Source organism: Leucoraja erinacea, chromosome 4 (assembly GCF_028641065.1).
Source record: "Leucoraja erinacea ecotype New England chromosome 4, Leri_hhj_1, whole genome shotgun sequence".
NCBI classification, from domain to species: domain Eukaryota; kingdom Metazoa; phylum Chordata; class Chondrichthyes; order Rajiformes; family Rajidae; genus Leucoraja; species Leucoraja erinaceus.
In genome coordinates, this window is record NC_073380.1 from 37,265,334 (window position 1) to 37,329,608 (window position 64,275).

General features: G+C 42.7%; 2 protein-coding genes across 2 annotated transcripts; both read left to right on the forward strand.

Annotated features, from left to right (window-relative positions):
• Window positions 1-4,954: 4,954 nt before the first annotated feature.
• penkb (proenkephalin b) lies at window positions 4,955-19,816 on the forward strand. The gene is made up of 4 exons (XM_055634050.1): window positions 4,955-5,070; window positions 5,189-5,301; window positions 6,189-6,329; window positions 18,902-19,816. Exons 3-4 carry the CDS (start codon window positions 6,192-6,194, stop codon window positions 19,559-19,561), a joined length of 798 nt encoding a protein of 265 aa, XP_055490025.1. The 5' UTR covers window positions 4,955-5,070; window positions 5,189-5,301; window positions 6,189-6,191; the 3' UTR covers window positions 19,562-19,816.
• A 20,495-nt stretch (window positions 19,817-40,311) lies between these two features.
• LOC129696040 (epidermal retinol dehydrogenase 2-like) lies at window positions 40,312-52,039 on the forward strand. Its single transcript, XM_055633447.1, has 3 exons — window positions 40,312-41,150; window positions 48,996-49,127; window positions 51,875-52,039. The coding sequence occupies exons 1-3, from the start codon at window positions 40,830-40,832 to the stop codon at window positions 52,037-52,039; spliced, it is 618 nt and encodes a 205-aa protein (XP_055489422.1). The 5' UTR covers window positions 40,312-40,829.
• The last annotated feature ends 12,236 nt before the right edge of the window (window positions 52,040-64,275 follow it).

The following is a 64,275-nucleotide window of genomic DNA, read 5'->3' on the forward strand; positions in this document are numbered from 1 at the left end:
ACCGCCCTGCGCATGCGCACTGCCACGGCAACTGGTCGGAGCTGGGCACTTTCTCCCTCGCTTTGAATTGTGGGAGATCTGGCCGCTATTGCTGTCCGGTTGCCACCTCGCGCGACAGCTTAAAACCAACGCAGAATCACTCCCTGACCCTGGAGCTGGAGTAACTCCCTGGAGTAACTCTTGCTTTTCTTTCCTGTTCTGTATTATCTTTACATATTCTGTTGTGCTGCAGCAAGCAAGAATGTCATTGTCCTATCCGGGACATATGACAATAAAACTCTCTTGACTCTTGACTTGGACTCAAGCAAAAAAAGGTTCTTGGAGAAAAAAGATGTACCTTACATTTAGTTGCGTCTGGTTGGGTAACTATGGTAGGGTGAAGACTATTCCATGCTTTAATTGTGTGGGGGAACTCCATGGAGCAGCCAGCAACTCAGGATCGAAGAAATTGGGTGACGTTTCGGGTTGAGACCCTTCTTTAGACTCCCTCTGGTTTTAGAGTTTTTAGTTTAATTTAACGATACCGCGTGGAAACAGGTACTTCGGCCCACTGAGTCCACGCCGACCACCAACCACCCGTGCACTAGTTCTATCCCACACATTAGCGGAGTAAGTCAGGAGTGTTTTATTCTCTCACGTCCCAGATAGAACAATGAAATCCTTACTTGTAGCAGCACAACAGAATATGTAAACATAGTACTCTGTAAACAATGTTATAAACAAGAAAACAAAATATATATTGTATATATTTATATTTATATATGAATATATAACTATATATATATATATATATATATATATATATATATATATATATATATGTATGTATGTATGTGTGTGCATAATATATATACCCACATACACACACAATTTCCCTCCTGGGATTAATAAAATTATATTGTCTAGTATCATGTGTGTAGGAAGGAGCTGCAGATACTGGTTTAAACTGAAGATAGACACAAAAAGCTGGAGTAACTCAACAGGTCAGACAGAATCTCTGGACAAAAGGAAAATATTACGTTTTGGGTTGGGTCTGAAATAGGTTCCTGCACACCTTTGGAATGTGGAAGGAAACAAGAGCACCCAGAGAAAAACCCATGCGATCAAAGGGAAAAGGAGCAAACTCCATACAGACAACATCCATATTCAGGATCAATTACGGGTCTCTGGCACTATTAGCTTGAACTTAATTAAAACATACAGTAGCTGTAAAGGGGGACATAGCCCCACTTGGAGATTTAAGACTGAAAATGGATATTTTCATTTTTTTAGTAACCAAAGTTATCAACGTATAATTTTTTGTGTGTTGGAAAACAAAATATAGTAGCACAGCTGGTAGACTTGCAGCCTCACACACCAAAGATCTGTGCTCGGTCCTATCCTCGGGCACTGTCTGTGTTGAATTTGCACATTCTCCCTGAAAGCGTGTAGGTTTCCTCCCACATCCCAAAGACGCATTGGCTTTGTAAGTTAACTTGTCTCTGTAAAATTGCCCCTAATATGTAGGGAGTGGGTGAGGAAAGTGGGATAACAGAATTTGTGTGAATGGGTAGACAAAAATGTTGGAGAAACTCAGCAGGTGAGGCAGCATTTATGGAGCGAAGGAAATAGATGACGTTTCGGATTGAGACCCTTCTTCAGACTGATGTGATGGTGGGGGGGACGGGAAGAAGAAATGAAGAGGCGGAGACAGTGGGCTGAGGGAGAGCTGCGAAGGGGAGGAGAAAGCAGGGACTACCTGAAATTGGAGGTCAATGTTCTTACCGCTGGGGTGTAAACTGCCCAAGCGAAATATGAGGTGCTGCTCCACCAAATTACGATGGGCCTCACTCTGGCCATGGAAGAGACCCAGGACAGAAAGGCCGAATTCGGAATGTGAGGGAGAGTTGAAGTGCTGAGCCATCGGGGATCAGGATGGTTATTACGAACCAAGCGGAGGTGTTGGGCGAAGCGATCGCCAAGCCTACGCTTGGTCTCACGGATGTAGAGCCGCTGACACCTAGAGCAGTGGATGCAATAGATGAGGTTGGAGGAGGTGCAGCTGAACCTCTGCTGCACCTGGAAAGACTGCTTGGGTCCTTGAATGGAGTCAAGGGGGGAGGTAAAGTGACAAGCGTAGCATTTCCTGCGGTTGCAAGAGAAAGTGCCAGGAGAGGGGGTGGTTTGGGTGGGAAGGGACAAATTGACCAGGGAGTTACGGAGGGAGTGGTCTCTGTGGAAAGCTAATGGGGGAGGAGATGGGAAGATGTGGCCAGTGGTGGGATCCCATTGGTAGACAAAAAAGCTGGAGAAAATCAGCAGGTAAGGCAGCATCTATGCAGCGATGGAATAGACAAAGTTTCGGGTCAAGACCCTTCTTCAGATTGATGTCGGGGGGGACACACATGAAAAAGAAAGGAAGAGGCGGAGACAGTAGGCTGTGGGGGAGCTGGGAATGGGATGGGGAAGGAGGGAGCAAGCAAGGATTACCTGAAATTAGAGAAGCCAATGTTCATACTGCTGGGGTGTAAACTACCCAAGCAAATATGAGGTGCTGTTCCTCCAATACGTGGTGGGCCTCACTCTGGCCATGGAGGAGGCCCAGGACAGAAAGGTCGGATTCGGAAAGGGAAGGGAAGTGTTGAGCCACCGGGAGATCAGGTTGGTTATTGCAAACTGAGTGGAGGTGTTGTGCGATGTGATCGCCAAGCCTGCGCTTGGTCTCACTGAGGTTGATCATAGGCTGAATAATCCAACCACATTTTTGTTTGGAAGTGGAAAGAAATAATAAAAATTGCATTAATTGCAACGTGTAAAAAGAGTTGAGATACTGTATTATAATTTTGCTGCCTGCCATTGTGGTATATATCATGTCTTGATTGGTGTAGATGTTTAGTTTGTGACTTTATTTGAAGCAGAAATAACACATGAATGCTTCATTGAGCATAATTCCGACTGGTAACTATGCACTTCGTCCGAGCACATTATCGCACGTGTCATGCAAGCCGTCTTAAATGACCACCTAAACTGTAATTTGGCAACTTTAAAAGCTGCCTAGATTGCCCGGCTGACAACAGAGAAAAAAAATTAAGTGAGAGCCCTGCAAGGTGTATAATATTTTTGACACTGTCGTAGGCCTTTCTTACATATGCTGTCACAATGCACTGTAGTCTCTAAACAACCCTTCAGTAATTTTCCTTGCCCTCCATTTCAGAATAATCGTGTTTTAAGCCGATAACTTGATACTAGCACTGGCAACAAATAAATAAATAAATAGCGCAGCTTTCCAGTCCCTTATCTCATTGGCCACGCTGGGCTGCAAGTCGGTGTCAATCTGGTAGACCATCTTCCTCTAGTCGGTGGGGTGGGGGATTGGGAGGGGCCTCACAAGTGGAACAGCCTCTTTCATCTAAATCCGGCCCTGCTTACAAGAAGCTTGCACGCGGGACGATTAGAGAAATGTCTGTCGTTTGGCTGGTTACAATGACCTGCGAAGGAAATACTCCGACCAATGTCGCTACCATTGGGACGCCTTTTACTTCGCCCGTGCCTGGTCTTTCCTCTGTTGCCGTTCCTGCACGGAGAGAAAGCGCCGAGGATATCAAAGACCACTGAGCGATCAAACCATATTCATCGGTGACATCAATATACAGTCCGGGTGATGGGAAGTTAAAGGACAATACGTTATCCGTCTCTACAAGTGGAAACCGACCCCCAATTAGAGAAGATAGACACAAAAAGCGGGTCAGGCAACATCTCTTTAGAAAAGGAATAGGTTACGTTTCGGGTCGAGATTCCTCTTCAGATTCCCGTGTCTTCAGACTCCAGTGACACTTAAGTGTCTGAAGAAGGGTAAACCAGCATCTACAGTCCCTTCTTCCCCAATTATAGAAAGCAGGAAAGCAATATTTACTCATGTCATCACTGCAAGATAAAAGCGGCTCTGGGTCAATCCCGGTATGAAATACATTAACCCACCTTGTCAAATATATACATGTTCATGATATTTGTATTACCACTGGCTGCACACACACTTCTGGTGCCAAACGAGCCCGTTGACAAAATGGCATGGCTTGTTCTGAATTTTAACCACAAGATGTAGGATATTTTGCAGAGTAAAATCTTGCGGAGAACTTGAGCATTCGAGTACTGGGCATTTGGGGAAAAACAACAAGTTGTGTTGTGTAAGAGGGATTGTGAAGAAATCGTGAATCACTGACTACCTCCCAGTTATGTCACTTTCATTAATGGCTTAAACTTTTGCCAGGCTTGATTTTATGAGGCCTGCTTGTCCACGGCTAACGCAGGACCACAAGTACACTCAACTCCAGATGGAATTAGAAAATTAATAAGGAAGGCTTGTTATATTGGAGGAGTGGGTGGGAATGGGCTGCAGCTTCAAGAATTACGAATTAGGGGGGGGGGGGGGGGGGGGGGGGTATTTCAAATAAATAAAATTGAATCAGTTTGATCTGGAATGCGTCTCTTTGTTGTCTGTAATTCTACAATCCGTTTGTTGAATGGTTGGCATATCGGAAATAGATTGCTGCCTACATTTGCTGGAGTGCAATTTGCTTTGAGGCGCGGTATTATGAGATGTGTCATTTCACTTTATTGCAAAATAGCTTAACTGATTTGGCAGTTACCTGTCTTTTGCTATCTTCTAAATGTGGCCGAAGTATCCACGATTTCTCCCAGTCGTGTCTAGTTCTGACATTACCGCAGTCGCTAATCCCACTGAAACACGCTTTGAGGGACTATGTGTTGTTTACTATGGTTTTCCACGTCCCTCTCGTAGCGATGCACTGGTTTCGCATTGAAATGTGAATGCTTTTCTCCAGCCTCGTCCGACACAGCCTTTAAAAAAGAAAGAGACTCGGGCATTAATCGCACTTCATTTACAAACGCACTCATTGCCGCCAATTAGATCCTGAAGTATTTTGGCCCGTAGGCGGCAACCTGTCACACGCCACAGAAGAATAAAGTCTGTGCCTTTGCATCATGGGACCCGCAGGCAACTATCTTCTTGTGATCGTTGCACTGAGTCGCTTCGATTTGAGCGCTGTAAATATTAACAATCTGACAGCTTGGGTAAGGATTGACAGTTGCCCACTGTGACCCGCCCTTACTTAAAGACGCGGGGCGAGTCAGTTAAATCAGTAGACAGGCAAACTGCCTACAGTAACTACGGGTCACGTCTATTTTCCAGGTTGTTTCCGGAGATCGGCGCATTCCTCTATAAATACCAGATAAAGTCCGCTCGAACCAGAAACCTACACCCGGCATCAGAAGGTTTGCATTTTCAGAAAGCTTGCGTCAAAGGTAGGTGCAGGACAGCTTTATGGACTAGGTGCGCTGTTTGTCTAAATAGTCTTCGGTGAACGGAAACATTATTTAGTACAACTTTCTGAATTCACTGAAAGTGCACTTGTCAGCAACTATATCAAACCGGTTGTGTTTTTTGTAAACATTAATATAAGTCCGCGCATGCTTTCGTTCTTTAGCAGGGTCGGTGTTACCATGTTCGGAGTTAAACTGGTTTTATATTATTAGTTATGTTTTCAGATTGTGATAAACAGCACAGCAGTTACAAACGTAACGCATCATTTACTGCTCTCTCCAGTGTACGGTGGGTATCTTTACTGCAGCATAACCGTAGCCTGGTTCCTCGTTCCATGAAAAGTAGCTGCAGCCAGTTGTCGGGAGAACTGGAGACACAAGCAACCGCGGATGCTGGAATCTTAAGCGAAACTCAAAAGTGGGAGAGGAACTCGGAAGTCATGCAGTATCTGTGGATGGGAATGGAAGGCGATTTTTCGGCTCGGGTGCCTTCCTCATTCAGGGTCCCGAACTGAAACATCGTGTCCATTCACTCCACAGATACGGACTGCATGGTCCGCTGAGTTCCTCCAACACTTGGTGTTATCTGAGAGCTGTGGGTCTAATAAACAGGCGTTCCTCAAAATGATTTTTTTTCTCCATGATTTTGTTCTTACAAGGCAATTATGATAACGTAAATAACCCTTTAGACCTCCAAAGAATGGTGCAAATCTGATGAATTCTGCGAAGACTTTTACTGATTCCGCCAATGAAGAATGATGCAAATGTGCTTAAATCTTTAGTAAACCGATGCCGGATAAAAGTGTGAATTAGAAAACGACCATTTAACTCTCCGCTAGTTATGTGTTGCTTTCTGTGTTATATTTCAGCTGATGGCGTTACTGTGGAAATACCATTGCTTGGTGGCGGTGTTTTGTGCCTCCTTCGCGGGGGTCGGAGCAGACTGTGACCAGGAGTGTGCTAACTGTGCCTACCATTTGGCAGGCCACTCCACTGAGTTCAACTCGCTGGTGAGTTTAAACGCTCTCCCTTACTTCAACATGCACGTCGATCCTGCTCATGTACGGACGAAATGACAGTTCATATAATGCCCGGGTGTCAATAAGTTTACGCCATTTGCGGGACGGATGTCGCTTGCATTTTGAGTCCGGTCGCTGACCAAGCAGTCTCCGAGTGCCCCGTTATTTTCCATTGGTATAGAGACATGCCCAGGAAAACGCCAGGTGTCTGGCGTGCACATGGGTCTCTTAGGAAGGTGATCATTTGATCGCCGATTTTAATTATTGGTCTGCATCATTTATCTAAGTAGCGTGGGCAAGTGTACTGTGCGCGGGTAAAACGAAAATTAAAAAAAAAAATCAGTGATCCAATGAAAAGGGCGATAAATCTGAGAGCGAGAAAGGGCCAGCGAAGAGGAAGGCGTGTGAAAGAAGCGTTGTCCGGTTTTACGGGCACAGAAGTGATTGGGATTGGCCATTATTGCCCCCCCCCCACTCCCGTTAAACGACAACGGCTAGTCCTTTAACAGGAGAAATACATCGGAAACAATAGTCTGAGGCAATGCTGGTCGTTCTTCGATGTTGCGAGCGCCAACTATCGTGGGTAGTGACCAGGTGCACCAAGCAAAACCGCTGAACACTGCGTGGGGATTATCGGTTAAAATCTATTCCCCTTTATTCACACTTGCCCACAATCTTGCCTCGGCGAAATAACAACAAATGTACTCGCTTCAAAAGTTCGAATTACTGAAATAGTTAAGAATAGTTAGTGGACGCGACCACTGCCCGAAACAATGCGCTTACAGCTTTCCGTTGCCAAAGTTAGTTGGAGATCAGAAAATGCTCGACTATCTCGTCGCTTTCGAATTCAAACTGTCGTTTTAAACAAAAAGTTGTAATTTTGCTATCATGAGACGTGACCTCGCTGTTCATCGCAATATGCGAGATGTGCATTTTAGCGCATAGAACAGTACACTACTGGAACATGTCATTCGGCCCAAAATATCTATGCCGAACATGATGCCAAGATCAATTCTTATCTGCCTGTACATAAACCATATCCTTCTGTTCCATGGGGAAATAATTTGCCACTCGCTACTTTTTTTTTGTTTTACCCTCTCGCCTTAAAGCTACACTGTCTAACATTTGATCTTTCCACCCTTTAAAAAAGATTCAGGGCGTCTACCCTGACATAAATGTATGCTCTTCTAGAAGACCTTCCCTCAACCTGCGTTCCAGGAAAACAGTCCAAGTTTGTCCAATCTCTTTCTGCATCTAATACCCTCTAATCCAGGCAACATTCTGGCCAACCTCCTCTGCACCCTTTCCAAAACCTCCCCATCCTCCCTGTAAAGGGAGCGTCCAAGTCTGCATGCAATGCTCCAAATGAAGCCAAACTAATGACGAATGAAATTCCTATCAGTCCTATTGGATTTTGACAGGACTCTGGTAATTACTGAGGAATAGAGGGTCCTTGGGTATGCATTTCAAAGGATCGTGTAAAGCGGCAGCTGGTAGATAAGTAGATATGCGGGACACTTGCCTTGATCAGCTGGGACAACAAAAAAAAGGCAGGAAGATTATGGTACAATGCTAAAATTATAGACGGTAGCTGGAGTACTGTGTGCAGTTCTGTGGATTTTCACACAATAGGAAGTATGTTATTGGACTGCAGAGGACATTCACCAGGATGTTGCCTGGGTTAGAAGGTCTCGGTTATAATGAGAGACGGGACAGTCATGGGATAGTGATTGACATTATTAGAGGGTTGTGGATTCATAGGTTCTTAATGGTTAGTAATGGTGTCATGGGTTACGAGGAGATGGCAGGAAAATGGGGTTGAGAGGAAAGAATAGATCAGCAATGATCGAATGGCAGAGCACGCTCGATGGGCCGAATGGCCTCATTCTGCTCTTTTGTCTTATGGGCACTGATAGGGGCATGGCGATAAACATTTCTACTCTGTAAAACTGTTCATAATCAGACGTCGTAGGTTTAAGATAAGGTGTAGGAGATTTAGGAGGAGGCAAAAGGGTGTTGACATCTGGAACGCACTGCCTGAGGAGTGTTTGGGCCAGACGCCCTGTAAAGGTTTACCAAGTAAACCTATAGATGAGCCCCTGTGCGGCCACTGGGACAAAAGCCGCCGACCTGCTGGAATATGGGATTCAGCAGATTGATACAGAATGGCCCGCGGGGACGCGGGACAGGAAGATCTGTCTCCAGACCGTATGATTCAGTTACTATAAACCCTGCGCTGAAAAACATCAGGGCCAGTTCGTGAGGGCATTTAAAAGACAAACCGATTGATACAGCGTGTAAATATCTCCTTCGGCCCACAGAGTCCAAGCTGATCATCTATCACCGGTTCACCCTAGTTCTATGGTTTCCCATTTTCCCATCCACTCCCTGCACATTAGCAGCATTTCTGCAGAGGTCAATAAACCGACACATCTACCACATGTTTTGGGAATTGGGGGGGGGGGGGGGGGGGGGTGGTGTGTAATCGGAGCGCCTGGAGGAAACCAACACTATCACGGGGAGATCGTGCAAACTCCACATGGACAGCTCCTGAGGTCAGGAGAGAACCCGTGTCTCTGGCGCTGTGAGACAGCAGGTCCACGGTGCCACCCTAATCTGAACTCTGGAATATAATGGGCAATGTTAATTAAACGACGAACCAATGTCCGACTGTTGAGGCCGGAAGGTATAAACACGCAGTTGTGGAAATCTGAAATAAAGACTGAAAATGGTGGGGATATGCAGGAGGGTGGGAGTATTTGTGGAGAGAAACTTAAATCAGGTCCATGATATTTGAAGATAATGAATTTGATGTCTGTAATGCCACCATAACAAATGGACAACCTGTTTTGTTTCACTACCCTCAACCTCCCTCCCACACACCCCCCCCCCCCCCCCCCCCCCTTCCCAAACGCACGCATAACGTTCCCCTAGTGCTCAAACGCCCAGATGCTTTGCATTGAATGTAGTTCATTCCAAGGGCGCGTATCTGGCTGCGATCTGTATCTGTGACTGGAAGATAAACGGTAGAATGAATCTTTGCTTTCGCTGGGCTCCCAGAAATCCTCAACAAATGCGGGCCCTGCAGACGAGGTAAACCAGTAGATCGACGAATATACGGTGCGTTTACTATGTTGTGAAGAATGCATGTGCAGTTTGAGAATATTTACATAGTCCACATAAACATTGCGGAGATGTCCTACTGAAATCAAAATTGAATGTTACAAGTGAGTATAAGCGACACAGAAACGTGTTTATCATTAGTGGGAAATGGGCACACCATAAATTCAAAATACAGATGTTGCTAATAGTTTCAGGATGTAACTGACACAGTGGGTCTAAAGAAGCAGGATATGGCCAAAGTGTGAAATATGTTTTAAAACAATGTTCCAGGCCCGGCCTTTAAACAACGCAATGTTAACAACCGGCCCAGAGCAGCCCACATGCTATTCTGATACAATAGAACGCCCCGTGTGCGGAATATTTAGGGTGTGGGGTTGGGGGCAAAGATGTGGAGGGGGTCAGTCTTAGTCTCAATCCACCCATGTTCTATCCTCCATTGCATAGACCTTCTAACCGCATACACTTTATTCCTCCCAAGGAGGGAAATTGATCTGCCAATAGTCATAAAACCCCCCACAAAATACACTAAATATGAAATTAACGTTGTGCGAAGATTGAGGGTGGGTGGGGTGGGGGTGCAAAGATTATGGAGGGGTCAGTCTTAGTCTCAATCCACCCCATGACAGAAGGGGAAGGAGTTGTACAGTTTGATAGCCACAGGGAAGAAGGATCTGAAGAAGGGTCTCGACCCGAAACGTCACGCATTCCATCGCTCTATCGGGAGGTTGCACGGAAGGTCACTGGGTCATAGGGCTCGACGCACGGAGCCGCTAAATCCAACTGGAAGACATCCGTCACTTCCGGTATATGTTATTAATGCTAGAAACGCGTACTTTCCTACCTGTTAAAAACCGCCAAAATGTTGGATTTTTGCGCTGAAAAAAAATGTGGGAGTCGGGGTAAGTGTGAGAGACATGTACCCAACTTTAGAATTCCAAACGTGAAGCGAACTGAAGGAACTACAGCAGCTAAAGTGCTTGGTAAACATTGAAAATATTGGGAATTATCGCGTTTGCTCACTGCATTTCATCAAGTTAGGCATTATTTGTATTTTTTCTTGATTCCTTTGGTATCTAAAAATTCTCATGTGATAAATCTGGCTGTAAATTTTTCTTCAGATGCGTTTTCATTTTGTATGTAAAAACCCACGAGAACCATGGGTTTTTACATACAAGATACAGCCAGATTTATCACTTCTAAAACGTTTTAGATGCCAAAGGAATTAAGAAAAAACACAAATAATGCCTTACTGTTGATGAAATGCAGTGAGCAAACGGCCAATGTTTCGCAAGCACTCTAGCTGTTGTCCCTTCAGCTCTCGTTTTTATCTACCGTCATTTCTCCTCACTTTTGGAATTGTGAAGTATGCTAAATGTCTCACACGCTTATCCCGATTTCCATAATTATTTACAGCGCAAAAATTGACAATTTCAGCGGGTTTTGATTTAAATCTTTTTATTTGAATTTCACAGCAATTTGCATACATACAATGATAACAGACAGTGACAGTCAAGGCATAATTGTGCAACAGTATGTAAGCGACCCTCAAAGCCCTTACCCTTACCCACCTTCAACCCACCCGAATCAGGTCGGAACCAAACGGGGACAAACAACACTCACATACATACACATCCACACAAATATGGTAAGATAAACGAAACAAAAAGTACTAAAAAAAATTAAAATTATAATTAAAAAAGGGGGTCACTAATAACAGTAAATAAGTAAGTAATTAAATAAATAAGTGTGTGTGGGGGGGCGGGGTTAAGGGGAGAGCAGCTGCAGTAGAGCAGAACAATGGTGGAGAGCACTCACTCCTCTTCTGAGTCCGGGGACAAGTTGAGAGAGTTAACAAGTTCCAAGAAAGGGTTCCATGTATCTAGGAATGTCTTGGTAGAGCCTTTGAGAGAGAACCCAAGTTTTTCAAGCTTTAAATTGTAAAGCACCTCCTTAATCCAGCGGGTGTGTGTCGGGGGACAGGTGAGCCTCCAGTTAAGCAAGATCAGTCTCCGGGCTAACAAGGTTGTAAAAGCTAGAACCCGTTTCACCGCAACAGGGAGGTTGGTGTTGGGAGGGGTGGTGAAAATGGCTGACAGTGGGTTTGGTGCAGCGGGTTTTAACGGGCCCGCTACGCTGGAAACAATGGTAAGTGCCTGCCTGCAGTACATCGCGTGTAATCCATTTGGAGTAGCGTAGCAACAGTACAGGTCATGGGTCGTGACCCAACTGCCGTGAAACCTCCCTATAGATGCTGCCGCACCCGCTGAGTTTCTCCAGCATTTTTGTCTACCTTCGATTTTTCCAGCATCTGCAGTTCCTTCTTAAACAGGGAAGAAAGATCTCATTGAATCCCAGTGAATGTCATCGCATATGTTGGTGTCCATTCGCCTCACAATAACATAAATATCCAATTCTGTTATTTTCAATGGCCAACGAAAGGAAATGTGTTTACACAAAAGTTTTATTTTATTTTATCATTTATCTACTTTTATTTTTTAAATAGTTCAGATAAAAATATGAAAACTAGTTATTCACAGGAGTAAATAATATATCAATAATAGATTTTGTGTCTATCTAATAAAGTTGGAGTAACTCAGCGGGTCAGGCAACATCTCTGGAGAAAAGGAATAGGTCACACTTCGGGAGGAGACCAGGTTGAATATCAGGGGAAAGGGAATAATATATATAGACGGTGATAGAAACTAATGAATAAAAGAGGAAGGACATTCTTGCTATTGAGGGAGTGCAGCGTAGGTTCACAAGGTTAATTCCTGGGAAGGCGGGACTGTCATATGCTGAGAGAATGGAGTGGCTGGGCTTGCATACTCTGGAGTTTAGAAGGACGAGAGGGGATCTTATTGAAACATATAAGACTATTAAGGGTTTGGACATGATAGAGGCAGGAAACATGTTCCCGATGTTGGGGGCGTCCAGGACCAAGGGCCACAGATTAAGAATAAGGGGTAAGCCATTTAGAACGAAGATGAGGAAACACTTTTTCACACAGAGAATTGTGAGTCTGTGGCATTCTCTTCAGTATAGGAATGGGAAGGGGAGTCAAAGTGTTTGGCAACCAGGAGATCACATATCACTAATTCTTCATCTAAACAACAGTTTCTGCAGTAACCTCCAACCAACCAAATTTTATACTTCTTAAACCAATAAATTTAAATGAGAACGTCAAATGACTGAGCATAATAGTCGTTTTTCACTAAGGGCGCCCTATCCTAGTCATCATAGCAGTTTCACTGTCATCCTGTTCAGTGCTAGGAATATAACTAGCATACAAATTATTGTTTCACGGGCCATTGACTCAACTAAATAATAACCAGATGGTGTTGGAGCTAGAGAGTTGTTAACTGAATTCACAAGCAGCCTGTTGAATAATGTTGCTTTTTTTCAGATTTGTGAACATATAACAAGCTGGTATAACTCAAAGACACTGGGAGGCATCTTCAATGGAAATACAATTGTATGAAGCTGTTATGTTACATAAATCAATGTTAATATATATAAAGCCTTCAATGGCCCCAGGATACCCCCAAGCATTTAACAGCCAATTAATTCCTTTTTGAGGCATAGCCAAATTGGTAATGCAGAAAAAGCAGCAGTTAATCTGCACATCTCAAAGTCCCAGAAATATCATTAATCTGCTTATAAAAAAGAACATTTGCAGATGCAGGTTTGTATAAAAGGATACCAAGTGCTAGAGTAATTCAGCAAGTCAGGCAGCATCTCTGGAGAACATGAATAGGTGACATTTCACATGGGGACTCTTCTTCAAACTTCACTTCTGATCTTGATTGAGGGAGAAAGTCTACCTTGTACTCTTGAACTATTCATCAAAATGTATCAGGAAATCTGATATATTATCTACCAGGTTACAACTTTGAAGGTATAGCATTTATTCAGATCCGAGTTGAAAAGCCAGCCTAGACCTTCATGCTCAGTTCTCTGGAACGGGAAACTAAATTTGTTATTCTAACACACACAACAGTACTGCCAATTCAACCATGATCATACTTTGAAATATTGTTTGCAGATTAATAATTATTTGGGGAAATAATACCTTCCCTGTATGACAATATTTTATTTTAAAGCTTTGTTTCTTGCATATGCGCTGATTTAACATAAGTAGCATGTACATTAAAGGCCCACCTTGGAGCAATGAACAATAAATGGAACAGCCGTAGCTACCAATATCTGCGTACCAAGAACGGTTCATTTATAAATGGGGTTTTGTAGAGTTGTGCAAAAAAAATGGGAGATCAGTATCTCTTTCCCAAAAGGATAAGTATGTTCTTGGGAGAGAAGGGGGGAGGGAATACATCCTGATTACAGCACTGGGCATGGTTTGTATGAACTTAAAAATATCTGAATCAGGAAGGAGTAGGTCATTTGGCCCCTTGAAATAAAATAATGGAGGATCTACTGTAACCTCAACTTTGCATTTTTGTCTATTCCTAATAACCTGGCAACCTCTTGCTTATCAATAATCTATCTCGATCTGCCTTGCAAATTTCCAAAGATTTTACTTTTCAGAATACTTTTGATTTGGAATTGGTTTGAGTTTCAGAATACTCAGCGAGGGAAAAAAAATGATCACCTCATCTCCATCTTAAATGGACCACACCTTACTTTTAAATAATGCCTCCCAGTTTTAGGTTTTCCCAAAAGAGGAAACATCCTCTTCACATCCACTCTTTTAACATCCCTAAGGATCTTAACTACAAAATGTCTGATAGGGTTTCAGTCTGTTGCTGCTTGAGAATCAGTGGGCAGAGATTGAAGTTAGAAAAAAGGGACCGAAGATGAATAGTTTTACCATTTAAATAACATTCCAACATTCTTTACTCCAAAATGTATGAACTCAACTAAACGTCATCAAAATCTAAGCCACGTCTCCACCTGATCACTCCATTTAGTTTTTTTATTCATTCATCAAATCAATTCACTTGGCAAGGCCAGGGTTTAATTTCTATCCACTATGTCCATCCCTAATTGCCTAGGAGTAGTAGTGATCCACCATCTTCATCTGCTACAATCCTGCCAGTGAACATACTCCCACATTGCTGATGGGTATGGGGTTCCTAGGAGCAGACCTTGTGATAAAGTCTGAAGAAGCCTCCCGACCCAAAACGTCAGTAATTTTTCTCCAGAGAAGCGGCCTGACCCACTGAGCTGCTCCAGTACTTTATGTCTATCCTTGTAATCTTTATGTCTATCCTTGTATCCTTGAAGAATACAGTTGAACAGAGGGATCTGGGTATAACCGTGCATAGTTCCTTGAAGGTGGAATCTCATATAGATAGGGTGGTAAAGAACACTTTTGGTATGCTAGCCTTTATAAATCAGAGCATTGAGTATAGAAGCTGGGATGTAATGTTAAAATTGCACAAGGCATTAGTGAGACCAAATCTGGAGTATGGTGTACAATTTTGGTCGCCCAATTATAGGAAGGATGTCAACAAAATAGAGAGAGTACAGAGGAGATTTACTAGAATGGTGCCTGGGTTTCAACAACTAAGTTACAGAGATAGGTTGAATAAGTTAGGTCTTTATTCTCTGGAGCGCAGAAGGTTAAGGGGGGACCTGATAGAGGTCTTTAAAATGATGAGAGGGATAGACAGAGTTGATGTGGACAAGCTTTTCCCTTTGAGAATAGGGAAGATTCAAACAAGAGGACATGACTTCAGAATTAAGGGACAGAAGTTTAGGGGTAATATGAGGGGGAACTTCTTTACGCAGAGAGTGGTGGCGGTGTGGAATGAGCTCCCAGTGGAAGTGGTGGAGGCAGGTTCATTGGTATCATTTAAAAATAAATTGGATAGGCATATGGATGAGAAGGGAATGGAGGGTTATGGTATGAGTGCAGGCAGGTGGGACTAAGGGGAAAAAAAACATTTGTTCGGCATGGACTTGTAGGGCCGAGATGGCCTGTTTCCGTGCTGTAAATTGTTATATGGTTATATGGTTAATAAGGAATATATTTTCAGTTTTAATGTGCGATGTTAAAGGGGCCCTGCAGATGGCGATATTCCTCCATGACTGCTACAAATGTTTTTGTCTCCATTTCTGTCTGTAGCACCAATATTTTATGTTTAACTTAGAATTTGCCGCCTTATTGTGTTATCAAGATCAACAATAAATATGATGAACAACTGAGAGCTGGATCTTTCCAAATTGAGCACCGTAGTTTGTTGGATATAGATTTGGTAAAAGGCTTGGAACATCAAGCTAATGTTCAGCCTTGATGTACCGAATGGCACATTGAGAGTTGCTCTTTCTACTGCCGCTCCAAATTGGCCACCACTTGCGCCCTTATCTCACGTACTCCCCATTTCTGTCTTCTACTCATCTTCTAAATCAGCTTTCAGCTTCATGAGTAATGTTGGTTCCAGAACAAATTAGTTACATTCTATGAGTGGAGCATCTTGGCATAAACTGCTATGCAATGTCCTGTAAATCAAAATACTTTGAATGCTGGAAATACAAATAGAAAGTACTTGAACACACAGCAGGTTGGATAGTAAAAGTGGAAAAAATTAAGAAATGAACAGGTTTTAAGATACAAAGGATGGTTGGAAAGACTTGTGATAGGACAGAAAGACAGTGAGATTAAATGACATGAAGAATGAAGGGAAGCATGGTAATATAATACATGTCTAGAGGAGGTGTAATTGAGAATTGTGTCATCTTAGAAACTGCTCCTCTCTCACTCTACCCCTGAACTGATGTGTGAAGTGGGTTGAGTTGCTTGTGTCAATGTGATCTTGTGGTGCCCAGTTCCTCCCTGTATGTAAACTGACATGGGCACAACATCCACCCTTTGACAGACCTTTCTTTTTATTGGATTTGCTGGGTTTTCCTTACCATGATGAGCCTAGGTGGAAGTGTCAATTCAGTTCCCAACAAGCTGTAAATATGTTTGTTTGTAACAGAGCAAGGGGCACCTGACCCGACCTGAAAATGAGAGAATCATTACTTGAAATTGTTGAATTCAATATTAAAACTACAAAGCCGTTAACTGTCTACAGTTCCTCAAGCTTATGTTGTGCCTCATTACACTGGTGCAAGTGAAACAGGTGAACAGAAGCTTGCCTATAGATGCTCAACAGTGGTTAATCAGACTGTGTTGGATCACTGCCTGATGTTAGAGGAGATCACACTGTGAGCAGTAAGTACATTATTCCTTTCACAGTAGTGGTTGTCTGAATCTGGAGGCTGCGCACTGCTGCAATGCTAAAACATTTCAAAGCAAAATTGACCTTATTTCAAGCTTGAAAGAATGTTGATAATCTGGTGAAGACAACAAAACTTTAGGTATGAAGAAGAGACTCGACCCAAAACGGCACCCATTCCTTCTCTCCAGAGATGCTGCCTGGCCCACTGAGTTACTCACACCTTTATGTGCCTATCTTTGGTTTAAATCAGCATCTACAGTTCCTACCTACATAAAATGTTAACAGCTCAGCAAATATTTTTGTTAATAGGTTTAAATGATGGAGGGAAAAGTGCAGTGAATAGATGTTTGAAATGCGAGTCATATAATTTCTAAGGATAAGCCAACCATGTTTAAGGCCATGTAGGCACAAATTCAATGATAAATCCTGTCATTTCCCATATTGGATTTGAGCTCATGGTTTTTGGACAGAACGTTGAATTGAGAGCTAAACAGCTGACGAGATGTCAGATGAAGTAAGGCTGATAGCTGTTCGCCTTAACATTGCACAAAAAATTGTACACTTCAATTTTGCAAATTTTAATTTGCTATTAAAAGGCTAGCCGACAATTCTTTGTTTGGTCATTAATAACATTAGATAACTGCTGCTATTAGATAAATATAATTCACAGGGAGTGGGTGAAGTCAGATATGCGACAAAATTGTAGTATACGCTGCTTTAACTAAAGGTTATTTGCATAATTTTAAAATAAAATATGGATATTTATGTATAATTGACAACGATATTATGGTTAAACTGATGCTTACTAAAACTTTGATTTCATTAAAAACGTACTGACCCGGCAGAGTTGCTGCTTTCATTCAACTATATACGCACCTCCACACAGCAAGATTCTAGAAATGATATTGTACCATCCATTTCCCATTTTAAGTGAAAAATGTGTTCATTTTGAATACTGATGCCATGTTGGATTTTGATCATACACAGCTGAACTTGTTACATGGGCTGTGATGACTTTCACCTTCCCTTTGGAATTCTGCCCCACCAAAACATGCTATCAAATTTCTGGATAATAAAATTGGGATAATCATAAAGAAAACAAATCTGCTTGAACTGCAAAAGCCAAGTATTCTAACTGTGGCAGGGACAGCATTAGTTTTCATGTTTGGCTTGTAATTATACTCTGGTTGCTAAAATTGCTTTTTTTTTTTCAATTACATCAGAATATAAAAAGAAAATAATCAGTGTATTGTGCCACAGATTGTATGCTTACAAATGATCCTCCACTGAGATTCTAATGCAAATCTAATCTGTCAAGATTGCATTTATTATCCATCACTAATTACTCTGATAGTTGGTATGGGCTGTCTCTATGATTCATTGTGAGATAACAGCGATGGGACTTCCAATACGCCAGTGTTCTTGGAGCCCATGACATTCAATCAGCTGTCCAAATGTCTTTTAAATGTTGTTATTATACCTGCCTCAACCACTTCCTCTGGCAGCTTGTTCCATATTCACATTGCCATCCTTGTGAAGAAGTTGCATCTCAGGTTCCAATTAAGTCAGGTCCTTCCCCTCTCACCTTAAACCTCTGGCCTCTAGTTTTTGATTTCCCCTAAGGAAAGGTCTGTGTGTATTCAACTTTTCAAGGACCCTCGCGATTTTATACACCTCTATACGGACACTTTAAGGAATAAAGTCCATCACACTCAACCACTTGTCCAGCACACTCAACTCAAGTGCTGGCAACATTCTTGTAAATCTTCTTTGCAGTCTTTCCAACATAACGTACTCTGACATCAATTTAATTAGGCTATTTTACTTCTACCAAAGGTTCATCTGTTCTACAACATTTTCCAGTGCCTTCACTGTTCACTAGGAATATCATACTCTGGTTTGATTAATGAAAATGCAACATCTCACACTTCTCTGAATTGTACGTCATATGCCATTACACGGCCCACTTACCTAGCTGATCAAGTTCAACTGTAATTGTTGATAACCTTCATCAATATCTATAATAATGATTTTAATGCAACTTTACTATCCATGCCTTGTACCTTCTCATCCAATTGTTTATATAAATGACGAACAACTGTAAACTGATGCTCTTCACTTCACCACACATTATAAGAAGCTATAATTTATTTTATAACACTAAGGCATTGGAACCAATCCTTGGTTTATGTGATTGCCATGTTGGATTTTGGTACGTTAACCATTGATTAATACATAAATATTATTTTATTCCAGAGCTGCATGTTAGAGTGTGAAGGTAAGATGCCTTCAGCAAAGGCATGGGGGATATGTAAGGAGCTGGCGGAAGTTAATAAACCCCATGATGACAGTCAAAGTGCTGCTGAAAATGACAAGGAAAAGGAAGAGCAACGCCAGCTTCTGACCAAGAGATATGGTGGCTTCATGAAGCGCTATGGCGGTTTCATGAAAAAAGGAGACACCAGTGACACATACATCTCCAATGCTGACGATGAAAATAAGGGGAGGGAGATACTGAATAAAAGATATGGAGGATTCATGAAGAAGGATGCTGAGAGTGCTTCTTCAGTAGATACCACTGATGTCCTCAGAGAGTTGCTGAACCTAAGTGAGCTCAATGATCGGAAGCATTACTTGGACCAGAGCGACTCTGATAGCCGTAGTGAGATCATGAAGCGATATGGAGGATTCATGAATGGATTCAAGCGAAACCAGGAATTTGAAGATTTACCAGAACTGCAAAAGAGATATGGAGGCTTCATGAGAAGGTTTGGGAAACCAGATTACCAGAAAAGGTATGGTGGATTTATGAAACGCTGGAATGATGCTCTCGTTCCTTCCGATGAAGACGGTGAAATATATTCCAAAGAAGTTCCTGAACTTGAAAAGAGATATGGTGGATTTATGAGAATTTAAAAGCTTCATCAGAAAGACTGTCTCTGTTCTCGGATTTAAATGTACTGTGTTGCTTAGAATGTACAGGTGTTTTTTTTTACTTAGTTTACCAAAAACAGAAGACCTGCAAAGTACAAGTTAGGTGCAGATCTATGTTGCCTTTGGTCAAGATGAGGTTGTCAAATTTAATTGTACGCCTTCTTTGTGCACATTCTTCTCAAACAGTAAACTTGTTAAATGTTGTCTCATTTTCATTAAATGCAAAACAAAGAAAAATCTCAAATGTGTGGTTGTGTATATTAAAATAAATCTAACTGCAAAATATTTAAATTCATCGTGCAATTTTTATATTTATTCTTTAACTCCCACTAGAAAATATACTTTTAATCTTATAGTCATTTCTATTTTTCAAGTTCTCATTTATTTCAATGAGGTCCTACTGCAGTTGTACAGGGCCCTGGTGAGACAGCACCTGGAATATTGTGTGCAATTTTGGTCTCCTAATTTTAGGAAGGACGTTATTGCTATTGAGGGAGTGCAGCGTAGGTTCACCAGGTTAATTCCCAGGATGGCGGGACTGACATATAATGAAAGAATGGGTCGACTGGGCTTGTATTCTCTGGAATTTAGAAGGATGAGATGGGATCTTGTAGAAAGATATAAAATTCTTATAGGATTGGACAGGCTAGATGCAGGAAAAATGTTCCCAATGTTAGGGGAGTCCAGAACCAAGGGTCACAGTTTAGGAATAAGGGATAGGCCATTTAAGACTGAGATGAGGACAAACTTCTTCACCCATAGAGTTGCTAATCTGTGGAATTCTCTGTCACAGAAGGCAGTGGAGGCCAATTCATTGGATGTTTTCAAGAGAAAGTTAGATTTAGCTCTTAGGGCTTAAAGAAATTAGGGGATATGGGGAAAAAGCAGGAACTGGGTACAGATTTTAGATGATCAGCCATGATCATATTGAATGGCGGTGCAGGCTCAAAAGGCCAAATGGTCTACTCATGCACCTATTTTTCTAACAGATCATTCAGCCCATTGCATACACCAGCTTCTGTTAGAGCCATCAATAACATTGCACTGCCATCCATAATATTTCCCCATTTCCCTGCAAATTGTTCTGTCGTAAGCAAATATTCAACTGCCTTTTTAAAGCCTTCTTTGAAGCCTATCTCCACCGTTCTTCAAGACATTGGATTTTAGATCATGGCTACTATACATTATACTCTATACGCTAGCATATTTGCCAAATATAACTGGGTCTCCTGATCTTATCTTGATTTATTCGATTTAAACCAGTCATGATTTGGACACCTCTGTCAAATCTCTTAGATTCAAGGAGAACAAAATCAGCTTCTCCATCTGATATAACGGCTTAAAGCTTGGTCCATGGAATTGTTGTAATAAATCATTTCTGTGATCTTGTCGGGATCTTCGCGTCCTTCCAAAAACTAGGTGACCAGAAATGGATGCAATGGTAATGCCTAAACAAAGTTTAATACAGACCTTCAGAAGCAACCAACATTGGTTCAACCTTGCAAACAACTGCTTCACACTGAAGGAACTCTTCCAGGTAACGATCATTTCAAATCTTTCATCCTCTACCTCAAATCATCTGAAACGTGTCCTTTTCCCACATCCTTCATATACTAGGCACATGATTCCATATTCATTGATCATGAAGTCAATTTCAGCCCCTTTTGTTTCTACATGATTTCATACCGTGATCCCAAAAATATAACAATTCATGTAATTTCTCTCAGGATGAATTGCATACATTTTGATTTGATGAGCATCCTCAGAACTAGATTGGATTCACTTTTTTTCACTGTTTTGGACTTTAACATTTTGTTATTGCTATTATTTTTCTGAAAACCAGCATTTCTGTAGTTTTCTGCAATTTAATGGTTCCCCCACTGACTTCCATTTCTGCAAACTCTGCGTTGGCCTCCTTATTAAAACAATAATGTAAATACATTGGAAGCAATTCAATTCTGAAAAGATTTACTGGGCTGGTACCTAGAAAGAGTGAGTTCTCTAATAAAACATTAGAAAAACAGCATGGACGTACAGGTATGTAGGTTAATTGGCTTGGTAATTGTAAAAATTATCCTAGTGGGTATAGGATAGTGTTAATGTGCGCAAATATGCTAGAGTATGGGGTAATCACTGGTCGGCATGTACCCAGTGGGCCGAAAGGGCCTGTTTCCGTGCTGTATCTCTAAACTAAATTAAACTAAAAAGAAACAGGCCCTTTGGCCCACCGAGGCCATGCCGACCAGTGATCACCCCATACTCTAGCACTATTCTACACACTAGGGAAAATTTACAATTTTACCAAAGCCCATTAACCAACAAACCTGTATGTCTTTGGAGTGTGGAGGGAAATCGGCGCACTTGGAGAAAACCCGTGTGGTCACGAGAAGAAGGTATAAACTCCATACAGACGGAACCTGTAGTCAGGATTAAACATGACTCTCCGGTGCAGTGAGGCAGTAACTTAACCATTGCGCCCCCTCCGAAGAAAAAAATAAACAAGCTAAGTTTTTATCTGTTGGAGTTTAAAAGAGAGGGGATGTAACTGAAACACCTCAAATCCTGATGAGACTTGGTTGGGTGGATGGGAAGGAGGTGTTTTCTCTATTGGGAGAATCTCTCCAGTATTAGTAGGGCTTACTATTCACAAATAAGGGGTGTCTCATTAATGGATGAGGTGATCCTTTTCTCCATGAACACTGTGATTCCTTGCTTGAGGAAGAGATTTCAAGACTGAATATTCTTAAGACAGAGATAGATTATGGTGGGGCAAGAGACGAAAGCTTTACAGAGTTAGGTAGGAATCTGTAGTTGAGATTACAATTAGACCGCACTAAAATCTTGGGCAAGTTTAAGGGGCTGACATCTATTCCTGCTCCCACCTCTTGTGTACGTACAGGAAGATAGACACAAAGTGCTAGTGTAACTCAGAGGGTCAGGCAGCATCCTCTGGAGGAAAAGATGGGTAAACTTTCGGGTCAGGAACCTTCTTCAGACTTACACATACTCAGATTCACAACTCACACGGTGTGTATGTAGGTAGACAAAAGTGCTGGGGAAACTCAGCGGATGAGGCGGCATCTATGGAATGAAGAAAAAAGGAAATGTTTCAAGTCGAGACCCTTCTTCAGAATGTTCACATTCTTCAGAATGAGTATGTATGTTACCTTGAGTGGGTTATCCAGTCATCCAGCGGCTGACAGCATTCAACAGCTATAGTCCTCCCAAGCGCAGGCAAATGCCTTACCACAAATGCACCTCAAGTCACCACGGCTGAAATTTGCCAGATCGTTCAGACATTGGCCACCAATACGCCAGTTATGGTCATTTGCCCCAACATACGTTTTAAATTGCATTTGAGAAGGAAAGCATCATGTTGAGAGAGTTTTGCACTTTGGTCATGAGATTTGGTTTCCAAAGATAAGGGTGTCAATGATGGACACTATACAATCATAGGGTTGGTGATAATGAGCACTAACCCGCATGATACATATAAATGGAATTTCACAGTATTCCGCTGTCACCAGAACGATGCAACAGAGTAACTGTTCTGGAGTACAGTCACAGTGATGAAGGCACTAGACCAGCATATAAAACCATGAATAGTGTTCTGTAGTCATTAGTTTGAACTTTGATAAAACCCTATCTGCCCCCATTAATTCTCTTCAGGGATTATAATCTGCCACCCTAGCCTTGCCTCCGCCACGTCTGATGCCAGATTCATGCCCAGGTGATTCATTTTCAAATGGGTAAAGTTTAAAAATGTGGGATGTCTGTCAGTTTTACTCCTATGGACAGAGGAATTTATCTTTCATGTTGAAGTCAACTTTAGCATGTACAAGCTAAGGTTTCCTGACACCAGAGCTACCAGGATTGTAAACCAAATGGATAGGAGCATATAGTTGCCCAATTTCACTCAGGGTGAAATGTTTTATAGGTCTCCATTGCTATCTTCCCCTTATTTTGCACTGACTACAAAGTATGTAAATCACTGTTAAAAATGATTGAACTACTATGGCATCCATCATTGCAGATCAATAGAATACTGCAAATAAATATTAACCCCCAAATTACCTGCATCTTCACTTTGTCACAATGTCACCTAATTTGGGCTTGAATGGAAGAATTTGACAGGAAGGTCAGCATGCTAAATAATTGCTAATCCTGAGTTTTCATCTCATAATACAATGAATGTGCCACCAGGAGCACATTTAAAGTTGGTATGTTCGCTCGTGCATCAGATTTTCTGATCTTAACTTTCAGTGAGCCAGTTGCTATTTCAAGAGAAACTTTCCTGAGTAGTAATCTTAAAATTAATAATGATGCAACAAGTGTCTCTGTGGAGTGGTAGTGAGAAAGTGGGTGGATGAGTCCAGGTAATTTCCCACTGATTGATAAGCCACCTTAGAGCACACCCTCAAGCTCACCAGCTGTAAAACCTGTCGTATAAACTGACTATCTCTCAATGTATTTAGCAATTACGTTTAAAAATCTTGAGAGCTATAAAAAAAGTCACAAATCCAAATTATTTATGTTATTTAAAAAAAATCAGAGAACTAAAAAAATCCATACATGCTTAAACACAAGAAATAAATATACAGATAAACAGAAAACGTTTAGTTACCATTTAAAACTGTGTTTGAACATGTTCGATTCTCTTCTCCATTCTGGAGGCCTCTCAGAACTACCACTAAAGCCTCTTCCAGTCATGAAATGAACTTTTGCACCACAGTCCCAGAAAAAACAAACAAATCACTGTGAAACCCCATTCAAACTGTTTGACCATGGTAGGTGGTGGGGTCTTGCTCTGCTAAAGCCAGGTTTTTCACGCATGATTAATATTGTCAGTTGCACCAACGCAACCCAATTCACCAGGGATGATTTTAAAACAGAAATACATGAATATTGGTGGAACCAAATGTCTATTTCTTATATTTCTGTCTTCTATGCATAATACAACCAGTCACCAATGACTTGTGTGGGAAAATGACCCCCACCCTCCCGTCTCCACTGGCCACTGATGTGATAGACCAGGGGGTCTGGACCAATCGCTGACAAGTCCTGCCCCCCGGCAACGTCATGTTCGTTATTTGAGTTTTCTGATGAGCGGCATTCGGTTCGTTGGCTTGTAGGCAACGCAGCCTTTCAGGGATGGTGGCGTTTCGGCAGAGCGGCCATTTAGTGAGTTTGCTTTTAGGCGATGCAGCCTTTTGGTTAGTTGGCTTTTAGGCATCCCGCCCTTTCAGTTAGTTTGCTTTTTAGGCGTCCCACCCTTTTGGTTAGTTGGCGTTTCGGCTTTGTACGCTTTTGGTTATTTGGCGTTTCAGCTTCATTTCCATTCGGTTATTTGACTTCCACTTCTTCCTTTTGCTTGTGCAAGAATCTTAGATACAGAGCAAAATTGTCTTAAATCTGGATCAAGGATACAGAAAGTCCAGCTACAGCTTCATATACCAGCCTACAAACCAATTACTTCTGCCAAAGGTTAGGTCAGTTTCATCAATCTCCAGAACAAATACAGAAGATTTCGTTGGCTCTGTACTGTACACAATGTTACCGAATTTATTTACTATTTATTTACTATTATTGACATTCTTCTGATTTCTCTCTGCTTCGCCTACTTCATTCAACTCCAACCTGTCTCGTTTCATTCTCCAATTTCATTATCACTGTTGCTGCAATTTTCTGATAAAAAGACAATTGTGTGTGGAAACATGTTTAAGCCCATGACATCAGTCGCTTGGTGTCGTTTAGACAGGCGGCCCTATGTGCCAAACAAGTTAAAACACACACTGTTTCGGAGTCTCAAAATAACAGCACCAGTCGAGTAACAGTCTTTCCGACCACAGATCGTTTATCGTGGGGAACCTGAAGGAAGACAGGTCGGATCGCCTACATTGGCGATTCGAGCAAATTATACCAGAGCAGTACGGTCCGCTTGCCGATGAGGACGCCGGTTACAGAAATGGCACTGAAGATTACCCATCACCTACTACGGCTTTTTTGCGGAGTGAACTATCTTGCTCTGCGCTATGATTTTTGGTAAACTGACCAACATATAAACAAGGAAATATAGAAAATAGGTGCAGGAGGAGGCCATTCATCCCTCCGAGCCAGCAACGCCATTTATTGCGATCATGGCTGAGCGTCCCCAATCAATAGCCCGTGCCTGCCTTCTCCCCATATCCCTTGATTCCACTAGCCCCTAGAGCTCTATGTAACCCTCTCTTAAATTCATCCAGTGATTTGGCCTCCACTGCCCTCTGTGGCAGGGAATTCCACAAATTCACAACTCTCTGGGTGCAAAAGTTTTTTTCTCACCTCAGTCTTAAATGGCCTCCCCTTTATTCCAAGACTGTGGCCCCTGGTTCTGGACTCACCCAACATTGGGAACATTTTTCCTGCATCTAGCTTGTCCAGTCCTTTTATAATTTTATATGTTTCCATAACATCCCCCCTCATTCTTCTAAACTCCAGTGAATACAAGCCTAGTCTTTTCAATCTTTCCTGATATGACAGTCCAGCCATCCCAGGGATCCATCCCAGGGAATATATAGAAACATAGAAAATAGGTGCAGGCCATTCGGCCCTTCAAGCCTGCATCACCATTCAATATGATCATGGCTGATCATCCAACTCAGTATCCTGTACCTGCTTTCGCTCCATACCCCCTAATCCCTTGAGCCACAAGGGCCACATCTAACTCCCTCTTAAATATAGCCAATGAACTGGCCTCAACTAAATTCTGTGGCAGAGAATTCCAGAGATTCTCCACTCTCTGTGTAAAAAATGTTTTTGTCATCTCAGTCCTAAAAGATTTCCCCTTTATCCTTAAACTGTGACCCCCTTACTCTGGACTTCCCCAACATCAGGAACAATCTTCCTGCATCTAGCCTGTCCAACCCCTTAAGAATTTTGTACGTTTCTATAAGATCCCCCCTCAATCTTCTAAATTTTAGCGAGTACAAGCCAAATCTATCCAATACTACAGATGTGGTCTTACTAGAGCCCTATATAACTGCAGAAGAACCTCTCTACTCCTACACTGAAATCCTCTTGTTATGAAGGCCAACATTCCATTAGCTTTCTTCACTGCCTACTGTAACTGCACGCCAACTTTCAGTGACCGGTGTACAAGGACACCCAGGTCTCACTGTACCTCCCCCTTAACTAACCTAACCCTATTGAGATAATAATCTGCCCCCTTGTTTTTGCCACCAAAGTGGATAACCTCACATTTATTTATATTATATTGCAACTGCCACACATCTGCCCACTCAACCTGTCCACGTCACCCTGCAACCTCCTAACATCCCCTTCACAGTTCACACTGCCACCCAGCTTTGTGTCATCCGCAAACTTGCTAGTGTTGCTCCTAATTCCCTCTTCCAAATCATTAATATATATGGTAAACAGTTGCGGCCCCAACACCGAGCCTTGCGGCCAGGGCCGGCATTAGGAGGTGCAGGGCCCAATTGGGAATTTTTTTTGTAGATATATACATAAATAATTATAAATGAGTCACGTGTGGTGAGTAACATGACAATTTGGGGGAGAGTACCTTTCACAGCGTGTGGGGAATCTAGCCAGGGTTAATGTTGCGATGAAGGAAGGAGCGTTGTGAAGGAGGGGGTTGGGGTTCATGCCAGTAACTCACTCACTCACCGCTGCCGCTGCGCTCCGGGCGCCACCACATTGTGCCCGTGGAGGGAAGCAGCTCGTGTGGCTACGAGCGGCCTCCATCACCGGCCAGCGGAACAGACTGCCATCTCAGCGCCTTCTGCCGGCCCCGCTCCCAGTCTAAATGTCACAAAGTTGGAGCCCCCAGCGGGCGCTGGACTATCCCAAGGCCATTAAGCCGTGCCGGGCGATGTACGGCCCCGCACCGGGTCGTTCCAACCCCGCGACACGGGCGGGAGAAGTCGCGTTGAGGGAGCTCTGGAAAGTGGCCTTCACCCGGACCCGCGAGCTCCCGATGTCCCAGTCCACCGGGCCTGCGGCTGCAGCTGGAGCTGGAGCCTCCGAGCTACGTGGTCGGGCCACAGCAGCGAGTCACCACCGCTCCCCACACTCCAAGGCCGGCCAGCCCCATGATGGTATGTCCGTAGCTCAGCAGACTCTGTGACTGGAGCCCCCAGTTGTTCAGGTTGGAGGCCGCTCCACAGTGCTAGACCCCAACGGCAACGGAGTCCCGACAGGGAAAAGGTCAGGTCTCCCGTACAGGGAAGAGATTTTTAAAAAGTTTCCCCCTTTCCCCCCCCCCCGCCCCCCACATATACAAAGTTAAAAACAGTATTAAAAAACACAAACAACTACATTTAACTAGACAAAAAATTTAAAAAAGACAGACAGGCTGTAGGGGCCGCTGCAACAGGTGAGTCGCGCTGCCACCAAGCTTATAGTGAGGGGACCAGCTCAAGAGCAAAGATCAGAGCGGAGTGGGTCAGTGGGTGATGGATAATTTCACAGCGGGCGGTGGAGCTTACTCCTGTGTCAGCGCGATCAAGGGATCAATTGAGGTTACTTGCACTGACACATGGAGTAAGCTCCACCGCCCGCTGTCCTATTATCCATCGCCCGCTGACCTGCTCTTGAGCTGGATGATCCGCGGCCGACCCCCTCCATCTCAACCCTCCTGCCCTCCCCGCAACTTTACCCCTGGACAGACTACCCACAAGCTCTGAAAGGAACTCCCACCTCTCAGCAGCGCTGTCCGTTTACAGCCGCTTCCCACTTTACAGCCGCTTCCCATCAGCTGCTAGGAATGAGGGATAGACTTGGCAACATCGTTCTTGATGTTGCTATACTGAGGGATAACGAAGTCTATCTTCTTGGCTAACAACCTATCCAAGATGCAGGTACAGTTTCTAGCAATGTTACAAAATTTTGAGATTTAAAAAATCAAGCCTGCAATTTATCCCATCAGATAAAGTAGCAATGTTACAAAATTTTGAGATTTAAAAAATCAAGTCTACAATTTATCCCATCAGATAAAGCATAAAAATAAGTTTAATTTGACGCCTAATTCACTTTCATATCTCAAGTAATAAAAAAGTTATGGCCATTTTCATACTCGGAAATTAGCATCTTGTTCCCTATTGATTTTCTATGGACATAACAAAAAAGCTGTGGTCATGGACAGTCAAAAGCCCATAACCTTCTTAAAAATTAAGAGAACTTAATGAAATTTCCAGTTATCATAGATTGAACCATTCTGAAACAAATATAAAATAATCTTACTTGGATGACCTGAAATTAAAGCATATACTTAGTTAGTTACCCAATTGTAGCTAATTTCAAACTTCAATTACTAGATCTAAACATCTATCCATTTCTTAATAAATGATTAACATTTTTAAATAGCCTAAGTGTCCAAATAATATTCACAAATAATTCACAATAAAACATGATTTTTAAATCTCATTTACATCAATGTATAGGCCAAATGGAAGGAATTTAGTGTTCAATTGCTGTAAATTAAAGTCCATTTTAAATCGGCTTTCTAGTGGGACCCTGTGAACGCGCTGGTTTAGAACGTTCACATTGCGCTGGATTTGTGCCCTCAAATGCCCAGAAAAATACTGCGGGATATAAAGAGCACAAAATGAGCTACTCGCTATAGAAAACTTTATATACAGGGTTCTTAAGAAGCCCCTTTTAATGTAAAAATAAGGTACATACCTTTACTTGTTTGCTTTATAAAACCCTGGGGCTGCGAGAGGTTGCGGGTTGAGAGAGTGATTTTTAAACTACTATAACTATTATACAAGGCCATAAAAACTAATAATACCTTTTGCGACGGGGTCTTTCAGCAATTTTTCGTTAATGATTTACTAGGCTGAACATTTTCGATTGCAACAGCCTAGTAAAAATCGCGTTTTAAACCCGCCCCCTCTAAACAGCGCCAAAATCACACACACGGGCTGGGGCAGATTCTCCACGACGATTCAGGTAGGTTTTGCAACATACCTACAATGTGTGCATCAGAACACAATATGACACCTGCTCTGCCCAATACTGCATGAAACAGCAGAGTTGTGGACACAGCCCAGTCCATCATGTAAAGCAGTCTATCCCCCTCTGAACCCCATCTACACTCCAGAATGCCTTGGGAAAGCAGCTAACATAATTAAGGGACCACTCAAAACCCAGTATTCTCTCTCCTCACCTCTTCCAACAGGCAGAAGACACAAGATACAAGATACAAGATATATTTATTTGTCACATGTACCAATTGGTACAGTGAAATGTGTGGTCGCCATACAGCCATACAAATAATAAAGAGAACAGAACATGATCACTTAGCACCAGATTCAAAAATAGCTAATTTCCTTGCTTTTATCTGATTCTTAAACAAAACTTTTATAAGCTATTGGTGTATTCTCAATTTCATCAATCTACCCCGTTCCCATCCTTACACTATTTTTTATCTGCACTTCCTCTGTAGCCTTAACACTATATTCTGCACTCTGGCTCCTTTCTCTTTTTGTACTACTTATTGTATTAATGTATGTATGTGTTACCTGGCCTGGGGCAGATTCTCAATGACGATTCAGGTAGGTTTTGTAACATACCTAGATAAAGCATAAAAATAAGTTTAATTTGACACCTAATTCACTTTCATATCACATTCATTCAATGTAATCATTGCTGATCATCCCCAATCAGTACCCCGTTCCTGACTTCTCCCCATATCCTCTGACTCCACTATTTTTAAGAGCCCTATCTAGCTCTCTCTTGAAAGCTTCCAGAGAACCTGCCTCCACCGCCCTCTGAGGCAGAGCATTCCACAGACTCACCAATCTCAGTGGGAAAAAGTGTTTCCTCGTCTCTGTTCCAAATGGCTTACTCCTTATTCTTAAACTGTGGCCCCTGGTTCTGGACTCCCTCAACATCGGGAACATGTTTCCTGCCTCTATCATGTCCAAACCCTTAATAATCTTATATGTTTCAATAAGATCCCCTCTCGTCCTTCTAAACTCCAGAGAATGCAAGCCCAGCTGCTCCATTCTCTCAGCATACGACAGTCCCGCCATCCCGGGAATTAACCTTGTAAACCTACGCTGCACTCCCTCAATAGCAAGAATGTCCTTCCTCAAATTAGGGGGACCAAAACTGCACACAATACTCCAGGTGTGGTCTCACTAGAACTCTGTACAAATGCAGAATGACCTCTTTGCTCCTATATTCGATTCCTCTTGTTGTGATAATTGCATAAAAGATATTATTGTCTAAGAATAATTGCGTAAAAGGTATTATTGTCTAAGAAATTTGGTGTGGAATGATAATCCATCTCAGTACTCATTTAGGCAGGTCCCAAGCTATAGGTACTTATCCCCCACCCCCAATCCCCCTCGCCCGATCTTCATTGAACCTACCATTTGACCGATCTTTTACTCAGCTGCTGTAATGTTTCCTTCCTATCAAAATCTCTGTGTAATATCTCTGTCCCCATCTTCCAATTCCCACTTTGAAATAAAATACAACTTTTGTCTTAATAAATTCGCAGCAGGATCGCGATATGAATGCAAATCTATGGTATTTTATCCTAGCATCTCCCCACCCCCCTTACAACCACACAAGAAGCATAACTTGAAGCGTTTGCATTTGGAGAAGTTCGATATGGACCAGGAATGGAAATTAATAGCCATGAATCGATTAACAGCGAGCTACGAGGTGAGATTGAAACACCTGTCAGAGGGCTAAGAAACAATCCTGAGTTGACGGCGTATTGTTTTAAGTTTTTGAGCATTTTGCAGCGACCTCACCATATTCTGGTGAAATATTCTTTCCACGGAAATCTCCTATTTCACTTTGAAATTATATTCATTTATAACCGTTTGTAACATCACCTTAATGTTCGTGCATTTAGTACCGATTATGCTTCAAACTATTTATTGTAATGTACTGTATATTTTTTATAAAACTATATCAACCAGGTGTGAAAATTACACTGAAACGAACAATGATTGAAAATGTATGGTAATCGACTAATTGCGATCCTGCTGCGAAATTTTTAAGTCGAAAATTGTATTTTATTTCAAAGTGGGAATTTGAAGATAGGGACAGGGATGCCACACAGAGATGCCACAAACTCGGGATAGTCTTGGGTGAACTCGCACAGTGGGACAGGGCTTGAGGCAGCATCTATGGAGCGAAAGAAATAGCCAACGTTTCGGGCCGGGTCTGAAGAAGGGCTTCGACCCGAAACTTTGCATATTTACTTCACTCCATAGGGGGGGGGGGGGGGGGGGGGGGGGTGCAGGGTGTCAGATAGACTGTGCAATGACAGGGGAGGGGATCCCAGTGTGAGAGTGAGTCACCACCTGCGTACAGCGTTCCCACATCCCTCTTCTCCACCAAGCGAGGCACACTCCTCTCTCCCCTCCGCCCTCCCTACCTCACACTACCTCCCTCCCCCTCCCTCTCTAAAGAAGGAGGGAGAGGGAGGGGGAGGGAGGTAGGGAGAGGGATATCTAAAGGGTAACTGATTTTGGTCTCCAATCACATCACAAAGGGCAGCCAACAGTGGTGGTGAGGCAGAAGGGAGAAAAATTCTCTCTCATCTCCCCCCCTTCTCTCCCCCTTTCCATCTCTCCCCCTCTCTCCCTCTCTCTCCCCCCCCTGTAGAACAGTGAGCGTCTGAACTGGGCGCTGAAGCAAAGGGCAAAGTCAACTGTCTGCTGTTACTTGCTCAGTAACTAGTGATATCCCCCCCACTCTCTCTCTCTCTCTCTCCCCTTCTCTCCCCCCCTCTCTCTCTCTCTCTCTCTCTCCCCCCCCCCTCTCCTCTACCCCAGCCACGTTTATATCTAGTTCACTCCATGAGTGTGTGTGTGAGAGCCAAGCAGTGTTTTTCATTCTGACTCTGCTCCGTGAGCTGCTCGTATTGTCAGTAATCGTGTCCAACTCTTAACTGAAAACGTGTGGTTTGCAACTGAAAATCGGAGAGGGAGAGGGAGAGGGAGAGGGAGAGGGAGAGGGAGAGGGAGGGAGAGAGAGAGAAAAAGAGAGAGAGGGGGAGACAGAGAGAGAATGAGAGAGAGAGTGAGAGAGAGAGAGAGAGAGAGAGGGAGAGAGAGAGGGAGAGGGAGAGAGGGAGAGGGGAGAGAGAGAGGGAGAGAGAGGGAGAGAGAGAGAGAGACACACACACACACACACACGGTTACATCCCATCCGTACCCTAGCCCAGACATTAACCCCGACACCAATGTTAACACAGACTCAAACCTCCAACCTGGTCTGCTGTTGTACTGGCGCTGAACGAGTTAACACAAAACTGATCTGTTTATCCACAGAGTGTCCTCCCTCCCGCAATTATCCAGCCGATTTCATATATATCTGACCCTTTTCAGTCCCCCCCCTCCCACCTTCTCCTCATGCCTTCCCGGCGTTTAGCGTTGAATACTCACGGCTGAGTTAGTTGCGGTGCTGGGGCTTGCAGCCCTGTAGACTACCCAGACCAGAGTCCTCGGCCGCTCCTGTGGCAGCGAGTGACACAATTTAACGCATTTACTGAGGAATGTGTGGATCGATATGCATTGATGACCCATTGTATAGCTACTTGTTAACTACTGGCTGTTAACTGCTACACATCGTTTATTATTCACAGCGGTTGTTATCCATGTTCCTTTTGTAAAAAAAATCCGTTTGGCGAATGTTTTCTTTTTAATTTTTATTTAACATAGCGAATTTGTATTTCCATATGAAGTACGGAAAATGAATGTGGGGCCCCCTTTGGGCATGGGGCCCAATTTGGAAAAATCGGTCCAATCGGCCTAAGGCCGGCCCTGCTTGCGGCACTCCATTCGCCACTGCCTGCCATTCTGAAAAGGATCCGTTCACTCCTACTCTTTGCTATGTGTCTGCCAACCAATTTTCTATCCATGTCAACACCCTACCCCCAATACCATGTGCTCTCATTTTAGTCACCAGTCTCCCGTGCGGGACCTTATCAAAGGCTTTCTGAAAGTCTAGATACACTACATCCACTGGCTTCCCTTCATTCATTTTACTTGTCACATCCTCAAAATATTCCAGAAGATTAGTCAAGCATGATTTTCCTTTCATAAATCCATGTTGACATGGACTAATCCTTTTACTGCTATCCAAATGCCCCATTATTACCTCTTTAATAATTAACTGCAGCATCTTTCCCACCACCAGTCAGGCTAACTGGTCTGTAATTCCCTGTTTTCTCTCTCGCTCCTTTCTTGAAAAGTGGGATAACATTAGCTATCCTCCAATCCACAGGAACTGATCCTGAATCTATTGAACATTGGAAAATGATCACCAATGTGTCCACTATTTCTAGAGCCACCTCCCTGAGGACCCTGGGATGCAGACCATCAGGCCCAGGGGATTTATCCTCCTTCAGTTCCATTAGACTACTCAATACTATTTCTCGCCTAATGAAAATTTCTTTCAGTTCCTCTACCCACTTAGATCCTCTGTCCTCCAGTACATCTGGGAAATTGTTTGTGTCTTCCTTAGTGAAGGCAGATCTGAAGTACCTGTTCAACTCTTCTGCCATTTCCTTGTTCCCATAATAATAGAAAGATTAAACAAGATATAAAATAGAAAGATTAAACGAGAACTTACCATTTGAAGTTTGATCTTTATTTTATGAGAAGTTGAAATGAGGGACTATGTGAAGAGCCCGCCAGCCCGCATGCATGTCAATCTTCAGAGCAACTGTATGAAACCACAGACCACTGGCCCAAACTTAAACTATAGAAAGATTAATAACCGTTGACTTACCGAATGATCTTTTTTGAGATTCAGGGTTGGGAGTGGAGGGCATGTAGTCCCTCACTTCAACTTCTCATAAAATAAAGATCAAACTTCAAACGGTAAGTTCGCGTTTAATCTTTCTATTTTATATCGAAGTCACGTGAGTGACTACGTGAAGCCTTCGAAGCTCTGTGGTTTCATGCAGGTAACCAATCTGTGTGTGTAACACTTAAACAGATAAACCATAAATGTTAGAAAAGACATGGGTTATTAACAACATGATGCTAACTTGCATACATGCCCATTGCCCTTAATCGGACCACAGTCCAATTGGCTTTGAGTTAGACAATAACTCATGCAACACTGTTCAGAATTCTATCTGCAATCATCCAGGCATATTCAACCAAATTTTATTACTTCTGAAAGTGCACCATGTAAGCCTCCTGCTGTTGCAAGATGATGATCAAATGGGAATATCCATTTTATTGGCTGCTAATGAGCCAGCCCCTGGGAAGAGTGAGACTTGAAATTATTTGAATTAACACTCGCTATTAGCTGCTTACACTCTATTCATGTTAAGATGGTCTGCACCAGCAGAATCTTTAGAAAACTATTTAATAACAATGAAGAAACTATCCTTCATCTCATAGGTACCAGCAAGTTCAGTGTACCTGTATACATAATAACACCCCCAATCTCCGATCTGGTGGGTATGCTGTCAACTACAAATTGTACACAACCGTGCCCGTTTTGCTTTATAAGATCATTCCCATAACAAGCTACCCTCATGTCAGTTTTGACCCAGAGACCGGGCCGGAGATTGAGTAAAGACTGTGTTCTTTGTGCTGAAATCAGTTGCTAAAAGCATAATCAACTTAAAAGATACTGCTCCTATTTGGAATACTGTAGATGAATATCTGTATAATAATTTACTGATACACATTCTACACTACTATGAATCTAGGCTTTAGAGCATTCATATAAAAGACACCTTGCATAACGTTTGTCAACAGTGGGTGAATAACCAATCATTTATTGTTCCACATGGTACTAGAGAGAATGGCAAAGCAGCACAAGTAGTGTCAATTGTTCTATAACATAATCGCTTCTCTATGCCCAAACTGAAAGAAACACAAACTTCTGCTACTTCTGTTTAAAAGTAGCTCACGTGTCTTCTTCACAATCTTCCCATACAACTGTGCAGAGCTAGCTGCACGAGAAATAGGCTGAACTAGCCATTACTCGTGACTTTGAGTAAATAAGATCTTCTTTCAGCCGCCTTTTGCAATGGACGCTCTGAATGAATAGGCTAAATTGGCACTATTAAAATTCATGTCGTCTCATCTTTAATATCGTAAGAGGCATCTACTGATAAAACCCCTGAGTCTTATCAGCTACAAAAGCATGTCGTCTATAAACTCTATGACACAATGCCCTTTTGATCTGAGTAGGTCAGATTTAGCTTTAGAATCTTTGTAAATAGCCTAGGCCTGAAGACAACCCCTAGGTAGAGCCTAAACTTTCCACCACTGGCTTTGTGATCAAAAATACCAGATATATCTGTGCCTCTCGTGTATAGACATGGAAAAGTATGCATCTTCAAGATCGATTGAGGCCCTAAATCCTCTGAATCAGCTAAATTGCTGAAAGACAATTATCCATCTTAAACTGGTTAACCAAACACATGATCAGACTAGCAAAATCCTAACCTGATTTGGCATGCCCCACTTTTCTTCAACCTTGAGAAAATATTAGAAATATACCCCTCTTGTTCATGGGCAGATTACTCATCCTTTGTGAGAAGTCTCTGTTTCCACTTGGATAACCATCGTTTCCTCTATTGACCATACGGATGGAAATTTTGGCTCTTCGCTCATAACATATAATCAGATCCTTATGACCAGAGCTGAAGCACAACATCCACTTGATGTGAGAATACGAGTTCCCTGTCAACTCTTCACCGTCAGAGTCACCACAAATCCTCAGCCTCCTTTCTCAGAGTGGAAAATAGCATAATGCAACCCTGAACCAGGAATTGCTCCGCAGTCCTCTGACTGAAACCACCTGTCAGTCGCCAGTGTGCGCAACACACTCTCTTCGACCAGCCACTCAATCAGGATATCTGGTATTGAGAGCCTACAGATTATTATATATATATTTTCTATTCACAACATGAACCTGCAGGTCAGATAAAAAATGCTACATGCCAGACCGGCTTTCTGCTGGTAACTACCTATCCCAGAGAGGATGGTAATGATGTTTCCAATAAACTGGCAACTCTACTAGCTGAGCTGAAAGAATTAAACATGTGTTGAGGGAAACCTCAAACTACCTCACTCTACTGAGCAGTCTGATAACCTCAATCACAGATGTTGAGGTAGTGCTTCCCTGGTCAATATGTTCCATATGGCCAGCCAGTTCCAAGTTGGTCTACCCTGAACCAGGGTAGCAAAACTGTTCCTACTTTGAACTTACAGAGGTTGCTATGCAAGGCACCCTGCCAATGTCTCTGCATCAACCTGCTTTTCTCCAGAGACAGTGAAAGGTACTAGAGACCATGCTGCCAGTAAATCCAAAACCAGGGCGACGGACTGCCCCATTTCGGAGTTTTACGGAGGTTAGTAAAGAGACCTTACCTGCCAGCGTCTCTGAGCCCAGGTCGACCTGCTTGTTGGAGCTTCAGCGAAGTTCCATTGCAGACCAAGTCTGACCACATCTTCAGCCCCACGCTTGCCAAACAGCTCTTTTCCGGAGCTCAAAAGCGACATTGCTGTGCAAGGCACGCCTGCCAGCATTTCTGAGCCCAATGGGCAGACTGCCAGCACGCCTGCCAGCATTTCTGAGCCCAATGGGCAGACTACTTATTCGGCCTACAGCCTCTTTGGAGCCTTGCTGGAGCTTTACTGTGCAGGTCACGCTACCAGTTACTCCCAGCCTGGTTTCACATGCCGCTCCTTCGGCCCCTTCTGCTCCTTCGGAGCCTTAGCTGAGCTCATTGAACAGGCAGCACTTGCCATTACCCCGAGCCTACCTCGAAAGGTTGCTCCTGCGGCCTTCTGCCTTTTTTGGAGCCTTTGCTGGAGCTGACTGGACAGGTCACACCTGTCATTACTGTGCAGACCGCGCTGCCAGTTACTCCCAGCCTGGATCGACAGGCTGCTCCTTTGGCCAGCTGGTCCTTCTGAGCCTCAGCGGGGCTCACTGTACAGGTCACGCCTGCCATTACTGCAAGCCTGGTTCAACAGGCTGTTCTTGCGGGGCCAGCTAGTTACTCCCTTTCCGGAGCTTCAATGGCACTTCCTGCCCCTTGAATACAGGGGTAAAATCTGGCCAGAATACTGGAGCTTTACCCACATAGGATGGTACTCCATCCCTGCAGCTGCCTTAAATTCCCCCTGCAAGTCTTCAACTTGCTACATGTCCTCTCTGAAGAGATACTATGCAGGCTGCACATTACTGGCCCTGTAAAAATTAGCCATTTTTGGAATTATCTCATGCCTTATACCATTTTTGCGAAGGCAATAGCCCCAACTGCGTATTACAGAGAAGTGTTAATGCAGCTTTCTGCACTTCCGAGAGTCGAGACCCATCTACTGGCTTGCAAAAGGCCGTAATGACTCCAGTGAGCAGTTTTTGGACTCGCTGAAATAATTATTTGCCTACATATCATCACTGAGAGATCCCAACTGATGAAATTGACTTATGGAACATCCAAAAGTCTGGCAGTTATCTGGACTGGCATATTTCCCAGCCGTATCCCGCATATTCCCCGTAGCTAATGAGAAGTGAAATCCCTGATGCTCTTAGCCAGATCTTCCTCCAGTGAATCTCCTTTCCCCAAAGGGATGGCAAATATGTGACAACAGCTGGTAGCTCCTTCATATGATTAAAATTAAGCATATCCCCCATTAGTTCAAGGGATTCGAATTCCTTATCGATATCCACATAGTTGGAGTCACCTGTGTAATAATCTCCAACACTCCCCTCTTCTGAGTGGGAAATATTATAACGCAACCCTGAGCCAGGTGTTGCTTCCCTTCTTCTGAGCGGGAGATATTCTAACACAACCCTGAACCAGGTGTTGCTTCCACAGGCATCTGACTGGCACAACCTGTAAGATCTAACTCTCACTTGAATGCATCCAGTGAATCAGCCTCCACTGCCTTTTGAGGCAGAGACTTCCAGAAATTCACAACTCTCTGGAAAGTGGGATAACATTAGCTATCCTCCAATCCACAGGAACTGATCCTGAATCTATTGAACATTGGAAAATGATCACCAATGTGTCCACTATTTCTAGATCCACCTCCCTGAGGACCCTGGGATGCAGACCATCAGGCCCAGGGGATTTATCATACTTCAGTCCCATTAGCCTACCCAATACTATTTCTCGCCTAATGAAAATTTATTTCAGTTACTCTACCCCCTTGGATCATCTGTCCTCCAGTACATCTGGGAGATTGTTTGTGTCTTCCTTAGTGAATGATCATACTCCATTACCTGGAAGAGTTCATCAATGTTAAGCAGTTGTTTGCAAGGTTGAACCAATGTAGGTTGCTTCTGAAGGTCTGTATTACACTCTGTTTAGGACTTTACCATTCCCTCTTCTTCCCTCTCCCATCAGGCAGAGGATCTAAAGCTTGAAAGGATGTACCACCAGATTCAAGAACAGATTCTCCCTCACTGTTATCAGTTTACTCTACAGTCATAGTCATATAGTCTTACTGTGTGGAAACAGTCCTTTCGGCCCAACTTGTCCACATCGACCAACATGTCCTATCTGCACTAGTAGTCCCATCTGCCTGCGTCTGGCTCATATTCCTCTAAACCTGTCCTGTCCATGTATCCGTCTAAATGTTTCTAAAATGTTATGGTAGTACCTGCCTCAGCCATCTCCTCCCGCAGTTCGTACACCCACCACACTTTGTGTGAAAAGGTTACCCTTCAGGTTCCTACTTAATCTTTCCCTCCCCTCACCTTAAAACTATAGGTGTTCACCTTATAACTGTTCTTGATTGCCCTACTCTGGGCAAGAGACTCAGTGCATCTACCCAATCTATTCCACTCATGATTTTTAACACCTCCAAGAAATAGAGTCCTTGCCTGTTCAACCTCTCCCTATCGCTCAGGCCCTCGAGTCCTGACAACATCCTCGTAAATCTTCTCTGCACCCTTTCTAGCCTTAAACCAGTCCTCAAATAAGATAGCGTGTAGTCCCTATCTTCCAACCTACTTCATTAAAGACGTTGCACGTTTTGTCTACACCTTCTCGATAACTGTGACGCTATAGTGCGGTAACATTATATTCTGCACTCTGGTCATTTTCTCTTTAAATGACCTGCTGTACTTAACTATGGCTTGCTTGTACTTGCGTATAGTATGATTTGATTGGATAGCACACAAACAAAGCTTTTCATGGTATCTCAGCACATGATAATAACAAACAGACAATAAACAATGATTTTGTGTGTTATTGGACTGTCCCACTGAAATCAAGGTTTTTTTAATTGTATCTGAACCTCACCATACTGTGCATAACAATAAACCAGAAGTGACTTAATAAACTTTGAGTTTTGCTAGGTCATATGCTTATACAACCATTTTTTTAAAGATAAATTAAAGTTGTAATAGTCCAGTGGAAATCTTGAGAAAAATAAGAAATTGAAGATCCACTGGGATTGCTAAATACAATTACACTTGTCCAACTATCTGGTCTTAATTGGATTTTAATGGAACTGTTCTCTACAATGCTAAGAATTATATTCTGTACGCTGTATCTCTTTGCTCCTGTTTTTGAGTTTGGCTTGATTGTATTCGTGTATGATATTATCTGATTTGATTGGATTGCGGCATACAAACGTGTTCCACAGTGTTACCTCGGCACACGTGGTAATAATAAATCTGAACGTAAACAAATGCATTTTTCAAAGCCAACAGAGGTTTTTTTCTCCTTCCGTTCAGATCAGTTCAGATGAATTTGTCTCTAAAACCTGCAGGCGGCATTCTTGATTTTTGAGTCAAAATATAAGCAGGAACAAGAATCGCAACCCGGGTAGGCAGGGCAGAAGTGCAACTAGGAAGAGCTGGCTTGCACAACTGGGATTGCTTTTCTGTTCCGCTCGAAGGGTGTACAATGACTCTCGGAGTCAAAATATAAGCAGGAACAAGAATCGCAACCCTGGTAGGCAGGGCAGAAGTGCAACAAGGAAGAGCTGGCTTGCACAACTGGGGTTGCTTTTCTGTTCCGCTCGAAGGGTGTACAATGACTCTCGGAGTCAAAATATAAGCAGGAACAAGAATCGCAACCCTGGTAGGCAGGGCAGAAGTGCAACAAGGAAGAGCTGGCTTGCACAACTGGGGTTGCTTTTCTGATCCGCTCGTAGGGCGTACAATGAACCATTGCTGACGTGTTTCGAGCAAAGGTCGTTCCTATTTTTTTTCCCACAACAAGCTTCGGTGACCAGAGAACTAAGTGCAGAGAGACAGATACTCGACGCGTGCTTACAGACTAGTCGCGATGAACTTCTTCTTGGAGACGCTCTGCACGTTGCTGCTCTGGCTGTATTACAGCCTGGAAGCGCTGGTGATGCTGGTGGTGCCGGCTCGGAGGAAGAATGTGAGCGGGGAGATTGTGCTGGTGACGGGCGCTGGCAGCGGCATTGGACGTCTCGTGGCGCTCCGCTTCGCCGGCCTGGACACCGCGCTCGTGCTCTGGGACATCAATGCAGAGGGCATCAAGGAGACGGAGCGGCTGGCCCGGCAACAGGGGGCCTCCAGGGTCCACACTTACGTGTGCGACTGCAGCAAGAGAGCATCCGTGTACGAAGTGGCAGACAAGGTCAGCAAACGTAGACGCGACGAACTGCAAATGCCGGAATCCAACGTAAAAAGGCAAAAGTGCTGGAGGGTACTCAGCGGGCGAGATAGGAGGGTCTAGACACAAAACGTCGTCTATCCATGTTTAGTTTAGAGATACAGCGCTGAATCAGGCCCTTCGCGCCGACCAGCGATCCCCGCTTATTAACCCACTAGGGACAATTTTTGTATTGTCCACGCCAAGCAACCTACGTCTTTGGAGTGTGGGAGGAAACCGAAGATCTCTGGAAAAAACCCACGCAGGTCACGGGGAGAATGTACGAACTCCGTACAGACAGCACCCGTAGTCGGGTTTGAACCCGGGTCTCAAGGCGCTGCATTCGCTGTAAAGGGCCTGTCCCACTTTCCAGAGTTAGTCACGAATTTTCCAGAGTTATTCACAAATTTTCATTGACATATATATCTACAGACCCGTTACGAACATTCTGCAAGTTTGAATCAAGGGGAAAACTCGGGAGAATTGGTGAATAACTCGGGAAAGTGGGACAGGCCCTTAATGCAGCAACGCTGCGCAACCGGCACGCCCCAAAAATGCTGCCTCACCTGCTGAGTTAAGGGCCTGTCCCACCAGCATGCGATTGCATGCGTCTAGCGCGACCAAACGTGGTCGCTTGATGCGTACGGCCACGCGGGGCCTGTCCCACTTCGAAGCGCGGAGGCGTATGGAGTTGTGCGGGGCTGGTCTCTACATCGCGCGGGGCACTGAAAATCCCCACGTCTTGACGGCGTACGCAGCGTTTTGACGGCGTACGCCTAGTGCGTGGTATTGCGTGATTACGTCACCGCCAGGCGTGTCGTTGCGTGATGACGTCACCAGCCGGCGCCGTGCAAATTCAGTCGGCCCGCCTCCTACCCAGCTGTTTGGTGAGTATGACGTCATTACGTAATGCGCGAACTTAGTGCGAACTCCGCTTCCGTTTGGTCGAGCCAAACGTATGCAATCGCGTGCTGGTGGGACAGGCTACTCCAGCACCGTTTGTTTTACTAGAGGTCGGGAAATGTACTAGCTGGGTGAACTAAGGGTTAAAGTTTGCCTTTCCGGAGAGGAATGGGGTGTTGTTTTGCTACGCCTTGGTAGAGAAAGTAAACATTGCTATTATATGTATTAAAAAAAGTTAGACGTCAGTGTTTAATGAGTGAGCTTAGGAATTGTTAATGGAGTTGAATGCAGATAAATGTGAGAAGTTGCATTTTGGGAAGTCAAACCAGGGCAAGACCGTCAAAGTGAATGGCAGGGCTGTAATCCCTGGGTGTAATCCCTGGGTGTAATCCCTGGGTGAACCAAGAGTTAAGGATTCTCTTTCCGGAGAGAATGGAGTGTGTTGTTCGTCACTGCTGGATGCTGGTACCATTGCTATTTATGGTTTATTCAACAATTCAAAGCTCTATTTATCAATGAAATTAATATTAATTTCTGGAATAGTTCTGTATTAGAATCAAAGAGTTGTGCAACATAGACACAGGTACTTGGCTCTCCACATCCTCACTAACATTTTTGCCTTTGTGCACAATCATATTTGCTTTCACTGAGACAATATCCTATATCTTACCTAATTAAGTGCCTGTTTAAGTGTCTCTTAAACATAATGATTGTATTGGATTTCACCACCACCTCTGGCATCAGATCTGCATAACTACTCTATGTAAAAGTAACTGTTTTCTCAAATCACCTTTAAACCCCCTGCCTCCTATCTTAAACCAAATTTCCCCCTACCCACTCATGTTTTTGACCCCCTCTAACCATGTGGAAAGATTCAGACTGTTATTCCATAGGCAATGTTTCAAAGATTGGGTACTCCAATTCAAAAAATTCCTAGCCTTTCACCAGATATGTGCTCCTATTGTAAAAGGACAATAAACTGCCAGCACAACCAGATCAATTTCTCAAGACATGGACACCCTTCACCGAATTCTTACAAGAATAGCATGGTGCAACAGAAATTTAAATTTAAATCCGATGCCGGGTTGTGTGAGGTGGGCGGGGGTGACGAGGGGCAAGGTATATCTCCACCTTTTTCTTTTTTCCTATTTCTATATCTTTCGGCCACACTACTTTGGTAGTCTAGGGGTCTTTCTTTTGTTCTTTTTCGATCTACAATTTCATTTTCCCCCTTTCTTGGTCTCTTTTTCTTTTCTTTATTCATTTACAGGTTATAAGGTTAAAAATGAAGCTGTACAATAATTGTATAATTTTAGATGCCAAATGTTTTATCTTTGTACAATTGCTTCCAATAAAAATAAAAAATAAAAATAAATAAAAGAAAAGGTTCTGAAAGGCAGTGGGTGATCAAAGAATCAACACTGCTTTGTACAAGGGAGATAGACACAAAAACTAGAGTAACTCAGCGAGACAGGCAGCATCTCTGGAGAGAAGAAAATCAGCATCTGCAGTTCCTTTTTATACATTTATACAAGGGACATTTTGTCTGACAAATATGGTTGAATTTTCCAAGGAGCTAGCCAAGTGTAATGATGACGACAGTGTGGTCGATGTAGTCTGCATAGATTTCAATAAAACAAGTGATCTGGACTTATATGGGACACTGTTCTAGAGGTTGAAGACCATTAGAGAAATTGGCTTTGTAATACAAAGCAGAGGTTTATTTTCGGAATTAGAAGACAGTGACCAGTGGTGTACCACAGCGATTGGTGCTGGAACGAACCCATGCTATTTATTATTCATATCCAAATGGTTAATATAGATATATGAGGTGTGGTGAGTAAATTTGCACATTTGGCAGTGTTGCCTACGTACCCAGGGATAATACTGATGAGATTGTAAGACAAAGATAGGATATTCACGGTGAATGGCAGGGCCTTAAGGAATAATGAGGAACAGAAGGACATTAGTCCAAGGATCCCTGAGGTGGCAAGCACAAGCAGATAATTTGGTGAAGAATTCACATGCGGTACTTACCTTCATTAGTGTAATATATAAGAGCAAGGGGGTTATCTACCACGTGATAAACTTTTAAACCTCTAAAGCAGTCACCACCTCCTTCCCTTCAATGGAATCTATTGTAGAATTTCACTGGCCCTCCCCCTCACCTCCACTAGAGTAATGCATGCAGTTCTGGTCACCATACTACAGGGAAAACATGACTGTTCTAATGAGGGTACGGGGGGGTTAGCCAGGATGTTGCTTTGGTATAACATTTTAATTTGAGGAGAGTTCAGATAGGTTGGGTTTGTTTTTCTTGAAGTATATAAAATTTGAAGGTGTAAGAATAGGATGGATGGAAAGGATAGAATGGGTCTTATGAAGAATGTTCTCATCTGAAGGGTGTTTGGAGTCTGGAGCATGTTGCCTGAGAAGGCAGTGGAGTTAACAGCCTGTCCCATTTGGGCGTCATTTGCGCGTCACGTAGGTGGCGCGCGAAGATTTTGTGAATTCCAAAATCCTGGGGCACCGCGCACGACCGCGTGTCACTGCCTACTTCACCACACACCATGCGCACGTAATGCACGCCATGCGCGTCGTGACGTGTAAATGATGTCGCGCAAATGACACCCAAGTGGGACAGGCCCTTTAGAAACTCTGCCAACATTCTAGATGTGTGCTATATTGTGTGTAGTTTTGGTCCCCTAATTTGAGGAAGGACATTCTTGCTATTGAGGGAATGCAGCGTAGGTTTACAAGGTTAATTCCCGGGATGGCGGGACTGTCATATGCTGAGAGAATGGAGCGGCTGGGCTTGTATACTCTGGAATTTAGAAGGATGAGAGGGTATTTTATTGAAACATATAAGTTTAGTAAGGGCTTGGACACGCTAGAGGCAGGAAACATGTTCCTGATGTTGGGGAAGTCCAGAACCAGGGGCCACAGTTTTTGAATAAGGAGTAAGCCACTTAGAACGGAGACAAGGAAACACTTTTTCTCACTTTTTCTGTGGAATTCTCTACCTCAGAAGGCGGTGGAGGCCGGTTCCCTGGATACTTTCAAGAGAGGGCTAGATAGTGTAGTCAGGGGATATGGGGAGAAGGCAGGAATGGGTTACTGATTGGGGATGATCAGCCATGATCACATTGAATGGCGGTGCTGGTTCGAAGGGCTAAATGGCCTACTCCTTCACCTGTTGTCTATTGTCTATTTACTATGAAGAGCATTTGAATTTCAAAGGCTTTAGAAGATCATGGCCAAGTACTGGTCAGCATGGACAGTTGTGCTGAAGGGGCTGTTTGTAGGCTGCGTGTTTCAATGACTGACTCAATTGTAAACTATAAAAATAAAGCTTAAAAATAAACAAAAATAAAATTAAATTTGTTGGACTTTGAAGCATTTCGATAAGGGTTTGCTAATCCACACAATTAATTTTGGGGAATTTAGGAGTTGTAAAGCTGCAATTATAGATTAGTACCCATTGAAAACGGTCTTGTTTCTCTTGACAAGGCATTCAATTGTCAGGGCTCTTTTTAAACTGTGAGAATAGTAAGTACATGCCTGAACATGGTATTGGTTTATTATTTCAGCCTGTACTAAAATACAGTGAAAAGCTTTGTTTTACATGTTATGCAGGTAAATCATACTATATGTAAGTACAACAGGCAGTGCAAAAAGAGAAAGGAAACAAAATACAGCATGTTACGACCCCAGGGAAAGTCCAGGTTAAAAAAAATGCAAAGGCTTCAGTGTGGTAGATTGGGAGAATGCAGATACATCATTATGCGAGGTCTGTTCATGACTGACGGCAGATAAGAAGCTGAAGATACAAGAAACAGTGGATGTTGGAATCTTGAGCAAAACAAAGTGCTTGAGGAACTTGTTGGTCAGGCAGCATCTGGAAAGGGAACGGACAGACAATGTTTTAGGTTTGGACTATTCTTCAGTGTAGTCTGAAGTGGGCGAAAATCCCGATGTTTTGAGAGGTGGGGACATCCCCCCCAAGTTTTTGTAATCCGGATTTTTAAACCCGGTGAAATTTCCAATTTCCGCGGGACAGTGGGGGTGGGACTGTTGATTGAGGGCACCGAGAGACGTCAGTCAGCAGGCAATGGGGGCGGGACATGATGATTCAGCGCGATCATTGGAGGAGGGAGGAGTGGGGGTGGGTGGGACTGAGGATAGAGTGCGGTGATTGGAGGAGGGAAACGTGGCACAGACCTGCACCTCATCCGCAGCCACGATCGATCCTGGGTCTCCGGCGCTGTCTCGTCCACACACGAGTGCCCCCCACGGGTGGCCAGAGAGGTCAGGAGTCAGACGGGAGCAGTGTCCCCAGGCCCACAGCCGGCGCAGAGAAGCAGTGCTTAACCCATCTCAACTCTGCCTGGGCTTGCGGAAAATATTGCCAGCGAGGAGAAGCAGCGCTGGTATCCCGTCAGTCCAGTCAGGGCTGTAGGTTCACCCGGCAAGACAGGCAGAATTGTGCTGCCATTTAGCACTGGAATGAGCCTCTGAAGGCGCGGGTGTGTGTGAGGGTGTGTGTGGGGTGTGTGTGTGTGAGGGTCTGTGTGAATGTGTGGGGTGTGTGTGTATGCACGCGCGGCCGCCAAAAAATTGGGGTCCCCCGGTCCCCTCCATATTTTGATAGATTTGATAGATTTCCGTGCCTGGTCTGAAGTATGATCCCAACCAGAACCATTGCCTGTTCACTTCCCAGATTCTGCTTGCCGTGCTAATTTCCTCTAAGACAGCGTTTCGGGAGAAGAAGCTGTTTTTGAATCTGGTAGTATGTTTCCTGCCTCTAGCGTATCCAAACCCTTAATAATTTTATACGTTTCAATAAGATTCCCTCTCATTCTTCTAAATTCCAGAGTACACAAGCCCAGCCGCTCCATTCTCTCAGCATATGACATTCCCGCCATCCCGGGAATTAACCTTGTGAACCTACGCTGCACTCCCTCAAAAGCAAGAATGTCCTTCCTCAAATTTGGAGACCTAAAACTGCACACAATATTCTAGGTGTGGTCTCACTAGGGCCTTGTAACTGCAGGAGAACCTGTTTGCTCTTATACTCAAATCCTCTTGTTCTTCTTGCGTATCGAATGCATAGCCTAAAGTTGTAGGACAACTTGTTCTATTTGATTGTGCACGCTTGTTCTATTTGATTGCATTAGTCAAAACAGGGCGGGCCACATGAACATTGCAATCTTCCACCCCAACTCCTCTTGTTACGAAGGCCATACAACGCCTCCACGGGGTCTATAGTCCACAGGGATACAAAGAGTATATGAATAGACACAAAATGCTGCAATAACTCAGCGGGACAGGCAGCGACTCTGGAGAGAAGGAATGGGTGATGTTTGGGTCGAGACCCTTCTTCAGACTGAACTGAACTATCGTCAGTGAGAGTACTTGTGATTGTCTGAAGAAGGGTCTCTCCTCCAAACGTCACCCATTCCTTCTATCCAGAGATGCTGCCTGTCCCGCTGAGTTATTGCAGCATTTTGTGTCTCTCTTTGGTGTAAACCAGCATCTGCAGTTCGTTCCCACACAAGAGTACTTGTGACTTGTAGCTGAATGTCTGGGTACTTTACAATTTGAGTCTCGTGATAAATGACTGTCCGAATACACAATCGGATGCTTTGGGACCGTTTCTTCAGGAGACCCGTTTATTTAATGTATATGAATATTGGATGCAGATCGGCAGTACATTTCATATGATTAATTATTAAAGCAGGCTTCCGTCAGTTAATGGCTAGTGTTTCATCGCATTATGAGTCCATTTCCTAATACCCCTGATAATGAGACCAAACAACTGACGTCCAGTTTACAACATAATGTGGAGATTTATACAACAGGTCAGAGTGGGGCGTATGTTCATTATTTTTTAAAGTGGCGTTCGTTGAAGATAAGTGAGTTGATCGTTGCTTGCGGATTCCCTCAAGTTTTTATGTGGATTTGTCTCAAGTTGTATCGTTTCAGGTTTCACATTTGGAATTTATTTTGGAGCTGGATTCAGCTGGGGGTCCACGGAAGTTGGAAGAATTCTGCTTTACTGGGAATAAAGACCAGAGGCAGTGCAGCGCGGCCACTTCCCGTCTCTCGTGCGTGCACGCTGGCACTAACTGACGGCGATTCACACTTACTCACACACACGCGGACATACGCAGGTGTGATCGAATTTTATGCACGGACAACGCATAATGCTGAAGAAGGGTTTAGACACGAAACGTTACCCATTCCTTCTCTCCAGAGATGCTGCCTATCCCGCTGAGTTACTCCAGCATTTTGTGTCTATCTTCAAGTTCAGAGTTAAATAAAAAAAACACAGAGTGCTGGAGGAACTCAGCACCCACCAATCCAAGACAGGTGCGTGGGAAAAAATACGCCTGTTGGCCAGAATGGTTCTGGGGCGCGCTGAGCAGCAGTCTATGTTGATCAAATAATATGTTTTGTTTTGAAACTTTGTAAGTTATCTTGATATACAGTACTTATTTTTTTTGACATCCTCCAATTCTTGGCAGTTACATTTAATCATACATTATGGTTTTCCAAAAGTTCCGACTGGTTAATTAGATTTGCATAATAAATGCCAATTCTAAATGTAGTGACCTCTCCTTGCTGCCTTTGATCAGCATGACTAAGCTCATGATCGATTTTTAATATATTAGATACAAGGTCATGATCTAGAGCGTTGATCTGAACAAAATACATTTTTGTTTTGGTTTTCACATAACTTTTCTCGTTCCATATAAGAAAGAAAATTATCAATTAAATATGCAATTAAAATACCAACCTCTTTCGAAATCAAAATTGAATTAAATGGAACAGTTATTTTCAAAGGAACAGAGGAGTGACGTACTTTTTTAGAAACCTTTTAAACCCTCACATTGCTATTTTACTAGTATTTGTTTCTTTTCACAGGTGAAGAGGGAAGTTGGAGATGTTAGTATTTTGATAAACAATGCAGGTATTGTTACTGGAAAGAAATTCATTGATTCACCCGATGAGTTACTAGAAAAAACTATGGCAGTGAATGCTGTTGCACATTTTTGGGTAAGCAATCATTGTTTTTTTAATACAAAACCAGGCATCATTTTAATTTTAATGTAACCTTTTGGCTCGTTTATGACTAACTTTCATTTGCCTACTATTAATAGGGAAAAATATGAGCCCCACATTTATTATGGGTAATCCTAAAATCCCTCCTACGTAAAACCTCAATTTCATGCGTGTGGACTCAAAAAAGACATCACTGTACTTGTATCATCCTTATTGATCTCTGGTGATGATTAACTAAGGCTTTAATTGCCAGTGCAAGCAGTCTATGTTATATCGATCGATCTGCATATGCAAATCGCAGTCATCAATTTCAATTTTTTTTTAATTTATTGGACGTTACTATGCTGAAACACTTGTATCTAAACTAACATCAATCTTTCTAAAGATTTCCTCCTAGATTATAAACCTTGTTACTATTTTTAATATTCAGCATTCTAAGTTTCCTTAAACCTTATGAATTTAGATGAGCAACCACTTGCATTAAATATCATACACTATTTAAAAATACCATTTCATGCATTATTCCTTTAAATATTATTTTTTTGTTTTTAAATCTCCATCTTTTTTGCCAAAAATCTGTTCATGTACTTAAATACTATGCAGAGTGGAAAAGTACACTTGGATCCAATAAAAACAAATATTTTACTATTTTATGAGGTACAAATTAATAGCTGCAATTTTCACATTAACTTCTTTTTGGAAAAAGTTTCAGGCAGAAATTAATCATTAATTAACACAACACAATCACCCAAATACTGAATGCGTCAAACACTTTTAGCTCACCGGCTCCTGTACCACGTCTGAGTCTTTCATGTTTTCATCAAAGAGCTACAGGCTTCCTTGAATCAATTGTTAGAATTTTACTATGATGATGAACAAGTTAGGGCTTTATTCTTTGGAGCGCAGAAGGTTAAGGGGGGGACTTGATAGAGGTCTTTAAAATGATGAGAGGGATAGACATAGTTGACGTGGATAAGCTTTTCCCACTGAGAGTAGGGAAGATTCAAACAAGGGGACATGACTTGAGAATTAAGGGACAGAAGTTTAGGGGTAACATGAGGGGGAACTTCTTTACTCAGCTGTGTGGAATGAGCTTCCAGTGAAGGTGGTGGAGGCAGGTTCGTTTTTATCATTTAAAAATAAATTGGATAGTTATATGTACGGGAAAGGAATGGAGGGTTATGGTCCGAGCGCAGGTATATGGGACTAGGGGAGAATACTTGTTCTGCATGGACTAGAAGGGTCGAGATGGTCTGTTTCCGTGCTGTAATTGTTATATGGTTATATGCAACATGCATGATTAAGTGAATATTTAAAACTAGTTGAAAATTATATTAACATTTCTAAATTGTCACGGCCTGGTACAGAAATAAACGGTTTCACCTACTGCGCAATCAAACATTTAAAGATGCAAATATAGAGAATACCAGGTTATGAGGATTTGTACGGTTGCAGGGGATGTTGGCTGCCCCGTGCATAACAAATCATGCACTTATGGCCTTTTTATTTAAAAAAAAAAGTTTATTTTCTATTGTTCTCAATTTATAATAGATTTTGCATCAGACACAAAGATGTCCTGAAATCCCCCATCACCACAGTGGCATTACATTTGTTACATGCCAGTTTTAACTCCTGCTGCAACTTACACCCTACATCCGGGCTACTATTGTGGGGTCTGTAGATAACACCAATTAGTGTCTTCTTGCCTTTACAATTCCTCAACTCAATCCACAGTGAATCTACCTCATCAGTCCCTTTGTCTTCCCTCACAAGGGACTGAACTCCATCCCTCACCAGCAGAGCTACCCCCCTCCTCTGCCCACCTTCCTGTCCTTTCTATAGGATGTATAACCCTGAATATTAAGTTCCCAGGCCCGATCCTCCTGCAGCCACGTCTCAGTAATCCCCACAATGTCATATCTACCAACCTCTAACTGAGCCTCAAGCTCATCTACTTTACTTCTTATACTTCGCGCATTCATATACAATACTTTTAATTCCTTACGCATCTCACCTTTCACATCGATCCCTATTACACTTGGCCATACTCTCCTATCCCTTTGTGAGCTTCCTTTCCCGTTAATTCTGGGGTCATTAACTATCCCTTTATTCTCTTTCCCTTTAACTCCATCCTCGACTATCCCATTTGACACCCCACCCCCCTTATTCAGTTTAAAACCACCCATGTAGCAGTGGCAAACCTGCCTGCCAGAATGCTGGTCCCCCACCTGTTAAGATGCAATCCGTCCCTTTTGTACAGTTCCCCCTTACTCCAAAACAGATCCCAGTGATCTACGTATCTAAATCCCTGCCCCCTGCACCAGTTCCTCAGCCACACATTCAGGTCCCTTATCTCCCTGTTCCTGCTCTCGCCAGCATGAGGAACTAAAATAGTAATAATGATAAAGAGTGTGGTTGAAATATCAGGGGTTATATCTGTTCAGACTGTGCATATTTTAAATGCAAATATTGTGAATTTGCATCTGCCATTAAATGAGCCTTTAGTTTTTACTTTTAGTTTTAATTGCTGTATTTCTATATTGCACGAAATTCTCTACTCTGTAGTTCACTGTATTAATTTCCTTCATTTGATGGTAATTAATATCAATTATTTGGATGCAAATGATTGTCCATATCATTTTCAAATATATGGTAAACATTTCATTTTCCTCTTAGAAATTCTTGTAACTTTCTTTGTCAGTTATAGTTCATTTTGTAATTCTGAGGTTACATATTTGTAGACCTACAAAGCATTTCTGCCTGCAATGATTGCCCGTAACCATGGCCATCTGGTTAGCATTGCCAGTTCAGCTGGCTTCTTTCCAGTGAACGGATTGGCAGGTAAGAATCAATTCTGCGGTTTATTGATGATTTTCTTTATTAATTATATTTTGATTAAGATGTGAACCATGAGGCAGTGTATGTTGAGCTTTGCATTGCTGTTGTTTTCTGCAATGTCTCTTTGTGCATATATTTGTGAAATATATTTTTACCCAAGCAGAAGTACAGATGCTTATACTCTTATATTTAGAGGACCATTAGTGTATTTCACCTGTATTTTTGCTCTCACTGGAGAAGGAACAATGCTTGCCCTAAATTAATTGCAACCTTATCGGCATGATTTCCTGTAATCCAGTTTCCATCAGATGTGTTGCTTTAGGGCAAGAAACCAATCAGAATAGATCTTAGTGAAATGCAGAGTCAAAAACCAGACCATTTAGGATATTCAAATGTTTAAAAGTATTTATGGGTATTATGTGGGGGTGGGGAGGGAGGGGGGGGTTGGGAGGAAAATGCAGACTCAGGATTTCGGAAGATAGAGACAAAGATGCTGAAAAGGAAAATTAAGAGTGTATTTTTTTTTTTTCTTGCAACAGTCAATGCTCATTTTGCAGTGAATTAAATTATATTTTCAAGCTGAATCGATTAGTTAACTGTACTTATCTGTTGACCCATTTAAAAAAAAATCTCACTTTATTGCAACAACCCAAGTTTGGTTTATTCCATAACTAGTGAGCAAGGCCTTACCAATGAATTGATTTGATGTTTTGTGTATTACTGGATACAGTACTAAGACATCCTGTGTCGCAACGTTTTCTCCAATAGAAATCTGTCGATGACATCAGAAATCCCTGTCAGGAATACATTATTAAACATTGAGATCTGACAACAATATTATTGATCTTCATATAAATTTTGGACATTGGCAAATTCTTCTATAGGGATGAAGATAGAACTGTGAAGAGTGGCAAACCAACTGACAAACTGCTTAATTGGCATATGAAGGTTTGCAATATTCTAGAGCGAATAATGTAAATAGCAAACTTTTTAAGTACGTGATTTTTAAAGTATGATCGAAACAACAAAAAGTGCAAGTACTTTTGCTTCAATGGTGTAGAATCCACTGTGTTTGCAAAGATCAAAAGTAGCACGCAGCTGCAAGCTATACGTTAAAGCTGTCTTCCTCTACTTTCCCTAAATAATGCAAGTTAAGGTGAATCTGAATTAACTATAACATTCACTGCAGCTTCATACCAAAATGGTCCTCAGGCAGCATATCTAAAAGTTTGAAGATGCCATCAAGAAGTACAAGGCAGTAGGTGCATGAAACTACTATCGCATCCAAGTTCCCCAGAAAATATATTTTTGAGTCGCAAAACATACTGACATGTTCTCGCCCAAAATTCCCAGAAAATGTCCACCTATCCATGTTCTCACAGAATGCTGCCTGGCCCTCCTGATTAATCCAGCACCTTGTGTCCTAATGTGTTCTTTCATCATTACATGGTGTAAATAATATAATTTTTAATCACCTTTTTAGAAGCACCTTCAGTACCTTCACATCCATTTCACAGTAAGGCTCATTACTACCTACTAACTAGGGTTACTACATGTTAGTATCTCTCCTTAACACACGAGGAAACATTTTGAAAAAATTGTATATGCTGCTGTTCTGCTGAGACCTATACTTCAGAATGGTGACACAGATGGTGAACAGAAGCGGTCCCAGAGCAGAACTTTGTGGGCAGCTCCAAGCATTTCCATTTGCTAATTTTTAATTTAAAAGCAAAGCCAGATTTTTTAAGCAGGGAATACTGTTTTTTATTTTTACAAAATACATGATGAAATGTATAATTCATGTGCAAATTCTTTCGCAGTAGAAAAAAAAATGTAAATGCTCATAAAGTACCTGGTGCAGTAGGTGGACAAGCACTTTTAGAGCAGGTTTTTCACGCAGAGGGAGGTGCATATATGGAATAAGTTGCCAGAGAAAGTGGTGGAGGTGGGTACAATGATGACATTTAAAATACATTTGGATAAGGAAAGGTTCGGAGGGAAGTAAAGGAGGTTAGGAGGGAAGATCACACCAGGCAGAGGTGTGGGACTACACAGTTAGCTTCTAGGTTGGTATGGACAGTTGGACTGAACGTTTGCCCATAAAGCTTCTGCGTTATACAGACTATGCCCTGGTTATTGGAGCCCATGAAATCATATTGTTGCAAATATAAATTACTGGGCCATCTGAAACAATAACAGAAAATACTGGGAAATATTCAGACAGTATCAGTGGAGAAATAAAATTAACTTTAAATAAAATACAGAAAATTTTAATTTGGGAGATCTGATAGCATCTGGATGCGAAAAAGAGTTCTGTAGAGAAATCTGTAGAGTTGAGTATATATCTATAATGTTCCGCTTTTTGTATAAATTGAGGATGAACAAAATAATTATGGCTCGGTATGCTTGGCAGAATTGACAAAAGTGAAAAAACGATTTTTGTGTTCATAAATGGTAGTTTGCAAAAAGTTAACAACACTTTGTGTTTTTGGTGTGGGAGCGATCGGTCCTTTTAAACTACATATAATTTTGTATCTTAAAATCCTTTTGTATTAATTTTTGCCTTTCAAATATGCGGTACTTACTATATCTGCAGTTAATTCCTCCAATACAAGGAACTGGTTTGATTCAGAAAGTAAATACAGTAAACCTGGTTCTATGACTTTATAACAGATTGTGGATAGAGCAGACAGACTTACCCCCAGAAAAAAAAAAAAAAAAAAGAAAAAAAAAAAAAAAAAAAAAAAAAGGGAAAAAAAAAAAATAAAAAAAAAAAAAAAAAAAAAAAAAAAAAAAAAAAAAGAAAATAGGAAAAAAAAAAAAAAAAACAATAATCCACAGCAACTGTATAAGAACACAGCTGGCGAGTTAAACTGCAGGGGCATTTAGTTGCAAGTCATTGCGACATAGATGCTTCATTAAACAATTTTATCTCTCCAACTCTCAGTAGCCTCCTGTGCGCCCATCATAGTAACACCCATTGTTTCGCATGGAAGCCTCTCAGCTCTTCTACACGCTTCCGCCGCGCGCTGGCCTCTGGTCAGGGTCTAACACATCTGTGTTCGTAGGTTCGCCGTTCCGACGTGTGCCCTACACATCAGCTGATTTTCTCTTTGCGTTTGTTTGGCTGTAGAACGATTGGAAGGGCTCTCCATCTGGCAACTACACCAGCCACAAGGACGGCGGCAATTTTTAGCACATTAAAATGTGTGTGTGTGTGGATACTGTATGCTTGGAAAATATCCAAAAGTTTAACAGAAGAATTTTAGCTGCAGGCTTCAGCAAACACCAAGCCATCCGGATCAACCCAGCAGTGTATGCAGAAAGGCCAATGCAGATGCTGGTAATAGCCAGAAGTAAACACAAAGTCGAAGGAGAGGTAACTCAGCGGATTCATACAGCCAGCTGCTTTGGGGAGCAAAAGGATGGGTGACATTTTGGGTCCAGGTACCTGTATCTAGTCTGATGAAACTGCATTTCCACAGAGTGTGGGAATTCTCATGCCTCAGGGGGCAGTGGAGACTGGGTCTCTGGATGCCTTTCAAAGAGAGATAGTTAAGTATGCAACTTAGGGATACGGTGTGTTAAGGATATGGAGAGAAGGCATGCACTGGGTACTGCATATCGGATGATCAGTCCTAGATGACATTGTTAACCGTGCTGGCTCGAAGGGCCCAATGGCTACTACTCCTTGCCTTTGTCTATTGTCTATGCTGGTCATTTGTTTGCTTATCTTCTTCCCTATACAAATGCAATTGTGTTTACAGGCATGTTTTTGAATGTCGGGGGGGCAATCAAACTTGTCGTGTGTTTAGTTTCCGGTTCAAATTTTCAGTTAATAAATAATTTTCTCTCTCCTATGGAAAACCAGGCCAAACATTCTTGCAATATTCAAGAACCGTGTCTACATTGCGCAGACTTACTGCACGTATTCAGGGGTGGCTTCCACAGCTATAATCATTGATGGAATCGCATTTCACAGCCAAGACGAGCTGAAGAAACATTCCCACCATCCATCCGTTGCGCGATTGCATAATACGAGATTGGTAAGTTGTTTCTTACTTTGGAAATTCTCACCTGTTATTACAGCAAGCAAAATTCACATGCCCCACGTGTTCTGTGTCAATATTAACAAATTCATAACGCACCCCCCAATGAGCTGATTCTGGACAATCGAGATACGATTAGATGTATTAAGAGAATGATGTTATATCTGTGGGGATTTTAATGTGATGATGTCTTACACTGCAGTTGCTATCATCAGTGTGATGCTCTCTTAAATACAAATGTGTGAATTCCTACATCATTTAGTAATTCGCACCATTTGCATTAAGTGTAAGGCATTAATTGCCCTGATTTAAAGTCTGATCTGTTCAAATAAATATTTTCTGCTCCAGATCTCCTGTCCAATAACCCCCTTCTGGAAACTGTGAGTGAACACAGAGCACCAATCATGTGATTCCCAATCCTTTTATATTAACTTGGTGACAAGTCACTTCTTTTGGTTTGCCATATCGGAGAGTGAAAGTATAAAAATATACAACTCAAAAATAATAGTCCATACACCGTATGGCATTGGAGGCGCCTTGCCGCATTCAATCATTGCTGATCTATATAAATAACTCAATTAGTCAGAAGTGCAATTACAACTGTGCTTCCCCGTCTCCTTGGCATCGCATTCCTCGTCATTCCATTTCTGTGCCAAGTTTACATTTTCTTAAGCCAGCAGAATGCCCCAGTCTAAGTGGCTGGAAAATTCAGCATGGCAGTGCTCTGCTGCTTGGACTCTCTGTGGCGCCCAACATTCGAGTCAGAGTGTGACACTATCAATAGAGTTAATAGCGTTCAAATATTGGGAGCCCACAATGCCGTGCCAAAACCTCCATGGGATTCAAGCTGGCAGTTTTTGTATGGATTGCCAGTCATTCCCAAACGTAGTAGTCTTTATGACAAAAATGGCATGATGAAGAAAGTGAACAAAAAACCCGCCCGCATGTTCTGAGCCATGCTAAGAAAACCCATTTCTTTACATAAGGAACATTAGGTCAGGTACAAATTTAAATGTCCGGTGTCAGCAATAGTCCTAATCAAATCAAGTACATTAATACTATTGACCAAGTAGTAGCCGCGTGGGCTACGCTCTCACTGAAACTTGCACAGGCAGGTATGCTCATTGACCCTTCAATGCTGTTTGATTTTAGGCCTGGCGAATGGATAGTAATCTGTTTCCAAGTTTTTAAACATAGAAAATATCATTTGGCAGGCTGTCAAAAATATTTCAAAAGCTTTTATCAGGCAACATGTTGCTTGCAAATATTGTGGCAATACATCCCTATTGGTATATTATTGTCGTCATATCGTTTATTGTCATTTCCTCCTGAGTATTCACATCCCCGAGGAAACAAAAGCTATTGCTAACCAGTCCATATTTATGTTTTTCTGAGAATCAGTGGGCACTTAAAAATAATAGAAAATACAATACATATATCTGTAACACATTAACACTCTACACTCTACTAAGCATCAACATGCGTTCCGCTCGGCAGCGGCACGACAGTGGCTCTGCTTCAGTGTGTCCCATGTTGGTGGTTGGGGCGTCAATACTTTGGCAGGGTGCAAAGTCCGTTAGGCAGTCCCCTTATGCATGCGTGAAGACGCGCGGAGCTAATCCTGTCTTGAGGGGGGGGGGGGAGGGTGTTTTGCAGCTAGTGTCTCCGCTGTACCTCTTCCCAGATGGCAGGATGGAGAATATGTGATGTGATGGGTGGTAGCGGTCTTTGATGATGGAGATGGCTCTGCTGATACATCTCTTCCTGTATATGTCACAGCGAAAGGTCGTGGAGCACCAATATCCTGCTGGCACGTCTATCACAATCCTGTCTAGTTGGGTGCGCCTTCTTACGCCTTGCAGATCCCGAACCATATTGATGGTTTATACTGTGGAATTCTCGCTGTCAGTCAGTTCACTGTGGGAACTTTGAGAATCGGGTCTCACAGTGTATTTTCAGAGAATTACACCCAACCCGGGGCTTTTACTTTTATGTTTGAAAGTATCTTCAAATTAATTGAAACATAATGAACTTTCAGCTCTCATTCTTACCACCTGTTTTTGCTGCTTCCTATGCTCTGTCCTCCCCGTGTGTGTCACCTTGCTCTGGAACATCCACATAAAGACATTTTTCAGAAATGGCACCAACTATCTACTTCTGTCTATCTTGCATGATATTTAGTTCCTTGACTTGTCTATAGGCAAACCTTCTAATAAATAAAGCCTCATTAGCCCCCTCTAGTCTTCTGGTAACTTCCTCCATAACTAAATAGTTCCATATATCTGTCCAGGGCTTCATAATTTATCTCCTGCTTTCCGGAATGTCTCGATACATTGTCAGCCCAGGATTTACCCCCTTATATTCTTTAAGACTGCTAGTACCAACTCTTTTGTAATTCCGATATATTCCAAGGCATCACCACTGCTTCCTTCAGTCATTTGGCTTCCATGACCTTCACTCAGTCATACAAATAGAATTACTGAATTAACACTTGCCATATCATGTTAAGAGCTCACTCATGGCTGATGCTTAACTATCTCATTCTCTCCCCTGCTCTTAATATACCTGTAGAAATCTCAGTATTTTCCTTTATCTTGTCTGCCATAACTATCTTGTGTTCTATGCATGACTTAAGATTAGATCGCCAAATATGCGCGTGGTTAATTCCAGCTTCTTTCACCTAATGACGCTGGCGAAGGGTGAAGCCCATTCTCGAGTGGCAGCTCATTTTGTAACAGAATCCATGCCGTTTATTCATCTAGTCTGGATTACTGTCACTCACTGTATTTTTGGAGTTGCTCGTTCTTAACTGGCTTCCCCGTTGGTTCAGAAGGCTGCTGCTCGCCTTTTAACTGGGATTTCGAAAGAGGGAGCCATATCGCCAATTCTGGCCTCCCTCTCCCCCACTGGCCTCCCGGTGCACTTTCGAGTAATTTTAAGATACTGTTATTTGTTTTTAACTCTCTGATGTCTCCGCCCCGCCTTACGTCTCTGAGCTCTCCACCCATATGCCCTGCCCGGGCCCTCCGTTCCGCTGGTCACCTGGAGTAGCCCGAGGTCTAATCGGAGGCCTCAGAGGGGATAGAGACTTCTCTTGTTCTGCTCCGGCAATCTGGAACACCCTCCGTTGCACATCAGACCGGCCCCCTCACTGTCCCTCTTCAAATCAGGGTGTTAAACAAAAAACACACTTGTACTCCCTGGCTTTTGCCAGGCCATGAATACTTTGTTTCGTGTTTTTCGTGTTTTTAATGTTTCTTTTCTTTATTTTACATTTCTTTTCCTACTATTTCTTTTGATTGTTTATTTTTGGTGTGTTGTTTAACTTTTTTATCAATGATTAGTGATGTACAGCACTTTGTTGCCATCTATGATTGTTTTTAAAGTGCTCTCTCAATAAAATTATTATTAGTATTATTAGATTATGGTTATTAGTATTATTAGTATTATGATTATTAGCTATTATTCTTATATTTGTCCTCACCAATTTCCTCTTCCATCATTCATCAAGGCTTTGCGGATTCCATCTGCCTAATACATGAAATATGCTTTCCTAAAGCTAAAAAATGCTGGAGAACCTCAGCGGGACAGCCAGAATCTCTGGAGAGATGGATATGGGTGACGTTAAGAAGGGTCTCGACCCTTCTCGGGCTGTCCCGCTGAATTACTCCAGCATTTTGTGGCTATCTTCGATTAAACCAGCATCTGCAGTTCTTTTCCCTACCCATATGCTTTCTTTTCTCTGGCACCTCGATATCCCTAGTCATTCCCGCACTCCAAAAAAACAATCTTGCCCTTCATTCTAATGGGAACATTCTCTCACTGAACTCTTCCAATCTCATCTTTAAAAGCCTTCCACTTGCCAGCATTTCATTACCGGTAAAGAGCATCTCTCAAAGCACCTTCTGCCAAGTTCCTATCTAATACATTCATAAATTGGCTCTTGCCCAGGTTTAGGACTTTAACTTGTAGACAAGTTACGAACTATTCACATGGCTGGAGGCCTGGGTTCACCTGATGGCAGATGTCCTAACCTCCCTCTAGTTGCTCAGCCAGTCCCTCGGTATTGAGGATGACTTGCTTCTACTCTGTGAGTCATAGTTGAGGAATGGTTGGTGTTCTGTGTGCGGGACTTCTTTTAACATGGGACAGGCATTGGATTTACAAAAACCATTGATGACCAAATTAGTAATTTGTGATTAAGAAAGAAACCATACGTATACAACGTAAAAGGCAATTTAGCCCCATCAAGTCTATGCCAACTCACAATAATTTTCCCTGTAACATATTCTCCCCACATGACCATCAGTTCCCACAACCCCCCAAACCCCCCCCCCACTACCCTCTTCCCACATAATGACAATTTACAGTGGCCAAACTAAAAGCTTTTCACTGTACCTCGGTACACGTGACAATAAACTAAACTAAACAATTAACTTCCAGCCAACATGCCTCTGGGATGTGGGGAGGAAATTGTGTGTGTACCTGGAGGAAGCCTACTCAGACAGCATCAAGTAATTGAATAAATCTGAAACAAAAAGCTTGGCTACAAGAGTGGTGCAGTTGGTAGAGCGGTTGCCTTACAGCTTCCAGAGAACTCTTTGAGGTCAGGATTGAACCCTGTTCACTGGAACTGTAAGATCATTTTTCACACAGAGAGTGGTGAATCTCTGGAATTCTCTGCCACAGAAGGGTAGTTGAGGCCAGTTCATTGGCTATATTTAAGAGGGAGTTAGATGTGGCGCGTGGGTCTAAAGCGATCAGGGGGGTATGCGAGAAGGCAGGTTAGGGATATTGCGTTGGATGCTCATCCAATGATCATATACAATGCGGTGCAGGCTCGCAGGGGCCGATAATGGTCTCTACGGACACTATTTTCTATGTTTCTATGTACGCAACAGCTCTACTAACCGCACCCATCTTTGTTACACCAAGTTCTTGTTTCAGATTGATTAAATGGGCTTGATTTAAATGGGCTTTTAAATGCATGGTCTCCAGCTCCATGACACAGGCCTCTGGATTATGTCCACGTAACTAACCACAGCAGACTATATCTAGTACTGTCAAATCCCCCCTGAGATCAGATGTCACCATTTTCATATTTCCAAGCCTGGCACCATTTGGAGATCAGAAAGTATATTGGAGTTATTTCATTACCAGACATAAATGGAAGCTAAATAAAGCTAAGCTAAATAAAGTATCAAGTAGGCGAGGAGGGCCCACCGAGTCCGCACCGATCAGTAATCCCTCCTGCATATTAACACTATCCCAGGCACATTAACCCTATCCTATATAATGCTAAGAGGCCAATTTCTCAACTGAATGCAAAGCCATCAACCTACAACCTTGTACGTCTTGGATTGTGGAAGGAAACTAAAGATCTCGGAAGAAAAACCCACGCAGTCACGGTGAGAACCTATAAACCCATTACAGACAGCACTCTCGTAGTCGGGATCCAAACCCCGGGACTCTGGTGCTGAAAGCGCTGTAGGCATCAACTTCTAACCGCTACGCCACTGTGCCGCCCCATGGCTTGATGGGCGAAATTGACAGTAAGAAGTGGTATACCCTGACACAATGCCTTCAGACACGGTTGCCGGGGAGCCTATAGGTGTCTAAGGAGGAGGATGCACACTGCTTTTTGGTGACTCCAGCGGAACCAATAGCAGGACGGACGGACAACCCTTTGCTTGCCAATACACTGGCTAAGACTGACAGGTATTTTATGTGATTTTGATCACGGAAAGTAGCTGTTTCTAATACAAAAACTACCATCAGATGTAATTCAACAGCCCATCATCTTTACTACAAGGCCAAGTAAGAAATCAGGCGGGCATGCCAGTAAATTCGGGGCCCATGGACTTGCAGGCACATACGCTTCATGGGCGATTATTATTGCCCTGCGTACGGGACTTGGGTGTAAGTGTGCGGTGGGGTTCACAAATAATTTTGCCATCTTGTAAAGTGTCCCAGTAACAGATGTCACTCCCACTACTTACTCAAAACTACTGCCCCGATCCCAAACAAGGTTTGCTGTGATCCACTAATATTCTCAATTCTATTCGTTCCCTTCAACACATTCTCCTGCTAATATTGAAAAGGCGCAATAAAAACAGAAATACTGGAAACACCCAACAGGTGGAGCAGTATCAGTAGAAAGAGAAACAGTTAACATTTCAGTTCTGAGCAAATATACTAGTATCTTTGATTCTAGAGTGCCTGATTCCCACAGCCCTATGTTAGCAAGGCTTCAACGCAAAGCATCTTCATGTAGCTTTGAGTTACTACAATATCCCTTTTGTCTCACCCTAATTACCTTTGTTTTACCATGTCTTTGTCCCCACCCTTTTTCTGCAACGGAAAACTAACTTTTATGTTATACTAGACCAAGTGCAGACACCCTTGGATCTGCTCCCCCATTGGTGTGATCCCCCAACCCAATATTCCACCATTCACCCGTCTCCTCCAACGGAACTGAACCCGTTCCCCAAATGCAAGGTTCCAGCCCCTGCCCTACCTCCCCTCAGCAGTGGATTGGAAAACAAACTCCCAATTCCACCTCCCCTGCCCACTGCAGCAGTTCCAATTGCAAAACCAATTGGCCCTCCCCCTCCTGTTGAAGCACTTGCTGTGATATCCCATTGAGGTGAAAAGTTCAGAGTGTTCCTGTCTTTCAACCTTTGTTTTGAAAGTGTGGTTGGAAGCTGATAGGAGAGAGCAAGCAATCAAAAGGAAAGTAGGCAGCCGGGACGCCAGGCTGCTAGGCGGCAGTGCAAGACTAGACTTCTATATAATCATAGAGTAGAAGAGAGAAGAATAGATGATATATATTATTCTCCTTGCCATTTCGACCTTGAACATTTAAATCTGGTTCTAGTTGCGACAGACTCTACAGATTCTCCGAGTGTTACCGGTGCATGTTCTGTTTATTTCAGATTTACAAAACCTGCAATCTTATGATTTTCAATACACTGACCCAACAGGTGAGACTATTTTTGGCGAGCTACTGAGAGTGTTTATCTAACTGACGATGAGGCTTCAGGCTCAGTATTATGTGAGACTTGTGCTTCTCCACACAGGAGCCTGAAACTCAGGCACTCATGCAGCATTAATTTCTAACCCACTAGGCACAGCAATAAAACATACTTGTCCATTGTGATAAAGATTCATGTTTCGAAATTCGCCCCAGATAAATGTGTTGTAAATTGAGTGTTGTCAATTGCATTGTGGATTTTCTGTGAAAAGTCTGCTACTGCTAGATGAGATGATAAAAAGTAGTAAATGCTACTGAAGTCCAATAAACTTCAATTTCTTGGGCGTGCATATATCAGCACACGATACAGATGGGCAAGAAGGCGACGTCGCGACTCTATCGACTTCATAGACACATCGAAAACATAGAAAAATAGGTGCAGGAGGAGGCCATTAGGCCCTTCGAGCCAAACACCGCCAATTCATTGTGATCATGGCTGATCGACCCCCATCAATAACCCGTGTTCTGACCTCTCCCCATATCTATTGCTTCTCACCTAACCCTGAGCTCTATCTAAATCTTTCTTTAACCCATCAATGATTTTGGCCTCCATTGCCCGCTGTGGCAGGGAATTCACCAAATTCCCAACTCTCAGGGTGAAAAAGTTTTTTCTCACCTCAGTCTTAAATGGCCTCCCCTTTGTTCTAAGACTGTGGCCCCTGGTTTCATGGACTCGACTCAACTTGGGAAGCATTCTTGCCTGCATCTAACTTGTCCCTGGCCTTTGATAATTTTCTATGTTTCTATAAGAACACCCCTCATCCTTCTACGTCCAAGTGAATACAAAACATAGTCTTTTTCATCTTTCCTCAATATGACATTCCACCCATCCAGGGATCAATATCGGGAACCTACGCTTCACTGCCTCCGAATCAAAAGGCTCTGTACTTCCTCAAATTTAGGGGACCAAAACTGTACACAATACGCCAGATGCGGTCTTACTAGGGCCTTATACAACCTGCAGAAGAACCCTCTTTACCTCCTATACTGAATCATCTTTTATGATTGGATCCAACATTGCATTCGCTTCTCCTGCCTGCTGACTGCCGCCAACTTTCAGTGACCGGCCACCCGGTCTCGCTTGTAAAACCTCCCCCTTACCTAACCTACGCACATCTGAGAAATAATAATGCTGTGCCTCTTGTTTTTGCCGCCAAAGTGGATAACCGCACATTTATCTATATTATAATACTTCATCTGCCCGCATTGCCCACATCCTACC

Coding starts and splice junctions, on each gene's coding strand:
- penkb (XM_055634050.1), top strand. CDS start 6,192: ATGGCGTTACTGTGGAAATACCATTGCTTGGTGGCGGTGTTTTGTGCC. Junction 6,330..18,901: donor CCACTGAGTTCAACTCGCTG/GTGAGTTTAAAC, acceptor ATTTTATTCCAG/AGCTGCATGTTAGAGTGTGA.
- LOC129696040 (XM_055633447.1), top strand. CDS start 40,830: ATGAACTTCTTCTTGGAGACGCTCTGCACGTTGCTGCTCTGGCTGTAT. Junction 41,151..48,995: donor TGTACGAAGTGGCAGACAAG/GTCAGCAAACGT, acceptor TTCTTTTCACAG/GTGAAGAGGGAAGTTGGAGA. Junction 49,128..51,874: donor ATGCTGTTGCACATTTTTGG/GTAAGCAATCAT, acceptor ACATATTTGTAG/ACCTACAAAGCATTTCTGCC.